The sequence below is a fragment of the Dreissena polymorpha genome, chromosome 1, assembly GCF_020536995.1.
Source record: "Dreissena polymorpha isolate Duluth1 chromosome 1, UMN_Dpol_1.0, whole genome shotgun sequence".
Classification (NCBI taxonomy): domain Eukaryota; kingdom Metazoa; phylum Mollusca; class Bivalvia; order Myida; family Dreissenidae; genus Dreissena; species Dreissena polymorpha.
Genome location: NC_068355.1, coordinates 33,190,019 through 33,262,107, shown reverse-complemented (window position 1 = coordinate 33,262,107; position 72,089 = coordinate 33,190,019). Strand labels below are relative to the sequence as shown.

Genomic DNA, 72,089 nt, shown 5'->3' with positions numbered 1-72,089 from the left:
AACTGCCCACCCCCTGGCGGCCATGTTTTTCGTCCAACTGGAACCATTTTCGAACTCATCCAAGATATTAATGTTTGGGTTAACATGTTCTGACCAAGTTTTATGAAGATTTGACTAAAAATGTGACTTCTAGAGTGTTTACAAGGTTTTACTATAGCCATATTAGGAAAACTGCCCCGCCCCCTGGCAGCCATGTTTTTCAACAGACCAGAACCATTTGCGAACTCATCCAAGATATCATTAGAACAGATGTTTTGACTAAGTTTTATGAAGATTGGACAATAAATGTGACTTCTAGAGTGTTAACAAGGTTTTACTATAGCCATATTAGGAAAACTGCCCCGCCCCCTGGCGGCCATGTTTTTCGTCCAACGGAGACCATTTTCTAACTCGTTCAAGATATTATAAGGACACATGTTCTGACCAAGTTTCATGAAGATTGGACTAAAAATTTAACTTCAAGAGTGTTAACAAGGTTTTGCTATAGCCCTATTAGGAAAACTGCCACGCCCCCTGGCAGCCATGTTTTTCAACCAACCGGAACCATTTTCGAACTCGTCCAAGATTTTATTGGGACACATTTTCTTACCAAGTTTCATGAAGATTTGACACCAAATTTTGTCTCTAGAGTGTTAACAAGGCAAATATTTTGACGACAGACGACGGACGACGGACAAAAGGCGATCACAATAGCTCACCATGAGAAAGTTGTGCTCAGGTGAGCTAAAAATGCATTATTAAAAACTGTTCAGGTGCCATAATCATCATTACCATCATAACGATCAACATCATCATCACCATTGCTATTTTCATCATAATTGCCTTATAATAGACATCATCAAAATGATCATCATTATCAGCATCATCATCAACAGCACAAGCAGCAGTATGATTATGTACATACTCATAGCAACTTGAATAACACGTGATTACAATACGGAATTTCATGAAATCAACATAAATTTAGGTTTCACTTTGGTAACGATCTAGTTTCTTTGAGCTCTTTGCTTTATAATAACAGTGCAAATATGTTGGAAAAGAAGTCAGTTCACGCAAAAGTAATGGCTTATCTTTATCCAAATTGTTTTCACAAGCGTTTTCAAATCAAAGCTTTTTAAACAGTAAACAACTGTTTTTAATTCACCTATTTTGTGTTTGTGTTTTGGTTTTGTTCATTTGTTGCTTTCTGTTTAGTTTCAGCATTGTACAGTCCTAATCATGTCTTAATTAACTTTTTCAAAAAATTTAGTTATTCAACTTGTGCATGTCTTGAACATATTCTTGAATATGAACACATCAGAACACAATCAGGAATGACATTTTTTCGTTGAAGCATGAATTCAAGAACTGTTCATGAGCAAGTTCAAGAACAAACTAAAACAACGAATGCCCATTCATGAACACATTGCTGTTCTTAAACACGTTCATGAAATTTCTTGAACTCTTTCATTTGTTCACTAACGGCAGTTTGTCATTCATGTTCGATCTTGAACAAAGTTCTTGAACTTGTTCATGAACAATTCTTGAATTCTTTCGCAGGAGAAATGTCATTTTTTATTGTCAAATATTTTGGCGACCTTTAAATATTGTCAACAATGTTGATCCAATTTTTAAATATGTTAAGATAATTGTTGGAAAATTAATATATCCTATAATTTAGAATGAGAATATTTTATTTTAAGCCATTGAATGCAATTTATGCTACTGCATGATTGTAGACAAGTATGATAATGTTTAACTCGTTAAGTTTGTCGATATTATTTATATAAGAGAAACAAGATACCAACATTTTATATGCCAAATAAGACATCTCTTGCTGTCTTACAGAACATTTTCAACTCATTTTGTTACATAAGTATATATTTAAAATTTGACCTCCAGGGCGTGGCCAGTTTTGACCCCAGAGGCATGATTTTAACAAGAGATGTGTTTGTAAGAAACTCAATGCCCCCTACTGTGCTGCAACCTTTGACCTTGAAGGATGACCTTGACCTTTCACCACACAAAATGTGCAGCTCCATGAGATACACATGCATGCCAAATATCAAGTTGCTATGATCAATATATCAAAAGTTATGACCAATGTTAAAGTTTTCGGACGGACAGACAGACAGACTGACGGACAGTTCAACTGCTATATGCCACCCTTAAGCGGGGGCATAAAAATCTCAGTAGAGGAATAGACAATATAACGCGTCAGATGTTAAACCCCTGACCCTTGTGGTTTTAGAGAAGATTTTTTAGTGTTTTTTTCCATCTATTTTTAGCTCTATTGACATACATATGCAATTGACTTGAAGGGTTTAACAAATTTGAAACAGGGTGTCCCAAAGATCATTCCAGAGAAGTTCCTTTTAAATCTGTCAATGGGTTAGGTAGGAGAAGTCTTTAGAAGAAAAACTTAATCCATCTTGCACACTTGAGGACAACAAGCCTTATGGTATCCTAAAAGCTCCCCATCAGCACTATGAGCAAAAGTTAGCTCAAAACACCAATCACTTGAGCCTAATAACCACATGCCTCTCCACAAAGAAACCAGCAACCCTTAAAGAAACTATTCCGATATCATTAAGTTATTGACCCTATACCCAATAACATGTTAGGAGAAGAATTTCTTGAGGTTCATTGTTCGCAATATTTATACAATATGAAGAAGTGAAACTCCAGAAGCTGCAGCAGTATTGCAGTTTTATCATACACACCTCTGTGGTCCTTTATTTATGGCAAGGAACCAATTGCCAAAACGGTACAGTACGGCACAAAACGAAACAACATATACACATAGTAGAATAAAGCTGGGGTCACCGCAGATAATAATGTAATAGAAAATTGTCCTTCATCATGTGATTGTTCTAGTTCAAAATATATATATATAGTCCAGTAGGTCATGTTATTACTGACGATCTTAATTTTATTCAAAATAAAAACCTAAAAAAATTACTGCGCAGAGGCCCAAAGTATAGACTTCCTATTCCAATCGATTTTGATAACTGCGTTGAGGAAATTGAAACATCTTTACAGGAATATTGTACAAAATTGTATAAGAAAGAAAATGCAGAAATTACTGCACTCAATGAATGGAAAACCAAGGTATTATTTATGGCCATTAATTAGATATCTTTTTAGAATAAAAATCCTTTAGCCTTACCACATTTACCTAAATTTAATAAACAAGGTCTCTGTAAATCTCTGAAGGACTTACAATCTAAATTCGTTATAGTTAATGCAGATAAAGCGGCTAATAATGCTATAATAATATGACGAGTGTTTTATGTTCAAACGATTTCACAAGAACTTTCACAAACAACATCATATTTTGAATACAATAAGCAGCCTAATGAAATTATTTCCGACCATGTTGCAAAGTGCATAAATCTAAATGTTAACGTAAATATTGCTAACAAGAAATTGCCATCACTTTACTGGATACCTAAATTACATAAAACGCCATATAAAAGTCGTTTTATCGGAAATTCAGTGTCTTGTACCACCAAGCAATTATCAGTGTACCTAACATCCGCCTTGAGTGCTATTCGATATCATATAGCCAAATATTGTAATACAGTTTATGCAAATAGTTATATAAACTTATTTTGGTCAATAAAAAACTCCTAAGAAGTTATTGATAAAATTAAAATTAGGAAATATAAGGTGTCACAAGTAAGTACTTATGATTTTTCTACACTATATACAACGCTTCCTCACATTTTAATAAAATCCAAACTCATTTCACTGATTGAAAAAACATTTGCAAGAGAGAAGTGTTCTTATCTTGCTTTAAACTCTAAAATATCTTTTTTTACTAATCAGATATTGGATAAATACATCATCTGGACTTATATTGACTTTTGTGAAGCACTTACTTTTCTTCTGGATAACTTGTTTGTTGAATTTAATGGTAAAATATTTCAGCAAACTATCGGTGTTCCTATGGGTACTAATTGTGCTCCGCTTATTGCTGATCTATTGTTATATTGTTATGAAAGAGATTTTATGTTAGAATTATCAAAATCTTAACAACAAGATTTGATTCAACGTTTAACAAGTAGATACATTGATGACATACTGAACTTAGATAATCCATACTTTGAACAATATATTCACAATATCTATCCAAAAGAACTAGTCTTAAATAAATCGTGTCAATCAAATATAGATGCTGCATTTTTAGACTTACATCTAACTATTAATAATAATATGATAAAAACAAGTTTATACGACAAACGGGTCGACTTTAACTTTGAAATTGTGAATTTTTCTTTCCTAGATGGTAAAATTCCTAAAGGTCCTTCCTATGGTATTTACATTTCGCAGTTGGTACGATACGCTAGAGCATGTTCTTGTGTTAAAGATTTTAATGATCGTAATCGTTTATCAACTAAGACATGGTTAAAACAAGGTTTTTTGTATCATAACCTTCGGCGTAAATTCGCTAAATTTCACTCTAAATATAGTGATTTAATTTCAAAATATAATGTTTCTTTAAAATGGCATTTAACTAATGGAATTTCACAAACATCATTTTATGGAGATGTTTTGAAGCGTGTTCGCAAATGTAAATATCTTAAAGTAAATGCTAGTAATACACTTTTTAATTTAAACAGCTCCTTTTTATCAAAGGGATATGATACTGATGTACTTAAAAACACATGCCTGCTAGTTTTTGATTCACTATATCTTCCTTCTCTTAAAATTTGGGATAATTAATGTAATGACAATTTTGTTTGCTTCTATATTGTTCGATAAGCATGGCTGGTTTTATTAGTAAGTCTAGTATACAGTACAGTCGCTTTAATAATATTGAATTTCGTTGATAATTCGATTATTTAGTACAGTCCCTTTAATAATGCTTAATTTTGTTACTGGTGACGGCATCGTGTCTTCCCTCCTAAATACGTCATCGCTACGAACAACCGACACTGTTTTAGCTACATGATAGGTACATGTACTTCAGTTTATATCGGTCAACTTTATTCATAATTATTTTTTCTTTGATGGTAGTTTCTTGATCAATTTATTTTTAAGCTTCGTTTTATTTATTTTTTAATTAGACACATAAACAATCAAGTAGGTAATTTGGATCTTTTACTCCCAATATTGCTGCTTCTTCCTGTATGTGCGCGATGATGATCTGAAATATTAACTATATGATGCTATATTCCGAAATCTTTTTTGTATAAAGAATGGATGTAGTTGATGTGTGTTAGTAATTTCATTTCATCGTGCCTCAAAAAGTTGTAACTCTGTTGATCTGGTCTCCTTTCAACCATTGAGTAATAAAATAGTAATTAAATTGAATGCGTTTTAATTCCCTTTGATTACTGTTTAATTTGAGTTGCAATGCTATGAGGTTAAATTTTATTTACACTTATATGTATCATGAATATTGCTGGACCAAGTGTGAGGTTGAGCGCTCATTAACTGGTTTAAACCCCCAATGCTTAGCATTGACCGTTCCAAGGCGGTGACCCTAGCTTTTTCTACTATGTGTATATGTTGTTTTGTTTTGTGCCGTACTGTACCGTTTTGGCAATTGGTTCCTTGCCATAAATAAAGGACCACAGAGGTGTGTATGATAAAACTGCAATACTGCTGCAGCTTCTGGAGTTTCACTTCTTCATATTGTATAAATATTGCGAACAATGAACCTCAAGAAATTCTTCTCCTAACATGTTATTGGGTATAGGGTCAATAACTTAATGATATCGGAATAGTTTCTTTAAGGGTTGCTGGTTTCTTTGTGGAGAGGCATGTGGTTATTAGGCTCAAGTGATTGGTGTTTTGAGCTAACTTTTGCTCATAGTGCTGATGGGGAGCTTTTAGGATACCATAAGGCTTGTTGTCCTCAAGTGTGCAAGATGGATTAAGTTTTTCTTCTAAAGACTTCTCCTACCTAACCCATTGACAGATTTAAAAGGAACTTCTCTGGAATGATCTTTGGGACACCCTGTTTCAAATTTGTTAAACCCTTCAAGTCAATTGCATATGTATGTCAATAGAGCTAAAAATAGATGGAAAAAAACACTAAAAAATCTTCTCTAAAACCACAAGGGTCAGGGGTTTAACATCTGACGCGTTATATTGTCTATTCCTCTACTGAGATTTTTATGCCCCCGCTTAAGGGTGGCATATAGCAGTTGAACTGTCCGTCAGTCTGTCTGTCTGTCCGTCCGAAAACTTTAACATTGGTCATAACTTTTGATATATATTGATCATAGCAACTTGATATTTGGCATGCATGTGTATCTCATGGAGCTGCACATTTTGTGTGGTGAAAGGTCAAGGTCATCCTTCAAGGTCAAAGGTTGCAGCACAGTAGGGGGCATTGAGTTTCTTACAAACACATCTCTTGTTAAAATCATGCCTCTGGGGTCAAAACTGGCCACGCCCTGGAGGTCAAATTTTAAATATATACTTATGTAACAAAATGAGTTGAAAATGTTCTGTAAGACAGCAAGAGATGTCTTATTTGGCATATAAAATGTTGGTATCTTGTTTCTCTTATATAAATAATATCGACAAACTTAACGAGTTAAACATTATCATACTTGTCTACAATCATGCAGTAGCATAAATTGCATTCAATGGCTTAAAATAAAATATTCTCATTCTAAATTATAGGATATATTAATTTTCCAACAATTATCTTAACATATTTAAAAATTGGATCAACATTGTTGACAATATTTAAAGGTCGCCAAAATATTTGACAATAAAAAATGACATTTCTCCTGCGAAAGAATTCAAGAATTGTTCATGAACAAGTTCAAGAACTTTGTTCAAGATCGAACATGAATGACAAACTGCCGTTAGTGAACAAATGAAAGAGTTCAAGAAATTTCATGAACGTGTTTAAGAACAGCAATGTGTTCATGAATGGGCATTCGTTGTTTTAGTTTGTTCTTGAACTTGCTCATGAACAGTTCTTGAATTCATGCTTCAACGAAAAAATGTCATTCCTGATTGTGTTCTGATGTGTTCATATTCAAGAATATGTTCAAGACATGCACAAGTTGAATAACTAAATTTTTTGAAAAAGTTAATTAAGACATGATTAGGACTGTACAATGCTGAAACTAAACAGAAAGCAACAAATGAACAAAACCAAAACACAAACACAAAATAGGTGAATTAAAAACAGTTGTTTACTGTTTAAAAAGCTTTGATTTGAAAACGCTTGTGAAAACAATTTGGATAAAGATAAGCCATTACTTTTGCGTGAACTGACTTCTTTTCCAACATATTTGCACTGTTATTATAAAGCAAAGAGCTCAAAGAAACTAGATCGTTACCAAAGTGAAACCTAAATTTATGTTGATTTCATGAAATTCCGTATTGTAATCACGTGTTATTCAAGTTGCTATGAGTATGTACATAATCATACTGCTGCTTGTGCTGTTGATGATGATGCTGATAATGATGATCATTTTGATGATGTCTATTATAAGGCAATTATGATGAAAATAGCAATGGTGATGATGATGTTGATCGTTATGATGGTAATGATGATTATGGCACCTGAACAGTTTTTAATAATGCATTTTTAGCTCACCTGAGCACAACTTTCTCATGGTGAGCTATTGTGATCGCCTTTTGTCCGTCGTCCGTCGTCTGTCGTCAAAATATTTGCCTTGTTAACACTCTAGAGACAAAATTTGGTGTCAAATCTTCATGAAACTTGGTAAGAAAATGTGTCCCAATAAAATCTTGGACGAGTTCGAAAATGGTTCCGGTTGGTTGAAAAACATGGCTGCCAGGGGGCGTGGCAGTTTTCCTAATAGGGCTATAGCAAAACCTTGTTAACACTCTTGAAGTTAAATTTTTAGTCCAATCTTCATGAAACTTGGTCAGAACATGTGTCCTTATAATATCTTGAACGAGTTAGAAAATGGTCTCCGTTGGACGAAAAACATGGCCGCCAGGGGGCGGGGCAGTTTTCCTAATATGGCTATAGTAAAACCTTGTTAACACTCTAGAAGTCACATTTATTGTCCAATCTTCATAAAACTTAGTCAAAACATCTGTTCTAATGATATCTTGGATGAGTTCGCAAATGGTTCTGGTCTGTTGAAAAACATGGCTGCCAGGGGGCGGGGCAGTTTTCCTAATATGGCTATAGTAAAACCTTGTAAACACTCTAGAAGTCACATTTTTAGTCAAATCTTCATAAAACTTGGTCAGAACATGTTAACCCAAACATTAATATCTTGGATGAGTTCGAAAATGGTTCCAGTTGGACGAAAAACATGGCCGCCAGGGGGTGGGCAGTTTTCCTAATATGGCTATAGTAAAACCTTGATAACACTCTAGAAGTCACAGTTTTAGTCCAATGCTCATTAAACTTCGTCAGAATATTTGTACTACTGATTTCTGGGATGAGTTCGAAAATGTTTGTGATCCGTTGAAAAAGATGGCCACAAGGGGGCGTGGCAATTTTCCTTATGGCTATAAAGTAAAACCTTGTTAACACTCTTAGAAGTCAAATTTATTGTCCAATCTTTATGAAACTTGATCAAAACATTTGTTCTAACAATAGCTTGGCTCAGTTTGAAAATGGTTATGGTTTGTTGAAAAACATAGCCGCCGGGGGGCGGGGCAGTTTTCCTTATATCCTTTAGGCACCAGCTGGTCGATTTTTGCAGCGAAACGCTGTAGCGTATTGAAACCAGGGATCATATTTTTTCAGTTTTGTCGGTCCTAGACCGATTGGGGATATGAAAGACCTATTGAAAATCCCAAACAGTCGGTCCGATTCTATCCCGACATACGTAAAAAAAAACGATGTAAAGTCTATGAATTCCCAATAAAATTCGCTATTCAAGCTCTGTCTGGCTAAAACTTACCATCGCTGATCCCTTTATTGCCCCCAATTAACAACCCGCTTCTGTTACTCGAGTGCACCAGTGTTGTTTTTGACACCTTATCGGCGATTTATCGGCAAATTATTGATTTATTAGGCATTCACACAACGTAGTTTTTATGATCTAGGGGTCTCTCGAAAGATGTATCATGATACAGAAATAAATGCCAATGACACTTTTATGCTGTGTATTATTATACCTCCTAAGGTTATAAAACCTGTCAAAACACCGATTTTGTACATCAAACAAATTGGATGCTGACCAATACGCATCAATGTTTCACATAAATTAACTTTCGTTTTCGACTGGTTTTGCAGAAAATAATTTGTAACAAATTTCATCAATCTAAATTTAGAGTCAATTGACGATTGGTTGAATACGAAAAGTGCACGTTTCGTCACACGGGGATATCCCTGTACCGATTGGATGTCAAAGCGAGGCATCCGGGGAAACCCCACAATTCAGTTTATGAAGAACGCTGTGTTCACGAATTTTTGAAACATATGTATCTTCAAAATTGGGCAGAAAATTAGAGTTTTTGTAAGTTATATACTGACTAAAGTAAAGGTGGAATGATTGATCGTTTTAGGTGTCCTGCTTTTTGGTCAAATTTCCCGACAATTTTGTATGGAATGTCCCGATTCGGACCTGAACAATTCTGGCATGTATGGATTTCGGATGTTAATTTTCGAATACTCCCCCCCCCCATTTTAAATCCAGACCGATTGATGTTGTGGGAAAATATGATCCCTGATTGAAACGTATACAATTTTTTTCTTCTCAGAACCGGGGCTTTTTTAAAGGTAACGCCTACAACATTGTTAAACGTGCATGTTTTTCATAATATTCAATACTGTAACGGATTTTCGCGTTTTTTAAAATATATTTTACGGTTCACAACGAAAATCGGGCCTAAAATACGTTTTTACCCGTACAGTTGTTTATCGTCAAACAATCATCCGCTTAAATACGTTATAATTTGTTTTAGAAAGGGATGCCCCGTAGCGGTTTCTACCATATTTTTATGCTTTTATACAACTGAAAAATAAAGTGCATGCCAGAGAATACTAGTATATAGTAGATGCAGACAAAAGAAGAACTGTAACGTATTTTTATGAACTTTGTCAATAGCAAATAAACCTCTTTAACATATAAAAAAGTATTTTGAAAAAATCAATACAGATCAATAAACAATATTACACATGATCCGTTGTATGATTTGATCTTTTTTGCCAAAATGTTGTCATACTGTATTATCATTCGAAATGCAGAACTTTCTTAAGTTTATACCAAAAACATGACAGAAAATCATTGTTTTCAAAATACCACTAATTTGCTTTTTATGCCCCCCCCCTTCGAAGAAGAGGGGTTATATTGTTTTGCACATGTCGGTCCGTCCGTCCGTCGGTCCGTCTCTCCCTTGGTCTGTCTGTCCGTCGGTCCACCACATGGTTTCCGGATGATAACTCAAGAACGCTGAGGCCTGAGATCACAAAACTTCATAGGGACATTGGTCATGACCGGCAGATAACCCCTATTGATTTTCAGGTCACTAGGTCAAAGGTCAAGGTCACAGTAACCTGAAGCAGTAAAATGGTTTCCGGATGATAACTCAAGAACGCTTAGGCCTGGGATCACGAAACTTCATAGGGACATTGGTCATGACTGGCAGATGATCCCTATTGATATTCAAGTCACTAGGTCAAACGTCAAGGTCACAGTGAACTGAAGCAGTAAAATGGTTTCCGGATGATAACTCAAGAACGCTAAGACCTGGGATCACCAAACTTCACAGGGACATTGGTCATAACAGGCAGATGAACCCTATTGATTTTCAGGTCATAAGGTCAAAGGTCAAGGTCACAGTGACCTGAAGCAGTAAAATGGTTTCCGGATGATAACTCAAGAACGCTTAGGGCTGGGATCACGACACTTCATAAGGACATTGGTCATGACCGGCAGATGGCCCTTTTTGATTTTCAGGTCACTAGGTCAAAGGTCAAGGTCACAGTGACCTGAAGCATTTAAATGGTTTCCAGATGATAACTCAAGAATGCTTAGACGTTGGATGACAAAACTTCATATGGACATTGGTCATGACCGGCAGATGACCCCTATTGATTTTCAGGTCACTAGGTCAAAGGTCAAGGTCACAGTGACCTGAAGCAGTAAAATGGTTTCTGGATGATTACTCAAGAATGGTTTGGCCTGGGATCACAAAACTTCATAGGGACATTTGTCATGACCAGCAGATGACCCCTATTGATTTTCTGGTCACTAGGTCAAAGGTCAAGGTCACAGTGAACCGAAGCAGTAAAATGGTTCCCGGATGATAACTCAAGAACTCTTAGGCCTGGGATCACAAAACTTCATAGGGACATTAGTCATGTTCGGCAGATGAACCCTATTGATTTTCAGGTCACTAGGTCAAAGGTCAAGGTCACAGTGACCTGAAGCAGTAAAATGGTGTCCGGCTTATTACTCAAGAACGCTTAGGCCTGGGATCACAAAACTTGATAGGGACATTGATCATGACCAGCAGATGACCCCTATTGATTTTCAGGTCACTAGGTCAAACGTCAAGGTCACACAATGGCTGCCCCTACAACTGACAGCCCATTGGGGGGGCATGCATGTTTTACAAACAGCTCTTGTTTAAGATGAATTTTGAGCATTTACATATTTATTGAATTTAGCTCTCAATTATTATCCATAAATGGTCGACAGTTTATTTGACAAGTTTATAGTCAATAGACTGTATATTGAACATTCGAAATTCGCTGTCTTATTTTAATTTTTGTCTTTGATTAAGTTTCAGTTCATTTACAAACATTGATAATTGCATTTTTTAAGAAAAAAAGGTTCAGGGTTCCTACGCCTAATATGGGTCAGGTTTTGACAACGAAATTTGTATCTGTTCTATAATTTTGTAGTCGTTCACTGTAAAAATCGCCTCGGTTTTGAGGAGAAAAAAACGTGTACGTAATCGTTCTAATACGTTACAGGTGTACAAAGGATATGGCTATAGTGAAAACTTGTTGACGCTATAAAAGCCACATTTATTGGCCAATCGTCATGAAGTTTGGTCAGAACATTTGTCCCAAGGAAATCTTGGCAGAGATTGAAACTGGGTCTTATGAGCTCAAAAACTATGTTACTAGGTCAAATATAAAAAACATGTTAAAAGTCACTTTTTTAGTCCAATCTTCGTGAATCAGCTTGCATTTTTCAGAATATTCTAGTTCCTTTGGCTCTCAGGTGAGCACCTTAGGGCACATGGCCCTCTTGTTTTAAGTTAGAATAATTGAATACCCTTCTATTAAATTATTACCTTTCATAAGCCTTATCTTTGGGGTATTCCCTTGACTGGTTGATCAACACAGGCTACACTTTACTTTCCAGTATATTGAGGCTTCTTATTGAATTATGATAGTGTGGTCAAAGTCATTGCTACTAAAAATAGAAAAAAATAAAGAACAGTTTCTTTGTCATAACTGAAAACAAATTAAGCCTTAGAATAAAAATGATTTGTTTTGTGTAATATGAATATGTATGCTCGTTTTAATCCTAACATAAATCTGCTTTCAGTTCTTTGATACGGTATTTCATGTGGGCGTTGTTATTCTTTCAGCCAGTGCAGTAATGTGAGTCCGATTACTGAGCTGACCAGCACACAGCCCTCAGACCTGCGGGGACTGTCAGTGAAGCTGAAAACTGTGCTGGGAGAAATCAAAATCCTTCAGTGCAGTCATGAGGCCAGTGTGCAGTCATTGCAAGGAGCATACAAGGAACATGGGGCATTAATGGTAGAACAAATGCGTGTCACTATAAATACTACTATTGATGAACATGGTAATAATTCTGTAATTACATATGATGAAAATGAGCAATATTTTAAAGATGAAATGTGTAGGATTGTACTTTCTGCATTTAATGTATTTGATACTAGCACTGTGAAGGAACTGAACGGAATGAAAGATGAAGTTATAAGCATTAAAGGTTCCATTACAAGTTCTATTCATAAATTCACCTGTTTTCAGAATGGCTTCCACAATTACATGAAACCATTCAGAAAATTGGGGATAATAAGGAGCTCTGTCTTATAGCCAGCATTAAAGATGAGCACATAATACAGCAGGCATTGACTGTGCTTGGAAAGTCAGGCAAGGTGTTCACTGTCCAGGGGAAGTCTGTGCACAATGTGAGAATACCAAGTGATTCACGCACATGCGGTATCCCAGCTATATGTGTTCTTCCTGATGGACAGGTCCTGGTTGCAGACTTGAGTAATCAGACAGTCAAGCTGCTGAACGAGCAGTACCAGATGGTGAGTCACTGGAGTGTGAATGCTGTGCCATATGACATGTGTATGATCACACCCAGTGAGGTGGCATTGGCAGTGGATGATGATAGTAACACACATGAGGTCCAGTTTATCACAGTCACTCATAACCAGCTTGTGTCAGGACGGAAGTTCAAGTTACCACATACATGTAAAAGTATTGCCCACCACCAGGGAGACCTGTTTATTACCTCTGGTACTGCACTTTACAAGTACACACTTAGTGGAAAACAGATCTGCAGACTCCATGAGGATTTATCAGGTAGTTTCACAGTGTGACGTAATTGATAATATTGTTCGTTGGGAACCACAGGAACAAACACACCAGTTCATAGGGGTTTTCATCTTGATTTATTTCTGTTGAATATTTTCTAACACAACGCTTGCTAATGTTCGTGATATACAATCTAACAGCGCAGGGCCAAATGGCCCTGCTACACAACAAAGTTCTACTTCTCTGGTCACTGGCTAAAGGTGGACTCTTCCCTTCCCAAAGTTCACATAAACATAAAAATAATACTATTCCTTATAACATATTTGATTGGTCAAAGCATTTTACTGACTACTTTTTGACTTCTAATTGGTCTAATGAATATAGTAACCAAACCATTCATGTATTTACCCAGTATCGAATAATCCTCTTAATTTAATAAGATTATGATTCCCTTTGCAGCACTCTGTATGTTTAGCGACAACGTAATCCCTTTGATCGTCATATCTCAATTGATATATGAAATACTTAGTATGATAAGAATTCCCGTGTCAATACCTCTGATCATTTTATCAACTGGGATAATACAGTATCTATATATATAAGTTACAAATTCTTACATTTAGAATATCGTATCTTTGACCTTGCAAATTGTTGACTTTTACAGTAAATGTAAGGTATGTCATGTTTCTACTTGCAAGAGACTCAAATCCTATAATCATGGCCAATATATCATAAAGATTTACTATTAAATTTCCAAAATTTATTTATGTTATTATTGTTCCTTACATTCAAATATTTCTTTATAGAACCCTTATTATTATGATATAAGATTTATCATTAATTAAAATAGTTATTTTATTTATAAATATTGATGTAAATAAACTTTTTAACATTTGCTTACATTATTAAAACATCTATTTCTATTTATGAAATTATGGTTGGACCTGCAGCTATGTTACACAACCTTCCTTCTCAATTTGATTAATTTATACTTCATGGTGTAAATTAATCACTAAAATTTAACTATTGAACTACGAAGTACATGGGCAAATTGTTGATATAAATACATGCATGATAAACAAGTTGCGGATATAATAAGATTTTGACAAATGTCTCTGCTGAAATACATAAAATTAGTTATTGTTATATAATGTAAATGTCAATCGGGATATAGTGGAACACATCATCTGTGGATCGTTGGACATCAGTACATCTGTTGTCGTCCATGTAGTATTGGAGTTGCGGCTCGCGGCGAATACACTGTCGCTTGAAGTCGGACCGGTTACTGCCGTCGCGAAGATTAAGATCGATCCGTCTCCAAGTCGTGCAGGCGAATCGGGTCTATCCCTGTCGCTGTGAGGATTAAGATGAGCCGATCGTCAGGTCGTCCTTGGCGATTTGCGTGTGTTTGGTGTTTCCCATCTGATTTCCGATGTTCATCTTGTGTCATCTGTTTTCGTTTTTGTTCCATCATCGTTGTTGTTGTTGTTTGCGTTGTTGTTTGTACTTTTGTTGTCGGTTCCAGCATCTTCATTTTTCTCGCGATTTTCTATTGGCCATAATGCTCACAAGGTATTAACTATAGCAGTTTTCATCTTGATGTCTTAGACCTCGGGAGTATCATTCCGAATACGTTATCTACGCATGTCAAACAGTTGAACGGCTGCATCTAACTCTATAGTGTTAAACGTCAGAAGTATTTTGTCCAGTGTTGCATCACTTGTTGTCCTTCGAAAACTTCTGGCGTTGGGTCATCTTCTAGCAAAAGGACCAAGCGTTTACTTTTAGAGTAAAAGCTATGATGTCCCCATGCTTTTTATGTTCTTTAAGTAGTGGCTTCACTCAATTGTGGAAGGTGTTGTTTCGCGATGTCCATACTTCATATGCGTAGTCTTGAAATATATTTCTGTTCTTTGCGTTGTGTTGATACATTGGTCAATGCCACAGTTATTCAAAATAATGGCAAACTTCAGAAATATCCCCCTTTATTTGATCTAAAAATAGCGTCATGAAAACCTATTGGAATGTTTTAGTAAAAACAACATTAATTATATCCATTAATAGAGAAACACTACCTCAAAACAATACATAATATCTTGATATATTGACATTGTACGTACATGTACGCATCTCGGAAATTCTAGACTTGATTCGATATTATTTCATCCTAGGGTATTGAACTATAACAGACGTATCTCTTGAACAGGGCAGACTTATTTTTATATATGCATTCATAATACCAGAACCTTTATCGGTATACCTCAAAATTCAGGTCTTGTTCTCCTAATGAACTAATCCCATAAATCTAATGCAATATGCATTCTTCCACCATGAGAAAATGGTAGGCTTCCATCATTGCTGAAATGATAGGCTCTTATAAACTCTGTGTATCCTATAGAGTTTATTCTAAAACAGAAATTTAATGCGCACATATCGTTAGATTTTAACTGTGCCATGAAACAGAAAGCGCATTAAAGTCTGACTTCAAATTACACAAGATCTTCAATATATATAATATGTACACATTACCGATATCTCATTTTAGCAATACAATACATATTTACATCATTATTTTCTTATTGTCTGCCCTATTCATAATCTCAATTAAAATTAGCATCCTTGATTAAGTATTCATTCGTTATTAATTGAATTCTCATAACTTCAAATTCTTTGCATCTCCTTGTCAACTGGTATTTTTCTAGTTTCTATCTTTTATAATTTGGAAAACTATTCTTAATTTTTTTATAATTGTATTTGTTCGTTCCCTCCTATTTTCTTTATCGTGATAACAAACACAATTCTCCCTTATTTTCTTTATTATAATAATAAACAAAATTATCTTCAATACTCTATATTCCTAATTTCTTCGTACGTTCTAATTTGATGACAATTTACAAAAAAATACCAACAATTTAAAATGTATTTATTTATAAGCTGATCAAATATGTCCGTACATAATTCTCTATTCTAATAATTCCAAAATTATATAAAATTCTTCAAATACGTACGCTGAATTATCTTTTCGCCTCTAATTTCAGTATTTCTATAACTCATAACATAATGTGAAACTCGTAATACTTTCGTTATTTTTTTATTCTCTATTCACCTGATTTTTAGAAAAAATTACCTATCAATGCAAAATTGTATTCGTTTTGATACTTTCAAAATTTCTCCGGGTGTTATTTTATTTATTATTAGTATCATAATTCTTATTTTATTTTAATACCTATCAAAGTGAAAAACAATTCTTAAAAACAATATCATGACGTCTTTTTAAATTTTTTGAAATCACCATTCTGTTTGCCATAAGTTTAGAATAACTAACCTGTTTCCATGTCGCGCGTTGTGTTCTTTTCGCCCGTGATAATCCACAATCCGTATAGTGTTTTTTTTTAACTACTCTGTTCGTATCCTGGCATCGGCGACCATAAAAGTTCTGTGTGACGTAATTAATAATATTGTTCGTTGGGAACCACAAAAACAAACACACCAGTTCATAAGAGTTTTCATCTTGATTTATTTCTGTTGAATATTATCTAACACAACGCTTGCTAATGTTCGTGATATACAATCTAACAGCGCAGGGCCAAATGGCCCTGCTACACAACAAAGTTCAACTTCTCTGGTCACTGGCTAAAGGTGGACTCTTCCCTTCCCAAAGGTTGGCCACAATTTGTGTCTCAGTGTCGTTTGAAAATGCAGAGAGTAGTCAGGAATTCCTTACACTAAGAAGTGTTACATCCTTAACGCTGTGCATAGACGCAGTGATGTGGCCAAAGTTCTCTCGAATCAGCCAATGAAATATTCGAATGTATTCATTCAGGTCTGCTGGCTTTATGTAAAGGTTATTTAAGGTGAAGTGCTGGGTAAAACAGCTTAAGGTGTTTTGACTTCACTTTTCAACATTTGTGTAATATGAGCACTATTGTCATTGCAAATTGAGTTAAACATGTTCCACATTTGAATACATCACACAATAAACATGTTACCCCATTTAATATGAATCTCGCATAAAAATATTGTTGGTTTGATGGTTTCCATGGAAACTAATATATAAAAGGACCATAAAACACAAATTTGGTCTTTGGCTGTTCATGAATTATGCCATAAATTGTGTTTAAAAACAATACGTACATCGTAAAGTTTATAATAAGGCATATGAAACTGCAATTCAGATCTTATTGATTTACATACTTTGTAGTCGATATTGACCAATTAAAAATATAACATTTAAATGCGTACTAATTTGTACACAAAGGAAAGGATAATATCACATTTATAGTATTTCAAGTAAATTTGCTGATTATTCATCAAAAATGTTAAACAAATTTGGAACAATATTCTTACAAATATATAACTGACCAATACATAAGTGATCTGAAAGTTGTCCATTTACACAGTATTACCAATGAAGAAAAAGCAAAATTAATCAAATTATGAAAACGTGCTTTTACCCCCAACCTGAATATATTGCTCTATTGTATGCATATTCAGGTCTTTCAGCATTAGGTATTCCGCACGTAGAATTTTTCAACACATTTCAGCGGAAAAGTCCCGTATATTATCACATTAATACCACTGTTGTTCAGCTGAAAGTCCCTCACCTTAGATTGTGACAGGCGAAGGTCTCTGAAGTATGTCATTGATGCTGGCACTTTTCCTCAATAAGTAAAACTTGGTTTCCTCACCTTGGCATTTAATTGTCACGTTAACAGCAGGTAACAAATCCAGGGTCTTTTGAACTAAACACAACCTTGTGGTACTAAAAAGTCCCTTCATATGGCACAAACAACTTGCTAAAAAACAGCCGCAAGTCAGAGAAATCAAACCTCTCATACACAATATGTTGGTAGTTATGACCATGCATGAGTATCTTTCCACGCTGCTTGCCATGTTGTAATAATTGCATAACAATTAATTGTTTGCATGTGTGTAACTACCCAGTCCACATATACTATAAAGCAACATAATTTGAAAGACACCATACCGTGAAAAATAGAACAAAACAGATTAACAATATATCAGATTACAGCCACATAGTTATTTAAAATTGTTCTCTAAAAGAATTGATATCTAAAACGTTCAGTGGACAAGGGTTTTAAAGGTATTATTGTAATATGGCGCATTTTTAGATTTTAGTTTTCGCACTGTCACTTGGTCGGTCTGTCTGTCCGTCCGTCACACTTTTCACGTCTGCTCTCTAATTCAAGTAGTTCTCATCCGATCTTCACCAAACTTGGAAGTTGTATCTAGATAATGTCAATGGGTCATGGGTCATGCTGGGCCAAAAACTAGGTCACGGATCACTTAGTGCCTTTCAAACATTCAGCAGGGTGTCTGCTCTCTATTTCAAGATAAGATAATGTCCATGGGTCATGCTGGGCCAAAAACTAGGTCACGGGTCACTAAGTGTGTTACAAACATTCAGCATGGTGTCATCTCTCTAATTCAAGTTGTATTCATCCGATCTTCCCCAAACTTGGTCATAAGTTGTATCTTGATAATGTCTAGGCCAAGTTCGAACATGGACCATGTCAGGCCAAAAACTAGGTCACGGGGTCACTTAGTGTGTTTTAAACATTCAGCATGCTGTCTGCTCTCTTACTCAAGAAGTTTTCACCCGATCTAAACCAAACTTGGTCACAAGTTTTATCTAGACGATCACTAGGCCAAGTTCAAACATGGGCTGTGTCAGGCCAAAAGCTTTTTAAGCATCTAGCATGGTGCCCGCTCTCTTTTTCAAGTAGTTTTTATTGGATCTTCACCAAATAAGGTCAGAAGTTGTATCAAGATAATGTCTAGACCAAGTTTGAACATGGGCCATGCCGGGGAAAAAACTAGGTCATGGGGTCAAAAACTGGTTCAAGGGGTCACTAAGTGCGTTTTAAACATTCAGCATTGTGTTCGCTCTCTATTTTAAGTAGTTTTTTTTATCCGATCTTCACCAAACTTGGTTACAAGTTTAAGTTTGATGATCTCTAGGCCAATTTTGAACATGGGCTATGCCGGGCCAAAAACTAGGTCACGAAGTCACTTAGTGCGTTTTTAACATTCAGCATGGTATCCGCTCTCTATTTCAAGCAGTTTTTATTCGATCTTCACCAAATTTGGTCAAAAGTTGTATCTTGATAATGTCTAGGCCAAGTTCGAACATGGGCTATGCATGGCCAAAAACTATGTCATGGGGTCACTTAGTGCGTTTTTTACATTCAGCATGGTGTCCGCTCTCTAATTCAAGTAGTTTTCATCCAAACTTCATCAAGTTGGGGGCATCCGTGTCGTGTGGACACATTTCTTGTTATTTGTAAATTACAAATATGTGTCTTTGAACTATGTGTACAAACCAACATACGTGCAACATTGTACCCATTAATTGAAAGAGGCATAACTACCTTTAGAATTTCTACATCCATGTTTGTCAACTTGTTCTTCCAAATGCCAAAGTGTTGATCTGAAGTGATTATGGTGTTGTCAGCTATCAATGCTGTACTAAATTTTCACATGCGGTTCTGAAAGAATTGTGAACATAACGAAATGGAAAGTATTTTTTCTCTGCATTAAGTCGATTCATTAAATCAAAACCATTGTTTACTCATAGTAACTATAACTAATATATTATCAAATTATAGATACACATGTAAGTGGAAGGATTGAAACAAAAATGTCTTATTATGCCCCCCTTCGAAGAAGAGGGGGTATATTGTTTTGCACATGTCAGTCCACGGACCACATTTTTTCTGGAGAAAGAACGCTTAGGCCTGTGATCACAAAACTTCATAGGGACATTGGTTATGACAGGCACATGACCCCTATTGATTTCAGGTTAGTAGATCAAAGGTCAAGGCCACAGTGACCTGAAGCAGTAAAATGGTTTCCGGATGATAACTCAAGAATGCTAAGGCCTGGGATCACAAAACTTCATAGGGACATTGGCCATGACCAGCAGATGACCCCTATTGATTTTTAGGTCACTAGGTCAAAGGTCAAGGTCACAGTGACCTGAAGCAGTTAAATGGTTTCAATGTGAAAACTCAAGAACGCTTAGGCCTGGGATCAGGAAAGTTCATAGGGACAGTGGTCATGACTGGCAGATAACCCCTATCGATTTTCAGGTCACTAGGTCAAAGGTCAAGCTCACAGTGACCTGAATCAGTAAAATGGTTTCTGGATGATTTATTACGAACGCTTAGGCCTGGGATCACAAAACTTCATAGGGACATTGGTCATGACCAGCAGATGATCCCTATTGATTTTCAGGTCACTAGGTCAAAGGTCAAGGTCACAGTGCCTGAAGCAGTAAAATGGTTTCTGGATGATTAATTACGAACGCTTAGGCCTGGGATAACGAAATTTCATATGGACATTGGTCATGACCAGCAGATGACCCCTATTGATTTTAAGGTCACTAGGTCAAAGGTTTATTTTATAATATCTCAAAAATATCACATTGAAGTTTTTGACAAATAAACAACAGACTCTCATCAGCAACTCTGTAAGTCACGCGAGCAATTTTTCTTTAAATTGCCATTCATACAGCCCATTGTGGGGGCATGCATGTTTCACAAACAGCCCTTGATTTTATATGAGGACAGCAATTAAACTTTCAATATTCTCACACATGGCAGCCTGCCAGGTAATTGTAGTGCATTGTTGCAGGTATATTGTTCTATGAACTTGACCACATATACTTTATCATTAAATCCTATATTGTTATGTGGTAGTTTTTGTATCAGTGTGTTCTTGGTACTAGCTCTTCCTTCCTTGCCAAGTTAAGTAGCGATTGTTTGCAATTTGTTTTTAGTGATTACATATTAAAACAAAATGTAGCTTTACACAATTGTTTTCCTTCAATAAAGTATTTGTGACTTGGTCTTTGTCATTGTTTACACAGTCATCGTCGGATGAACAAGTACAATTGCCAGTGATGCAATGTCAGTTACATGTATAATGCATGATTTAACAACCAAATATAAAGGTTAATTGCAACATAAAAAATGTTTACGATTATATTAATGTCAGTGACGTTAACAGCTTAACTGTAAGGATTTTTGTACAGATAATGACTGCCACATGTTTTTCAAAGAATTCTTTAAGTTGTTTTTGTTACTGGTGTCTTGAAGAGATTCCAGAATATTCAATTGAAGAAGTGTGATGTTAAAGGAAATCTGAGGAAATTTAATCATGACTAGAATAATCCGACTCATGGCCCACATCACTTGTTTTTCATCACTTTCACTACCATCTGAATATTCATGTATGGCTTTGATTTGATAATTGGCATTGTAAGACAGGATTTTGACTATCAGTATCACTGAAGCGAAGGGATTCAATCTCATTAAGTACATCTCTTAACAATTATTGTATTGAATATTTTCATAAGGAATTGTGGTGCAATGAGTTTGTATGCCCCCTTTCGAAGAAAATGGGGTATATAGTTTTCGCACTGGCCGTCAGGCTGTCTGTCACACTTTTCGTGTCCGCTCTCTAATTCAAATAGTTTTCATTCGATCTTTACCAAACTTGGTCAGAAGTTGTATCCAGACATTATCTAGGTCAAGTTCGAATATGGGTCATGCCAGGTCAAAAACTAGGTCATGGGGTCACTTAGTGCATTTTAAGGATTTAGCATGGTTCAAACAAGGGAAACAACTACCGTTTATGCGTGTTCTTTTTGTTACAGCATTTGCCTCCCTTGTAATTTATTTAAATTTTACCAAATGTAAGGCTTACTGCATTTTTGTAATGCATTGTATCAATAAACCTCGGGAAAAAATGAAATTAAGGTTGCATTATCTCTACCTAGTTTTGAATCTGGTTTAAGTGAACAGTTTTTTCACCTTAAATTGTTGCATATTATATTGTGTGGTGCAGTTTTCCTGTCAAATTTGGCTATAACAGCTTCTTTATGACATAAGCAGAGTTTTGAGACAAAGTGGAATATGGGGGCATCTGTGCCTTATGGACACATTTCTTGTTGTAACATATTTTTTCACTTTTTTTAAATTAACTACAAGTATTCAGGATGCTGCTATGGATTGGAAAACAAAGACATTTGACCTTAAAATGTCAGAATTTCACTTCGGGGTTATTTATTATGCTAAGTTTTGTAAAAAATTTAGACAAAACAAAGTAGTGAAAACTGCTGTTAAATCAACACAAATACCTTTCGTATGATGTATCGTTCCATTTATCAACCATGTATCGAACGTATTATTAACACAACGCCAGTTATTTCGCTCAAAAACTTCTCATATGTCAGCTGCACCATTTTGCAAAACCGACAACCGAAAAATGTTTTGGGGGCTTTTTCGATATCGCAGTCATAGTAATTAAATGTCTTTTGTACAATTATTGCTTGTGTATCTGTTGTCTAAAATTTAATAATTTTAAGTAGTAGAATCGTTGTTCTCATTTGAATTACATCTTTTAAAAGTGTGTTATAGGCCCGAATTTATTTGACATTTTTTAATCATTTTTTTCCCAACAACGTCATTTGTGCCACAGTACCCAAAATCGCTGCAAACGTCACATTTCATCAGTAATAGTTATTACTAAGTAATTGTAAATGTGTAACATAATTATGGGTTCATTATAGGGATAATACACGTTTTCAAGGGCATTATCATCTGTGGGCGCTCAAAAAATCCATTCGGAACGGATTTTGAGAGCGCCCGAAGATGATCATGTTCAAAAAAATGTTTATTTTGCTATTATAGCATAAACAAATCACACATACAAAAATAAATAAAAATAACATTGAAAACAATATGCCTTGTCCATTTACATCGACAAAATAATTCGATTATTTCATATGACGTCATACAGTTCAAGGTTGTGTTTTACGTATGCCTCACTTGGTCATCATCAGAAATGACGAGGCTTTACCTTCGGATAGGCAGTTTTCGATTTTAATTTTTTTTAAACAGTGGATTAATGCAAATTTGAAATGCAGCAGCGCAAAGTAAGAAATGAGGAATTATTTTGTCGATATCGAATGAACAAGACATATAGTTTTTAATGTTATTTTAATTTATGGATATGAAAAGCACATAACAGGGCTTGAACAGCACTTGAATTCCCTTGTTAATACATGATTTCTCCAGTTCAAGCCCTCCCTTTGCCAAGTTTCTGCAACCCGCCAGAGGGCATTATAGATAGAGTTTATGCAATAATGATTGTTACATTATAGCCAGAGAGATTTTCACTATTATTGATTTAAAAACATGAGTAATAAAGTATTGTGACTGTCAATACATGACATGTCTATAAATAGAAACTGAGTTCCTGCAAAAGAGACAATATTTGACCTGTTTTCAGCTCTACTGGCCAAAGGCCAGAAGAGCTTATGGGATGGCGTGGTTTCTGTGCGTGTGTCTGTGTGTTAGACTTTTTCTTGTTTACGCTATAAACTCCACAGTTTTCATCTGATTCTTTTCAAACTTGTTCAGTGTCTTTATATGCATGAGGACTTGAACCCTATTGAAAATGGGTTACATGAGACCGTCCGTCTGCCGTCTGTCCGTGCGTCCGTCCGTCCGTGCGTTAGACTTTTTCTTGTTTACGCGATAAACTCCACAGTTTTCATCCGATTCTTTTTAAACTTGTTCAGTGTCTTTATATTCATAAGGACTCGAACCCTATTGAAAATGGGTTACATGAGACCGTCTGTCTGCTGTCCGTGCGTGCGTGCGTCCGTCCGTGCGTTAGACTTTTTCTTGTTTACACGATAAACTCCACAGTTTTCATCCGATTCTTTTCGAACTTGTTCAGTGTCTTTATTCATGAGTATGAATAGTACTCCTAGTATTCAAACTTATCAAACTTGGTGTAAACAGCAACACTACTTCCTGGATTTCTTCTTTCCTAAAACATCGAACACAAACTGCAGTCGTTGAAGGCCAAAAATCAAACTCAGCCCCAGTCATGTCAGGTGTACCCCAAGGGTCCGTACTTATTTCTAGCCTACATTAACGACCTTCCAGACTACTAAAAAATTGGGCACGGCTCTTTGCTGATGATACGGTGGTCTTCCTCACAATTAATAAAGGAAATGATTGTAACACTCTCTAAAATGACTTACACAAACAAGAAAAATGGGAAGATAACTGGTCTATGGAATTTAATCCTGATAAGTGTGAAGTAATAAGAATAACAAAAAAGAAAAAGATAATTAATTTCCCTTATAAACTCCATTATATAGAACTTAGAACAACAGATAAAGCAAAATATCTCGGACTAAATATAAGCAATGATCTCAACTGGAAAATGCATATAAATAACATAACATCTAAACCTACTTACACATTAAAATTTATCAAGAGAAATGTCAAAACAAATAACAAACAAATAAAAGAAACAGCATACAAAACATATGTCAGCCCGCACTTAGAATATTGTTCTTCAATTTTGCATCCATGACAGAAAAAACTAACATATCAAATAGAGAGAGTGCAAAGATCAGCAGCCCGTTATGTGTTAAATGACTACCATTACACCAGTAACGTTTCTTATATGATCAAGACACTAAATTGGCAAACTCTAGAACAGAGAAGAATAAACTCATCCTTGACACTACTTTATAAAAAATTGAACATCATCTAATCTATGTAGACCACCAACATCTTACAACAACAAGAAATTTAAACTTCTTGGTGCCCTTCTCTAGAACTTCATAAAATCAAAATTGGAATGGCCTTCCATACAACGTAAAGAGCAGCACCAGCCTCAGTCAATTTACTGCAGGCCTGGCCGCTGTCTCGAAAGAAATATAAGCATCTTGTTTTTATACTTTCATCAGTAGTCAATGAAATTATTTTTACATTGTTCGTCACCATTTTATTTCGTATGTCAAGTACCATTACTTCCATGAACATACTTCCCAAGGACAATCAGGTATTGGAATGGCCTTCCATACAACGTTAAGAGCAGCACCAGCCTCAGTCAATTTACTGCAGGCCTGGCCGCTGTCTCGAAATAAATATAAGTATCTTGTTTTTATACTTTTATCAGTTGTCAATGTCATAATTTTTACATTGTTCGTCACCATTTTATTTCGTATGTCAAGTCACATCACTTACATGTACATACTTCCCAAGGACAATCAGGTATTGGAATGGCCTTCCATACAATGTTAAGAGCAGCACCAGCCTCAGTCAGTTTACTGCAGGCCTGGCCGCTGTCTCGAAATAAATATAAGTATCTTGTTTTTATACTTTTATCAGTAGTCAATGTAATATTTTTTACATTGTTCGTCATCATTTCATTTCGAATGTCAATTCACATCACTTCCATGTACATACTGTATATATATATTTTTAACACGTGACTTTAAACACTTCTATGTCCCCCGACAGACGCCTTCCTGTCATAGTCAGTAATTGACTGTAGGAAGTATGAAGTAGAAGTAGAAGTAGAAGATGAGGACTCGAACCCTATTGAAAATGGGTTACATTAGACCGTCCGTCCATACGTTCGTGTGTCCGTTAGACTTTTTCTTGTTTACGCGATAAACTCCACAGTTTTCATCCGATTCTTTTCAAACTTGTTCAGTCTCTTTTTATTAATGAGGACTCAAAACCTATTAAGAATGGTTTACATAAGACCGTCCGCCCGTGCGTGCATTAGACTTTTTCTTGTTTTCGCGATAAACTCCTCAGTTTTCATCCGATTATTTTCAAACTTGTTCAGTGTCTTTATATTAATGAGGACTCGAACCCTATTGAAAATGGGTTACATCAGAGTAAAAAGTCCGGAATAATCTCCCCTTGAATTTGTATTGGTCCGAGGCATTTAAGTAGGTTGTTTAATTGGTTGCAATTATCAATTTAAAATTAAATAAAATATAAGCCATCTGATAATTCATTTGGCAAGGATGGCAGGATTTGTGTTTCAGTATTCCCTTGCATGTTGACTTTCCATTCCATTGACATTCCAGCCAGTAGAGCGATTCAGGCCCTCATGGGCATCTTGTTTATTTTAAGCTCACCTAAGCACAACGTGCTCATAGTGAGCTACTGTGCTGGCCTTTTGTCCATCGTGCGTCGTCCGTCTTCAACATTTACCTTGTTAACATCTAGAGACCACATGTATTGCCCAATATTCATGAAACTTGGTCTGAACATGGATCCCAATTATATCTTGGAAGAGTTTGTAAATGGTTCCGGTTGGTTGAAAAAAATGGCTGCCAGGGGGGCGTGGCATTTTTTCTTATACGGCTAAAGTTAAACCTTGTTAATACTGTAGAAAGTAGTCACATTTTTTGTCCAATCTTCATGAAACTTGATCAGAACATGTGTACCAATAATATCTTGGACGAGTTTGAAAATGGTTCCGGTTCAGGTGTTTCGCTGTCGATCGCCACTGTCGTAAATGGCTCTTTGTTTTTGAAAAGTGGCTCTAATTTTTTTTAAATGGCAAATTAACACAAATCAGTAAAATCCTATTTGAAAATGTACTGCGAGGCGAAAGCATGCGACCGAGCATAAGCGGTCAGCGTCTGTCAGTTAAAGATACTGATTTACGACGATGTAAGCGACCTACAGTGCAGAGTGCAAATTGAAATCACTGAAGCGTGTAAGTGTTACAGACTGTGTTTTTACTACTTTCATCGAGTTTTATGGGGGTTTTCATCGGATTAACGGCTCCTTTATGATATTGAACAATGAATTATGTAATACTGGGACAAACTGTCACGACGATCAATAATTTTAGCAATTATTTGGTCCGCTTTTTCTTTAATCAATGCCATGGTAAAAGCATTTGATTTTTCCACAAAAACACATGAAAACTTGTTTCAACAGGCATTTGTGAGCATTTCTGTTAAATAGTTTAATTATTATAATGTTCTGGAAACGATATAGTTTAATTAAGATACCAATAAGTTCTATAGCCATGTAAGGAAAACTGCCCCGGCCACTGGCAGCCTGAGCCATGTTTTTCAACCAACCCGGTTGGTTGAAAAACATGACTGCCAGGGGGCGAGGCAATTTCCTTTCATGGCTATAGTAAAACCCTGTTAACCCTCTAGAAGTCACATTTTTAGTCCAATCTTCATGAAACTTGGTTGGATGAAAAACATGGCTGCCAGGAGGCGGGGCAGTTTTCCTTATATGGCTATTGTAAAACTTTGTCAACACTCTTGAAGTCACATTTATTGTCCAATCTTCATGAAACTTAGTAAGAACAATTGTTCTAATGATATCTTGGATGATTTCAGAAATGGTTCTGGTCTGTTGAAAAACATGGCCGCCAGGGGGCGTGGCAGTTTTCCTTATATGGCTAAAGTGAAACTTTGTTAGCACTCTAGGAGTCTCATTTTTGGTCCAATGCTCATGTAACTTAGTCAGAATATTTTAACGATTGGTATCTGCGCTGAGTTCCAAAATGGTTGCGATCTGTTGAAAAAGATGGCCACAAGGTGGCGTGGCATTTTTCCTTATATGGCTATAGTAAAACCTTGTGAACACTCTAGAAGTCACATTTATTATCCAATCTTTATGAAACTTGATCAGAACATTTGTTCTAACAATAGCTCGGCTGTGTTTGAAAATTTGAAAATGGTTATTGTTCGTTAAAAAACATGGCTGCCAATGTGGGTGTGGCAGTTTTTCTTATATGGCTTTTGTGAAAACTTATTGGCCAATCTTAATGAAACTTGGTCAGAACAATTGTCCGAATAAAATCTTGACAGAGAATGAAACTGGGTCAATTATGAGCTCAAAATCTAAGTCACTAGGTCAAATATAAAAAAAAAACATGTTAAAGGTCACATTTTTGGTCCAATCTTCATGAATCAGATTGCATTTTTATACAAACACTATTTTGCTGTTGCTACTTCTGTTGTTGCTGCTGATAATGGCAGTGCTCCTGACACTGTTACAGTTAATAATTATCTTGACACCTTGTTGTCATTATTAGCTCATCTGTCATGCAGTGACACGGTGAGCTTATGCGATCGTGTGATGTCCGGCGTCTGTCGTGCATGTGTGCGTCTGTCAAGAATTTGTGTAGACAGTAGAGGTCACATTTTTCATCCAATCTTTATGAAATTTTGTCAGAATGTTTATCTTGATGAAATCTGAGTTGGGATTGTATTTGGGTCAGCAGGGGCCAAAAACTAGGTTACTAGGACAAATAATAGAAAAACCTTGTGTAGACAATAGAGGTCACAGTTTTCATCCAATCTTTATGAAATTCGGTCAGAATGTTTATCGTGCTAAAATCTGGGTTGGGATCGTATTTGGGTCATCTGGGGTCAGAAACTAGGTCCCTAGGTCAAATAAAAGAAAAAACCTTGTGTAGACAATTCCGGATTTTCGTAATTCCCTCTTGACAGAGTTGTCGTTCGTGCGGGACGGTATACCTACTTTCGGTGTCAATATTAACTATGGGAAAATACTACTGCTGCATCTTTGAATGTCTCAATTTAACCAGCAGGGTCAGTAAATTTTCTGAAAATTGGTAAATCACTTAAGGACTTGTATACAAAGCAGACAGGGTAAGAACAAATAGCCGGAAGAATAAGTTTCCAACGTTTAATAAACACGTTTGTTCGGACCACTTCCCAGATGAGACGGTATGAATCCAGGTCCGTTCGCCATGATTTCAGTTCGCCTTTATTCCCATTCACCCTAAATCCTGTTCGCCCTGGGTCCGTTCGCCCTAAATTTTATTATCAAAGCAGGGGAAATATCTAACAAAAGAGTGTTACCGAAATATAAAAGACGGCGTTCTTTAACTTGTAAACGTGTCTTTAACAAAGGCCAGTAATGTTCACTAATTGTTTATTATATTAATTAATGAAAACTTAAGGTACAAACTTGCTTACATGTGTGAAAAATCAAGATGGCGCTCTTTAACTTGAAAGCGTGTTTGTAACACAGGCCAGTAATTTTCACTAATAGCTTATTATATTAATTAATGAAAACTAAGGTACAAAATTGCTTACATGTGTGAAAAATCAACTGTTTATAACCCAATATGCAAATGATAATATAGGGCAAACGGACCCAGGGCGAATGTGTAACTAGGGCGAACGGACCCGATACCAACGGTATCGTACCATACTCTGTCAACCTTAAGAATCGTCAAAATGAGAAATTACGTCATGGAAAAGTTTAACAACAGCATGAAAAAATCACCTTAAATTTGTACAGCCCAATCCAGAACTTTAAAACATTGTCTGTCTTAGATCATGATGAGTTATAACATGAATAGGGACAGACAATTGTTATTTCAACAAATAAACATCTTGTTTGGAAGGAGGATATAGTAAGTAAACAATTATTTTGATATTGTCATATACTTTCCCAACCCACTTAAATAGTCAACAATGTTGAGATTAGTAAAGAATGGAATAAAGTGTTGTAAAAAAATACATCTTTATTGTAGTTAAATAAAGTAACTTCCAACAGCCTAGTTCTGGCTACCATAACTTTAAATGTCGCTTTTTTATGATTTTTGTCTGGCGCGAGGTCTGTCAAGATTATATAAACTGTTCGCTGAAGTTTCTTTAGCTACCAACAGCTTTGCTGATGAGCTAGCTGTTTAGCAACGCGGTTAGAGTTTCTAGTTACCACTCGGAAGACCCTGGTTCAATCCACGGTTTGAGCTCAGAAATTTTTACTTTAACAATCGACATTTAAATCAAGATAATGGAGTTATGCTACTTCACTGTGACAATGATGTTTATTTAGACTCTTGAAATGTGTCAATATAAATTATTGTTGAAATAAATATTATTATTGTGGACAAACACCAAGTGAAACCCTTGCAATATCCAAAAAAGAATCATTCCTTATTGTCTCCAATCTTTGATGGCATGAGGAGTTAATAGAATAAGTTATAATTAGGTATTAGAGGATGACCTAATTTATTTTTAATTTCATTTGCTATTTGCATTCGCATAAAATTTTGGACTATTCAAATTTGTCATTTGGTAAAGGGTTACAGGCTTATAGCATTTTGCAACAAGATGAACATGAAAGTTTTTTTTTAATATTTGAGAAATTTTGTTTTCTCTATAGGATATAACATTCATACAAGTTTGCATATAGAAATATGAATTTCATATACTTTGTTTGGCATTGTATATACAGAGTATTTCATGTACAGCTTCATGATTGGTACATAAATGTAATTGTCTACTTACATTATTGTACAATTCTTATTTTTTATTTCAAGAATTATACAAAAAACTACCTTTTTACATACAAACTAAATGTAAGTTTAAATATAAGCATGTATAGCATTTATCAATACAATGTTGCCCATAAGAAAAAAGTAACTAGAACATGCTGAATTACATTAAATAAAATAAACTGATAATGCAGATTTTACAAAATACTTGTGAAATTAAGAATTGTTATATTATGCGTAATGATTTGTTACATCATAATCATTTTGGGAGACATCAGTAAATATTTGAACAAACGGACCAGATCCGTTAGTTTTCATCTGCTTTAATTGTATTTTGAATATTTCAAACATGTGTTTCATACTATTTACAAATCCATACTTTGTAGGGCTTGTAATTTTCCCATAAGATATACAGTTCAATCTCTAGTCGCACTATGTTTATATCATTCGTTTTTATGCCCCCGGTAGGGTGGCATATAGTGATCGCACTGTCCGTCTGTCTGTCTGTCTGTCCTTCTGAAATTCGGTCACACTTTGCGTCTAGGTTTCGAAAAATGCTCATAACTTCTATGTCCCTTCAAATATAACCTTCATATTTGGTATGCATGTGTATATGGACAAGGCCTTTCCATACGCACAAAATTTTGACCCCTGTGACCTTGACCTTGAAGAAGGGGTCTGCGTTTAGGTTTCAAAATCTGTGTTTAGGTTTCGAAAAATGCTCATAACTTCTATGTCCCTTGAGATATAACCTTCACACTTGGTTTGCATGTGTATATGGACAAGGCCTTTCCATACGCACACACATTTTTGACCGCTGTGACCTTGACCTTGAAGAAGGGGTCTGCGTTTAGGTTTCAAAATCTGCGTTTAGGTTTCAAAAAATGCTTATAACTTCTATGTCCCTTCAGATATAACCTTCATATTTGGTATGCATGGACAAGGCCTTTCCATATGCACACAAATTTTGACCCCTGTGACCTTGACCTTTAAGTAGGGGTCTGCGTTTAGGTTTTAAAATCTGCGTTTAGGTTTCGAAAACTGCTCATAACTTCTATGTCCCTTGAGATATAACCTTCATTTTTGGTATGCATGTGTATATGGACAAGGCCTTTCCATACGCACAAAAATTTTGACCCCTGTGACCTTGACCTTGAAGTAGGGGTCTGCGTTTATGTTTCAAAATCTGCGTTTAGCTTTAGAAAAATGCTCATAACTTCTATGTCCCTTGAGATATAACCTTCATATTTGATATGCATGTGTATATGGAATAGGCCTTTCCATACGCACACAAATGTTGACCCCAGTGAACTTGACCTTGAAGTAGGGGTCTGCGTTAAGGTTTCAAAATCTGCGTTTAGGTTTCGAAAAATGCTCATAACTTCTATGTCCCTTGAGATATAACCTTCATATTTGGTATGCATGTGAATATGGACAAGGCCTTTCCATACGCACAAAAAAATGACCCCTGTGTTCTTGACCTTGAAGTAGGGGTCTGCGTTTAGGTTTCAAAATCTGCGTTTAGGTTTTGATAAAAGCTCATAACTTCTATGTCCCTTGAGATATAAACTTCATATTTGGTATGCATGTGTATATGGACAAGGCCTTTCCATACGCACAAAAAATTTGACCCCAGCGACCTTGTCCTTGAAGTAAGGGTTTGCGTTTAGGTTTCAAAATCTTTGTTTAGGTTTCGAAAAATGCTCATAACTTCTATGTCCCTTGAGATATAACCTTCATATTTGGAATGCATGTGTATATGGACAAGGCCTTTCCATACGCACACATATTTTGACCCCTGTGACCTTGACCTTGAAGTAGGGGTCTGCGTTTAGGTTTCAAAATCTGCGTTTAGGTTTCGAAAAATGCTCATAACTTCTATGTCCCTTGAGATATAACCTTCATATTTGGTATGCATGTGCATATAGACAAGGCCTTTCCATACGCACAAAAAATTTGACCCCTGTGACCTTGACCTTGAAGTAAGGGTCTGCGTTTAGGTTTCAAAATATGCGTTTAGGTTTCGACAAATGCTCATAACTTCTATGTCCCTTGAGATATAACCTTAATATTTGGAATGCATGTGTATATGGACAAGGCCTTTCCATACGCACACAAATTTTTACCCCTGTTACCTTGACCTTGAAGTAAGGGTCTGCGTTTAGGTTTCAAAATCTTTTTTAGGTTTCGAAAAATGCTCATAACTTCTATGTCCCTTGAGATATAACCTTCATATTTGGTATGCATGTGTATATGGACAAGGCCTTTCCATACGAAAAACATTTTTGACCCCTGTGACCTTGACCTCGAAGTAAGGGTCTGCGTTTAGGTTTCAAAATCTGCGTTTAGGTTTTGAAAAATGCTCATAACTTCTATGTCCCTTGAGATATAACCTTCATATTTGGTATGCATGTGTATATGAACAAGGCCTTTCCATAGGCACAAATATTTTGACCCCTGTGACCTTGACCTTGAAGTAAGGGTCTGCGTTAAGGTTTCAAAATCTGCGCTTAGGTTTCGAAAAATGCTCATAACTTCTATGTCCCTTGAGATATAACCTTCATATTTGGTACGCATGTGTATATGGACAAGGAATTTCCATACGCACACAAATTTTGACCGTCCGTCCGCCTGTGTGTCTGTCCGAAAACTTTAACTTTGGTCATAACTTTTGCAATATTGAAGATAGCAACTTGATATTTGGCATGCATGTGTATCTCATGAAGCTGCACATTTTGAGTGGTGAAAGGTCAAGGTCATCCTTCAAGGTAAAAAAAATGCATGTGCTTCTCATGGAGCTGCACATTTTGAGTGGTGAAAGGTCAAGATCATCCTTCAAGGTCAAAGGTCATTTTTTGTTATGCCCCCGGTAGGGTGGCATATAGTGATCACACTGTCTGTCCGTCTGTTCTTCTGAAATTCCGTCACACTTGCGTTTAGGTTTCGAAAAATGGTCATAACTTCTATGTCCCTTAAGATATAACCTTCATATTTGGTATGCATGTGTATATGGACAAGGCCTTTCCATACGCACAAACATTTTGACCCCTGTGACCTTGACCTTGAAGAAAGGGTATGCGTTAAGGTTTCAAAATCTGCGTTAAGGTTTTGAAAAATGCTCATAACTTCTTTGTCCCTTGAGATATAAGATTCATATTTAGTATGCATGTTTATATGGACAAGGCCTTTCCACACGCACACAAATTTTGACCCCTGCGAACTTTACCTTAAAGTAAGGGTCTGCCTTTAGGTTTCAAAATCTGCGTCTAGGTTTCGAAAAATGCTCATAACTTTTTTGTCTCTTGAGATATAACCTTCATATTTGGAATGCATGTGTATATGGACAAGGCCTTTCCATACGTACACAAATTTTGACCCCTGTGACCTTGACCTTCAAGTAAGGGTCTGCGTTTAGGTTTCAAAATCTGTGTTTAGGTTTCGAAAAATACTCAATCAACTGTTTATAACCCAATATGCAAATGATAATATAGGGCAAACGGACCCAGGGCGAATGTGTAACTAGGGCGAACGGACCCGATACCAACGGTATCGTACCATACTCTGTCAACCTTAAGAATCGTCAAAATGAGAAATTACGTCATGGAAAAGTTTAACAACAACATGAAAAAATCACCTTAAATTTGTACAGCCCAATCCAGAACTTTAAAACATTGTCTGTCTTAGATCATGATGAGTTATAACATGAATAGGGACAGACAATTGTTATTTCAACAAATAAACATCTTGTTTGGAAGGAGGATATAATAAGTAAACAATTATTTTGATATTGTCATATACTTTCCCAACCCACTTAAATAGTCAACAATGTTGAGATTAGTAAAGAATGGAATAAAGTGTTGTAAAAAAAATACATCTTTATTGTAGTTAAATAAAGTAACTTCCAACAGCCTAGTTCTGGCTACCATAACTTTAAATGTCGCTTTTTTATAATTTTTGTCTGGCGCGAGGTCTGTAAAGATTATATAAACTGTTCGCTGAAGTTTCTTTAGCTACCAACAGCTTTGCTGATGAGCTAGCTGTTTAGCAACGCGGTTAGAGTTTCTAGTTACCACTCGGAAGACCCTGGTTCAATCCACGGTTTGAGCTCAGAAATTTTTACTTTAACAATCGACATTTAAATCAAGATAATGGAGTTATGCTACTTCATTGTGACAATGATGTTTATTTAGACTCTTGAAATGTGTCAATATAAATTATTGTTGAAATCAATATTATTATTGTGGACAAACACCAAGTGAAACCCTTGCAATATCCAAAAAAGAATCATTCCTTATTGTCTCCAATCTTTGATGGCATGAGGAGTTTATAAAATAAGTTATAATTAGGTATTAGAGGATGACCTAATTTATTTTTAATTTCATTTGCCATTTGCATTCGCATAAAATTTTGGACTATTCAAATTTGTCATTTGGTAAAGGGTTACAGGCTTATAGCATTTTGCAACAAGATGGACATGAAAGTATTTTTTTTAATAATTGAGAAATTTTGTTTTCTCTATAGGATATAACATTCATACAAGTTTGCATATAGAAATATGAATTTCATATACTTTTTTTGGCATTGTATATACAGAGTATTTCATGTACAGCTTCATGATTGGTACATAAATGTAATTGTTTACTTACATTATTGTACAATTCTTATTTTTTATTTCAAGAATTATACAAAAAACTACCTTTTTACATACAAACTAAATGTAAGTTTAAATATAAGCATGTATAGCATTTATCAATACAATGTTGCCCATAAGAAAAAAGTAACTAGAACATGCTGAATTACATTTAATAAAATAAACTGATAATGCAGTTTTTACAAAATACTTGTGAAATTAAGAATTGTTATATTATGCGTAATGATTTGTTACATCATAATCATTTTGGGAGACATCAGTAAATATTTGAACAAACGGACCAGATCCGTTAGTTTTCATCTGCTTTAATTGTATTTTGAATATTTCAAACATATGTTTCATACTATTTACAAATCCATACTTTGTAGGGCTTGTAATTTTCCCATAAGATATACAGTTCAATCTCTAGTCGCACTATGTTTATATCATTCGTTTTTATGCCCCCGGTAGGGTGGCATATAGTGATCGCACTGTCCGTCTGTCTGTCTGTCTGTCCTTCTGAAATTCCGTCACACTTTGCGTTTAGGTTTCGAAAAATGCTCATAACTTCTATGTCCCTTCAGATATAACCTTCACATTTGGTATGCATGTGTATATGGACAAGGCCTTTCCATACGCACAACAATTTTGACCCCTGTGACCTTGACCTTGAAGAAGGGGTCTGCGTTTAGGTTTCAAAATCTGTGTTTAGGTTTCGAAAAATGCTCGTAACTTCTATGTCCCTTGAGATATAACCTTCACATTTGGTATGCATGTGTATATGGACAAGGCCTTTCCATACGCACACACATTTTTGACCCCTGTGACCTTGACCTTGAAGAAGGGGTCTGCGTTTAGGTTTCAAAATCTGCGTTTAGGTTTCAAAAAATGCTTATAACTTTTATGTCCCTTGAGATATAACCTTCATATTTGGTATGCATGTGTATATGGACAAGGCCTTTCCATATGCACAAAAATGTTGACCCCTGTGACCTTGACCTTTAAGTAGGGGTCTGCGTTTAGGTTTTAAAATCTGCGTTTAGGTTTCGAAAAATGCTCATAACTTCTATGTCCCTTGAGATATAACCTTCATATTTGGTATGCATGTGTATATGGACAAGGCCTTTCCATACGCACAACAATTTTGACCCCTGTGACCTTGACCTTGAAGTAGGGGTCTGCGTTTAGGTTTCAAAATCTGCGTTTAGGTTTAGAAAAATGCTCATAACTTCTATGTCCCTTGAGATATAACCTTCATATTTTATATGCATGTGTATATGGACAAGGCCTTTCCATACGGACACAAATGTTGACCCCTGTGAACTTGACCTTGAAGTAGGGGTCTGCGTTTAGGTTTCAAAATTTGCGTTAAGGTTTCGAAAAGTGCTCATACCTTTTATGTCCCTTGAGATATAACCTTCATATTTGGTATGCATGTGAATATGGACAAGGCCTTTCCATACGCACAAAAAATTGACCCCTGTGTTCTTGACCTTGAAGTAGGGGTCTGCGTTTAGGTTTCAAAATCTGCGTTTAAGTTTTGATAAATGATCATAACTTCTATGTCCCTTGAGATATAACCTTCATATTTGGTATGCATGTGTTTATGGACAAGGCCTTTCCATACGCACACAAATTTTGACCCCTGTGACCTTGTCCTTGAAGTAAGGGTCTGCGTTTAGGTTTCAAAATCTGTGTTTAGGTTTCGAAAAATGCTCATAACTTCTATGTCCCTTGAGATATAACCTTCATATTTGGTATGCATGTGTATATGGACAAGGCCTTTCCATACGAACAACATTTTTGACCCCTGTGACCTTGACCTCGAAGTAAGGGTCCGCGTTTAGGTTTCAAAATCTGCATTTAGGTTTTGAAAAATGCTCATAACTTCTTTGTCCCTTGAGATATAACCTTCATATTTGGTATGCATGTGTATATGAACAAGGCCTTTCCATAGGCACAAATATTTTGACCCCTGTGACCTTGACCTTGAAGTAATGGTCTGCGTTAAGGTTTCAAAATCTGCGTTCAGGTTTAGAAATGCTCATAACTTCTATGTCCCTTGAGATATAACCTTCATATTTGGTACGCATGTGTATATGGACAAGGCCATTCCATACGCACAAAAAAATTGACCCCTGTGTTCTTGACCTTGAAGTAGGGGTCTGCGTTTAGGTTTCAAAATCTGCGTTTAGGTTTTGATAAATGCTCATAACTTCTATGTCCCTTGAGATATAACCTTCATATTTGGTATGCATGTGTATATGGACAAGGCCTTTCCATACGCACACAAATTTTGACCCCTGTGACCTTGTCCTTGAAGTAAGGGTCTGCGTTTAGGTTTCAAAATCTTTTTTAGGTTTCGAAAAAATGCTCATAACTTCTATGTCCCTTGAGATATAACCTTCATATTTGGTATGCATGTGTATATGGACAAGGCCTTTCCATACGCACAAATATTTTGACCCCTGTGACCTTGACCTTGAAGTAGGGGTCTGCGTTTAGGTTTCAAAATCTGCGTTTAGGTTTTGAAAAATGCTAATAACTTCTATGTCCCTTGAGATATAACCTTCATATTTGGTATGCATGTGTATATGAACAAGGCCTTTCCAAAGGCACAAATATTTTGACCCCTTGTGACCTTGACCTTGAAGTTAGGGTCTGCGTTAAGGTTTCAAAATCTGCGTTTAGGTTTAGAAAAATGCTCATAACTTCTATGTCCCTTGAGATATAACCTTCATATTTGGTACGCATGTATATATGGACAAGGCCTTTCCATACGCACACAAATTTTGACCGTCCGACCGCCTGTGTGTCTGTCCGAAAACTTTAACGTTGGTCATAACTTTTGCAATATTGAAGATAGCAACTTGATATTTGGCATGCATGTGTATCTCATGAAGCTGCACATTTTGAGTGGTGAAAGGTCAAGGTCATCCTTCAAGGTAAAAAAAAATACATGTGCTTCTCATGGAGCTGCACATTTTGAGTGGTGAAAGGTCAAGATCATCCTTCAAGGTCAAAGGTCATTTCTTGTTATGCCCCCGGTAGAGTGGCATATAGTGATCGCACTGTCTGTCCGTCTGTTCTTCTGAAATTCCGTCACACTTGCGTTAAGGTTTCGAAAAATGGTCATAACTTCTATGTCCCTTAAGATATAACCTTCATATTTGGTATGCATGTGTATATGGACAAGGCCTTTCCATACGCACAAACATTTTGACCCCTGTTACCTTGACCTTGAAGTAAGGGTATGCGTTAAGTTTTCAAAATCTGCGTTTAGGTTTTGAAAAATGCTCATAACTTCTTTGTCCCTTGAGATATAACCTTCATATTTAGTATGCATGTTTATATGGACAAGGCCTTTCCATACGCACACAAATTTTGACCCCTGCGACCTTGACCTTGAAGAAAGGGTCTGCCTTTAGGTTTCAAAATCTGCGTTTAGGTTTCGAAAAATGCTCATAACTTTTTTGTCTCTTGAGATATAACCTTCATATTTGGAATGCATGTGTATATGGACAAGGCCTTTCCAAACATACACAAATTTTGACCCCTGTGACCTTGACCTTGAAGTTAGGGTCTGCGTTTAGGTTTCAAAATCTGTGTTTAGGTTTCGAAAAATACTCATAACTTCTATGTCCCTTGAAATATAACCTTCATATTTGGTATGCATGTGTATATGGACAAGGCCTTTCCATACACACAAAAATTTTGACCCCTGTGACCTTGACCTTGAAGTAAGGGTCTGCGTTTAGGTTTCAAAATCTGCGTTTAGGTTTCAAAAAATGCTCATAGCTTCTATGTTCCTTAAGATATAACCTTCATATTTGGTATGCATGTGTATATAGACAAAGCCTTTCCATACGCACAAAAATGCTGACCCCTTGTGACCTTGACCTTGAAGTAAGGGTCTGCGTTTTGGTTTCAAAATCTGCCTTAAGGTTTCGAAAAATGCTCATTACTTCTATTTCCCTTGAGATATAACCTTTATATTAGGTATGCATGTGTATATGGACAAGGCCTTTTCATACGCACACATTTTTTTACCCCTGTGACCTTGACCTTGAAGTAAGGGTCTGTGTTTAGATTTCAAATTTTGCGTTTAGGTTTTGAAAAATTCTCATAACTTCTATGTCCCTTGAGATATAACCTTCATATTTGGTATGCATGTGTATATGGACAGGGCCTTTCCATACGCACAAAAATGTTGACCCTGTGACCTTGACCTTGAAGTAAGCGTCTGCGTTTAGGTTTCAAAATCTGCGTTTAGGTTTCGAAAAATGCTCATAACTTTTATGTCCCTTGAGATATAACCTTCATATTTGGTATGCATGTGTATATGGAAAAGGCCTTTCCATACGCACAAACATTTTGACCCCTTTGACCTTGACCTTGAAGTAAGGGTCTGCGTTTAGGTTTCAAAATCTGCGTTTAGGTTTTGAAAAATGCTCTTAACTTCTTTGTCCCTTGAGATATAACCTTCATATTTGGTATGCATGTGTATATGGACAAGGCCTTTCCATACGCACAAAAATTGTGACGGTCCCTCTGTCCGTCCGTCTGTGTGTCCGTCTGATAACTTTAACGTTGGTCATAACTTTTGCAATATTGACGATAGCAACTTGATATTTGGCATGCATGTGTATCTCATGAAGCTGCACATTTTGAGTGTTGAAAGGTCAAGGTCATTCTTCAATGTCATTTTTTTAATGCATGTGCATCTCATGGAGCTGCACATTTTGAGTGGTAAAAGGTCAAGGTCAATGCATCCTTCAAGGTCAAAGGTCATTAAAAAAAAATCAAAGCGGCGCAGTAGGGGGCATTGTGTTTCTGACAAACACATCTCTTGTTGGATTTGTAAACCAAAGTATTATTTCCTGACATTTAATATGAATAGGTATGCTTGGTCTACTTCTACAAATAATCTCAACAACAAATTTAACCATATTGGGGGTAAATGAGGTACCAGAGCAAGTCCATAGTATTTTCTACTTCATAATTACAGAATGTAAATAAATAATTGGCAACAATTTTCATTTAAAAAAATAAGATATTTTGTTCCCATGATTCTGTGAACTATTCTGCACTGGCGCCACCAGATATATATTTCCTTAGTAAGATTGAACAAGAGTGCATGAATATTTTTTAAGTCAATATAAGAGAATTCTTTATAGTTTCATTTTGTATGACAAACTGGAATGTCACAGTTTTGAATTTGTATTTTAAAGTGTGTTTCTCTTCTTGAGTGCTTGTTACAAAACTATTTTCTTAATGTAAGTTAGAAATATAGGTCCTTGAGTTCTTTGTATTCAAAATAAGGCATCTGTTCAAAATTGTTCAATACATTAATTTATTATGTTATGTAATGCTTTAGTACAAAAGAACATATATCTATCATATTGAACCCACCTATGTTTACATTCATACAAAACTACACTTGAAAGTACATATAGCATATAATTTCCCCTTTAACAACACTGTTTTCAAGTCTGTTTATCTGTAAACATTAAATTACATTATTCAGAGCTCATGACATAGGTGATTCATATATTTCCAATGATAACTTTTTCAATTTTGAAGAAACCTTCATGTTTTGTGTGCAAATAGACATTTGATTTATTAAAAGATTGTAATGATGACAATTAATATAGGATTTATTAAACAACATACCAGTTGTTTACTTGTAAAGACCCTTTAACTAATTCCCAAGGTTTTTGCAGACAATTCTAAAAATTATGGGATTAAGAGATATTGCTTATTTGAGAATTTTCCCCTTTAAGCACAATTATTCCTACCAAAATTTATGTAAGCTATTTCTTCTTTGTATTGTTTAGTTTAGAGTTTAAGAAAACTATCTAGACACCTGTTATCTTTTGTTGTGCAGACATCATTTGAACCATATAGCTGAATGCAAAATTTAATCATAAAAAGCAATAACTTCTTTTGTTACAATGTTTACAATACTAACAAAAGATAGAATTGAAATAAATGAAACTTCCCTCAGATTTGCAATATAAACTTCAAATGTAATAATAACTTCAATTAAAAAGACAATACAATACCGATTCTATATTAAAAGTTACACTGTATGTATGAAGAACAATAATTAAGGAGACACTCATTCTTAATATTCATAAACAAATAATTCAAGCAATTTAATTTCACATGATTAAATAATAAACAGTAAAATGTCTTAATATTAACCAACTGGAAATTAAATTAGAATCTTTAAGCAAGCAGACGAATAAGGCATTTGCTTAATAGATCAACTCTATTTTCTGGGGGCACAACATCTTTGATCTAGAATGAGTGCTGTATCCGAAGAAGAACTCGGTCAATCAACTTGGTCAGTGGACATTGAAAATAAATAACACAACACTGATGTCTGAACTATGACCAATTACAACACTCTTTCAAAGTATTCTAAAGAAAATATTTGAACCAGAAAACAGTTCAAAACAGCATAATTTATTAATCGAAAAATACATACATCTACACTAAACTGGTGTGAAAATTGCTGTTAAAAGTAATGTTTCCAGAAATGTATAGTTTAGTGTGACAGTGACAGAAGAATAGCAATCAATATTTAAACTAAACACAAATTAATACTAGTTATGAGTCAATGAAATACATTAAAGCAACGGAATACATGTTGGGTATCAATTGAATAATGCAACGTGCACAGTTTTAACAGTTCTGGGTCGCGAAATTATATTGCAAAGCAGAATAAAACTACAAATGTAAACACACTTGAATTATAAGTATGTCAATCAATGAAGATATAATTGTATAGAGTAAATTTGAAATGAAATTAACAGTAAATATTAGGATTTCAATGATCTGAGGTGCAGATCGTGTTCTTGTTTGGTTTGTTTACCTGTTTACCCGATACCGTCCCGCACAAACGACAACTCTTGCTCGACGTTAATTACGAAAAGACCTCATAGAGGTCATAGTTTTCATCTGATATTAATGAAATATGGTCAGAATGTTTATCTTGATAATATCTGAGTTTGGATCGTATATGGGTGATCTGGGGTCAAAAATTAGGTCACCGGGCCAATTCTAGTAAAACCTTGTGAAGATGAGAGGTCACAGTTTTCATCATGTCTTAATGAAATTTTGTCAGAAAGTATTAATTGATAAAATCTGGTTTGGGATTGTATATGGGTCATCTGAGGTCATAAAGTAGGTCATCTGAGGTCATAAAATAGGTCATCTGGTCAAATCATAGTTAAACTTCCTGTAGACATAGGGGTCACAGTTTATCAGATCTTTATATAATTTAGTCAGAATGTTTATCTTGATTGAATTTGGGTTGGGATTATATAATTCAACTCAATTCCTAAAAATTAATGTATGCACTTTGATGACCTTCAATTATTGAGCACTTGTGCAACTTAATTTATTGATATGAACTTTATGAATTATCAAGTTGATAAAGGAATTATTAATATTATATGTTCTGTGAATGAGAGATTTCATTACTTAACATACTAATATCTTAAATGTATTATGCCCCCTTTCGAAGAAAAGGGTATATATTGCTTACTCATGTCGGTCGGTCTGTCGGTCTGTCTGTCGGTCCACCAGTAGGTTGTCCGGATGATAGGTTTCCGGATGATAACTCAAGAACGCTTATGCCTGGGATTATGAAACTTCATAGGTACATTGGTCATGACTGGCAGATGACCCCTATTGATTTTCTGGTCACTAGTTCAAAGGTCAAGGTCACAGTGACCTGAAGCAGTAAAATGGTTTCCGGATGATAACTCAAGAACGCTCAGGGCTGGGATCACGGAACTTCATAGGGACATTGGTCATGACCAGCAGGTGACCCCTATTGATTTTCAGGTCACTTGGTCAAAGGTCAAGGTCACGGTGACTCAACACAGTAAAATGGTTTCTGGCCACCACCACCAACGCCAACATTACCACCACCACCACAAAAAATGTATTGACACAATGGCTGCCACTACAACTGACAGCCCATATGGGGGCATGCATGTTTTACAAACAGCCCTTGTTGATATCTAGGACAAGTTCGAAAATGGTCCAGATCAGTGAAAAAACATTGCTGCCAGTGGGTGGGGCAGTTTTATCTATATGTATATAGTGAAAACATGTAAACCCTCTACAAGTCACATTTTTGGCCCAATTTTCACGAAATTTGGTCAGAACATTTGTTTCTTGGATACAAGAGTTGAGTTCGAAAATGGTTCCAAGTCAGGTTTAGGTGAGCAATCTTGGGCCATCATGGCCCTCTTGTTAATAACTTGCTTTTGTAAATGGTTAAGTACAGAAAGATCGAAAAGTTTCAATATTGGTTGTTTTGAAACATTACCCTGTTATTAACACTAACAAACACCAGTTCAGTTATAATATTGTACATGTATATTGATGAAATATGTGTGCTGGTGTCAATTTCATTACCAGGGTAAAATGTCAATACAGTGTAATCATGTGTACATTTTTTTGAAATCTGTTATTGCTGCATATAGAAACATGATTTGACACATTCATAGGCACATATTCATTGTAATATGTAATTATTTACACCTGTGTATTTGAACTACACATCATTTCTAACTCAACAGTTGCATTTCAAAATTTCGCACTAAACAATTTATTATTATGGGATTTTGTGTGTATATTTAAGATGTGTAAATGCCTATTTATAACAATACATGCGTAATACAATATCAATGCAGTCTGTTTATTAAGATTATTTAACATTTACAGTTATTCAATATCTTGATGTTACTCTGTATTGCAGTATGGAAGTGTGCTGTGAGTCCCACAGGAGACAGGCTGAACATAATCAACTACTACCAGAACAGTCTCCTCACCATTGCCAGAGATGGAACACTCCTGGCTACATTAACAGACCCAGAACTAGAGTACCCATATGGTCTACATGTGACCCCTGCAGGCCAGGTGCTGGTCTGTGAATATGGGTCCCAGACTGTAGCACAGGTGGACAGGGAGGGGACAAGAAAGCTAGCATCTCTGGCTACAGGGGATGATGGAGTGTGGTTGCCACATTCAGTCTTCTACAGTAGCATCACATCCTCCATTATTGTGGGACAGGACAACAACAACAATATCCTGGTGTTCAGAGTGGAATAGTGTGTACATGTATGTATTAGTTGTTATAATTTGTGATTTATGTTTCCATAACACTGTGTTGATGAGCATTAGAACATTGTCACGTGTTATGTTACAATACAACATTATGTGTTTAGTTGCATATGCAGATAATGTGTGTACACACATTTTCTTTGAAAATTATTTCTTATAAATATGATTTTATGTTGTCATAACATTTGTGTCATTATTGTCTTTAAATTTACAAGTAGTTGTAAAGTGTGCATGAACAAAACAAAGAATTTCAACTGTACATTTAATGTATGTACATAGATGCACATGTACATAGCACCAAATGCTATTTTTAGACTTTCATTTATACACCATGGCATGTTGGAAATTCATATAGACGAATAATTTTTATAAAATATGAAATAGTTTTAGAAATCTTTGAAAGAATATATATTAATGTTTTGAGTAATGTTTACGGAATGTTAACACATGATGTGAGATAATTTAACTTGTTTTATGCTAGTGAACATTTGTTATTTATTAATTTTACATTTATGTAAATGTGTGTGAATCCTAAATATACATACAAGAAATACATCAAGCTATTCTGCTGCTCAAGTCGCTTCTTAGTCAGGACAACAATGCTGAGGATGTGGTGAACAACAATGACCAGCATATGCAGAAGGTAAAATAGACGCTTTTATTGTCAGGCCTTTCTTTGGCCATTTTGGGGGAAAATGCAATTCTGGGATTGGAAATCTTTTCGCGCAATAAGTCCAATGATTTGGGAAAAACAAATTTTATATACCTAGTTCTAATACTTCAAATTATAAGAATAAAATCATATGATGATAGTTTCATACTTGTTTTAGATGTAATTAAAATATCATTTTAACAATAATAAGAAACTCATTTAAAAAAAAATCATATTAGGATTTTTTTTACCATTTCTACACCAGGAAAAGCCTGTTTGTGTATTTCCTGTGTATTAAGAATGCAAAAAAAAGATGAGGTGGAAAAGAACAGTATGAATTTACATAACTTAAGGTAAATATCCTCTTTAATTGTGTGTTTACTGTAAAATCATTTACATGTATATATACATCAGCATGAAGTTTTGTGGTTAAAAATGACTTTTTACCTCAAAATGAACGAAATTTATGTCCCACGAATAATAATGATTTTACATTGTTACCTGTGTATTACGAATGCTAAAGATGAAGTGGACAAGAATGATATGATTTCACAGAAGGTACAATGGCGTCTTTTCTTGAATATATCCTGTTTACAGCACTACTTCTTTTACTTGAGGATCAATAACTCAAGACCTTCTTCAGCTCGATGCTTTCCAACTTAATAATACAGTTACACAACACCTCTAGAATTTATGTCATCCCCATGTGACCATGAGTTTATATAAAGCTGTGCGATATTTTATTAAGCTTATATGATAGGAATCTACTACATCGAATGCCTGTTTGCGAGAAGGTGTTAAGTTCTTGGTGTGTATACAGTGTTGTTGTTATTTGTCACATTCAGGGTCCAAAATCGGCCCCATTCCCAATCCTAAAACTATGTATTTTTCCCAAATGACTTCCTAAAATTCCCAATTGTAGGTAAAGAAAAAGAAATTAATCACAATATCAAGTGCATCTCCCTTTCCTGTGCTATAACTTAAACCTTGGTAAATATAATATTGAAAACGCTCATTCTCGATTGTGATACAAGGTAAGCCTTGCTCTGGAAAAACAGGGCTTAATGCATTTTTAGTGTCATCCACAGATTAGCCTGTGCAGAAAGACTTATCAGGGTTGATACTTTAAACTTTTGAGAAAAATTTCATTTAAAGTAACGGAAACTTTTTTCCGTCAACATGTCAAACAAAGTTAATGTTCGCAATTTCCTTGAAAACAAAATCATGTCTTGCTTGGTATTGGTTACTGTGAAAATGTGGAACTTTAGAGGTCTTCAAAGTGTGGGCAAACTAGTTGTGTCAGCTGGTAGCCATTCAGGGCAAGTGGCCTGTTACGGAATTTTACTCCCAGATGTATGTGAACAGCAATTTTTTTACTCTTAATAAAGAACACGTAAATGGAACTTCATTATATGCTAATGGACTAATAAAATGAGCACTGAAACTGAACATTTCAGCAAAAACGAATGTAAAATAATATTTTGATGGGTTTTTGTAATAAGGTTCCATGCAAATTAAAAGACCCATAATTACCAATTTGAAGATTTCAGGCTGCAATTTTTCCCAATGTCAGGTATTATCACGCTAATTACTCCCATTTGGTGTGGTACAGGTACTTTTCCCAATTGGGCAAAAATAAATTGCTGGTGTATTACTAACATACTATAGTTAAAAAGACTGACTGGGCCAAAATATTTCATACTGGTTTGCTCAATGTTACAGCAACTGCTCAGCACAGAATACGACTTTCTGGTGAAAACTCCGCAGTATCAAAGTCCAGTGATGTGGGGGGGGGACGCGGCCGTTCCATGTCTGGGGATTGCATCATCACGGACATTTTAGCTGACACTAACAAGAGAGAGTACAAGATCTGCACCAGCAGTGAGTTGTTGCCCTTTAGTGGCTGTTTAATTAATTAAGCTGACACTAACAAGGGAGAGAACTGAAGATCTGCACCAGCAGTGAGTTGTTGCCCTTTAGTTGCCGTTTAATTTATTAAGCATACAATAACAAGGGAGAGAACTGAAGATCTGCACCGGCAGTGAGTTGACCTTAAGTTGCTGTCTAATTATGTCTACAACTTGTTTTTATGTGTTGATTTACTTTTGAATGTGTGTCTATTGTGAATTTAAACAGATGTTAACAATCAAAGATCTTTAGAGGCATGGTAAAAAATTGTGTGTGTTTTTGCAACTTTTGGAGGACATTAATATTAATATTTTGCCTCCCATTCATTGAAACATATATATTAACAGTAAAACATCTGTGAAGGCATTGAAAAAGTAAAGTGATTAGTAGAATTACTACCATTACAAAATATTAATTTTTAACAAGTTAATTTTCCATTATTTTTTTTTGTTGATATGCAGGAAAGAACTGACTAAAAAGATAAATGAGCCACGTTATGGGAAAATGGGACTTAATGCATGTGCTTAAATTGTTGTCCCATATTAGCCTGCGCAGTCCGTACAGGCTACTCAGGGACAATACTTAACTTTTAAAGGGTATTGTTTGTAGAAAGGAAGTCTCATCTTTATGAAAAATCCAGTCTAGTTAGAAAGTGTCCTCCCTGATTAGCTTATGTAGACTTCACATGCCAATCTGGGATGACACTTTCGAATATTAATGAGCTGCATATTGGCTTATGAAATAACATGTCTGCAAGTTAAGTCAAAAATAATAATTATATATTGATAGGTTAATATAGCATTGGCCAACACTTTTAATGTTTAAAGCGAAATGTTTTGATTGAATTAATGTTCATGCTATTTTGGACTAGGAACTTATGAAATGCCAGATTTAAAAGTCATGAGAATGAAGTTTTGCTTTTGAAAACCTTTACATCCAATCAAGAGGCATAGTTTTTTATCCCCGCCAAAGGCGGAGGAATATTGTTTTGGCGTTGTCCGTCCGGCTGTCCGTCCGTCCGGCTGTCCGTCCGTCCTTCCGTCCGTCCGTCCGGCACTTTTGTGTCCGGATCAATATCTTGGAAGTGCTTTAGCGGATTTCATTGAAACTTGGTATGGGTATATATATGCATAAGAAGATGATGCACGCCAAATGGCATTGTACACCATCTGTTAATAATGGAGTTATGGCCCTTTGTATCTTGAAAAAATGCTTTTTACTATAGGCACTTTTGTGTCCGGAGCCATATCTTGGAAGTGCTTTGGCGGATTTCATTGAAACTTGATATGAGTATTTATATGGATAAGACAATTATTCACGCCAAATGGCATTGTACACCATCTGTTAATAGCGAAGTTATGGCCCTTTGTTTTGTAGTATGTTCATCCGTCTGATTTGCACCCATCCCTAAGCAAAAGATATGTTGCGGGGGATATCAATTCTACGAATTTGCTTGTAAGTCATGGTTTTCCCAAAGCTTAAGTTTGTCAGTGACCAAGCAACACTTTCGTACAACATTAATTTTCTGACTTTGTATCATACTGTAGAGGTAAGTATGAACCTGTGGTTACTAATTTTCAATAACCAACATACATGTACAGGGTAAAATAAACATTTTGGCCATAATTATACCTCCATAAAGGAAGTTTTGGGGTGGATCATTCATGGGGGTATTATTAGTTACACTGTTATTAACTGATGGTGTATGGGATATACACCCTCAGAAATTTCATACCATACAAGAGCGAAGCTCGAGTATGGTATGTCATTACTGAGGGTGTATATCCCATACACCATCAGTTAATAACAGTGTAACAATTATATCTCACTGACTACCTTTTCCTTAGTGTGTTTTATATATATTTATGTCCGAACCGGCTTTCCTTACTATTATTTTTCATTCAATTGATTACGCAATTTATGACATATCTCGTGTGTGACTAAATTTACTAGTTTATGTAAGATTCTCGGATTTTAAAGACAACAATTCGGACGTTGAATTTTAATTTAACAGTTAAATAATTTTTAAATTATCAAACGAATCCAAAACTTATTTCAGATTGTGTGTTTGTCATGCATAGTTGTAAACTTGGATGGGAATACAAATAACTCGCTCCGAGATGATTACGAGTTCGTAAATAGTGTTTTGGGTCAGAATTGTTAGCATTCGATACGAATGTTAATACAGAGACATATGACATTTAAGTTATTCTCTTGTATTTTTATTTATTACTTTTAAGCGTTAAAAAAAGAAATAATTGTAAAAGTGATGAATGTACATATAGAATCTTGCATGAGTGGTCGTTTTGTATTGGATTTATTAAACGAGTCATCTAAATGAAGATAAAAACGAGGCTTGCCGAGTTTTTATCTTCATTTAGATGACGAGTTTAATAAATTCAATACAAAACAACTACTAATGCAAGATTCTTTTTATAACATGACCAACAAAATGCTTTAAAACACACATGTATTCCCCTCTGTGCCATATAGAGGAAAGGTCGATATCTATAACGAAGAAGCAATGCGGTCATTGTGATGGTCTGGATCTAGGCTGGCTGCATGCATATAAATGGAATAAGACCAATTTTGACATGTTGCGGCTCATACTTAACCCTTTGCATGCTGGGAAATTTGGCTAATTTGCATAGTTATATAACTAGTGAAATAACACCCGTGTAATAAACAAAATCGAGCATTACGTTATTTCACTCCTGGAGCGTAAGTCATGTTATAAAAATATTTATTGCACTTGTGGTTTTAGAGAAAGTCATTGTTCCCCTGCGGCTATGCCAGTAATGAATCTATTTTTGTCTTTATAACCATTTATGAAATAAAGTTTGATCATATACTGAAATCAACTCAACAAATATCCTATTGATTTAAGATTTATTGCATGGAATGTCTACACAAAACTTTCCATAGCTTAGCAAATTGCCAGTATGGCAGCTTATGTCTTATGGAGACACTCTATATTGCAAAAAATGCTTGCAATTTCTACATAAATTATCTGTCCAGTTTGACAAACGATTTACCTTATTTCCAGAAAACCCGAAGAGCAAGGCGACTTTGTTCTTGAAGCAGTCACAGCGTTCAAGCCGTCAGCCATCAAGGTCTTGGGATAATCTCATTTCTATGGTACCTGACCTGCTGCCTGTGAACATTTTGCAGAGGGAACCTTTGGTGAGTTTGTGAGACTTGTGCAGGTTTTTGTTATATGCCTACTTTCAGAGGTGGGTTAGGGGAAAACAGATTAACCCTGACCCGTTTAAAATTCGTTCCGTCTGTCTTTCGGGTTTTGTCGCATGCGTTACCTCGAAATCTATTGCTGCTAGTGTGATCCAACTCTCCAAACATATTAAGGGGCAAAGGAACTTGTACTCCTGTGTATTTTAGTCAATTTTCTTTTGTCATTAGTGGAGCTTTAACCACAAGTGAAATATGGAGTCATCAGTGGTCATGGTTGCCAACACGTGTTCCTACTTCACAGAGGACATATGTGTTTTCTCTGAAAATCTAGGTTCCAAGCACTGAATTAAAGGAGTCATGTCATTAGGCCCTTGTATATCCCAGATTAGATAATATTTTCACAATTTTTGTAATGAGATATTTAGAAAGAAAGAAGTAAACACAGAAATAAATGTCTTTTTTACTAATGTTTATATTATTCTTCGCCTTATGTATTTATTATTTAATCACTTCATCGAGGACCGCATTTTCATCTATGGATTCAAATCATATAAATGGTAACACCCTATGGCAGTGATGCGCTTATTCGTTGCTTTCATAAGTAACAAAATAAAAATGATAAACAACATTCATAATAACATGTCTTCCTTTCTTTCAGATCCGAGTCGCAGTCAAACCTTCCAATGAAAAAGACAGCCTGGTACAGCAGTTGGTATAAGATTGCCCTTGTCAAAAAATAACCCACTTTCATACCAAAACACACTTAAACCAACATAAAACTGTGTTTTTTCTGAGTTTTTCTCGGCGGTAGTTGGTTTTTGCTATTAAAAGCGAGTTTTATGCGCGCTAAACTGTGCTTAACTGAGTTTAAAGTTGGTTATTTTAAGTAGATGTGTGTTTAAGCGAGTTTTTTCTGTAAGGAGTCGGTTTTTTGTGTGTCAAAAGTGAGCCTTTGTATTTATGAGTTGGTTTATTTGTGTTTAAGTGTGTCTTTTTGTTTTATAAGCAAGTCTTTTACAACAGAAGTTGGTCTTTTTTTTAAACAGAAGTGGGTTTGAGCGAGTTTAAATTGGTCTTTTTGTAAATAATTTGAGAGCTGAAACCAGGCTAAAAGACTCACTTTAACACACACTTTTTAATAAGTTGGTCTTTTGTTTATAAATAATACTCACCAATGAAACAATAATTCTTCAACTAGGTCTTTGTTTCATGTTTATAGCCATATATAATACAAGTCAATTGTAAAGGGGCTTTTTTACAGCTTGTTTGCCATTGTCCCTATTGTACATGTGTGTGTTCCCCATAATTTTTTAGTGAATATTGGATGAAAATGGCTCTTTCAGAACATCACAGGTTCACAGATGACAACAAGTATTACTGCCAAAAACTATAAAAATGATCAAACTTAGTTTTATACCTAAAAATGAAAGAGTTTGTGTTTCACTTTGATTTTTTTCTTTATATTTGTTTTTATTATAAACAATTTCTTATGAGTGTTTTATGTCTTAAAATTATTTTATTTTTTTAAATTTAAAAACAATCTTATATGATTGTTTATATTTGTTTAAAGCAGTATTTACTTGTTAAATCTGCATATTTAAAGAATTATGGTATTGGAAACATTATTTTGGAAATAATCTATTTATTTGTGTATAGCTCCGGAATGTACATTACACAAACGAATAAGTTTATAAGAGACAGGAATTATATCTCAAAAAGTGTCATTTGTGATCACATTTAAGCGACATACTTTGATTTGAAGCACTTCATCGAATGCTCTACAAACCAGAATTGCTTTAGGAATGACACCATATAGTCATGTTTGAACATTATCTAACATAAACAATGGTATATGATAAGGCCTATCAATTTAATAAAAGATTCATCTTCTTGAACGAAACCAACGCGCACCGAACGATAACTTTCAAATTAGTTTCAATCATGACGTACCCTGAGTCACTGAACACCTATCCTGGACTGCTTTAGATGTTACATGAGACACGGGGCTTTTTTACTTTATGCTTTCCGTTAAATGATCTTAAAAATAATGCATTCCAAAATTACAACACACACATATGTTACTATATGTTACTATAATTTATTCATGTATTGTTTTAAAGCCAAGCATTTTTACTTGCACACAAACATCAACTGAGCATTACACAATTTTGTTGCATATAGGTTATTTTTAATAACAAAAGATGCTTGGGATATTTTAGACACAAAGTATATTACTGTGATTCAATCAAAATGATTTGCCTTCAAAACATATGCAAGAACAGTTTTGTTGTCGTGATTAAGAAAAATAATGTTCAAATTTAAATTAATTCGAAACGATTTGCAAAACGTTTTATGTTAATCTAGTAAGTAAAACGACTAAAACGATTGTATAATATCTTAAACATCAGCATTGTGTTATTTTGCAGAAAACAGATACAAACAAATGCATTTGAAGAGATGTAATTATAATTGATGGTTAACAAAGTGACCACAATAGTGAAAATAATACATATGGCTACAAAGAAACAACAAAAGTAACACACACAACATAAGCGTGGCTATATAAATGTATTTTTATTAATGCAAAATGTATGTTATCTCATCATAAAAACTCAAAATAAATCATGCGATGAATTAATTAACATCAGACGACATAGAATATCCCTATTTTACACTACTGCTGTAATAATACGTTGCAAATAAATTATATTGAGCTTTAATTATGCAATTACTTTTCTAACCATTATAAGTATGTGCCATCAAGATTTTTTAAAATGTATAAACACTTACTAGAAGAACGAATTAGAGCGGAAATTCAAATTGATATAAAGAACCCTACAATTCTGACCACGTACAGTACGAAGAATGTCCATATTTACTGCCATCTAGCAGATTAATTTTTTTGGTTCTTAAAATTGGTTATGTTGTCGTCAGTTTCCGTCAAATGAAGAAGGTTTTGATTGAGGCACACGAAAGTAAATAGTTATGGCATTATGAAAAAGGTGTAAGGCGAAAATAAAGGTTTTAATGGCACTTTGACATCTTAATTAAACATGCAGTTTCAAATGCACAGAAAATGAAATTAGAAACAAAAAACAACAATGCAATCTTTGATAACAATTGAACAAAATGTAATGATACAAAGCAAGACAAGTTATGTGTATGATAGCATCTGATATACAGTGCAAGCTTAATTAGATATTTGAAAATAAATTTGAGGCAAATTTAAGGGTAACACAGGTACAATTAAACTTTTAAAGCATATTTATGGAAGATACAGCGAAACTTGCTCATTTCGAATTGCATTGGACTTGTAAATAGACAGGTACACAAATTATAATTAACATGGTAAATTAAATAATGTACAATCATCCATTTAACAAAAAGTAGGTAGGCATATTCAATATTATTTCTAGGACTTGTCTTAATTAATACAACTCTGTGCCTCACAATTCACATCTAGAGTTAAATATGTTAACAAAACAATGGCTAAGAACAGATAATACTGAAGAAAAACTTATATATGACAAGAAAAAACAGGGAGTATATTTTGGGAAAAATAGTTAATGTTTGTTCATCTACTTTGTTCGTTTAATATAAATACCAATCGGATATTACAGAACCCATCAGATGTTCTATATATGGACAAATGCAACTGAATATGCACCAGTCAAATTTCAAAATTTTAATATAACAAAATAAATGGAGCACTTGAACTCTTAAAACACTAAAAAACACAGTTCAACAGTCATAAAATTAATAATAACATTGAACAAACTATACAAATAAAGAAATATAATAATTTAATTTGTACAAAAATTAATGCAATAGCGATACTTTCACTAATACTAGAAACTCTCTGAATGGATTATACAAGCATAATGAAAAGACTATTATGATCTGTGTTAATACTTTTTCTCTAAACTATTAAACAACATAAAATCCATAATATGATAAATATAACTTTATTTTACTATTAAAGGTTGAAGTGGATACGGCGTCTGCAAGTTAACGAAAATACAAACATTTGACACCAGGGACTTAAGAATAAAGAACAGACTTAAAAAGAAAAAGACTCAACACTTTGAGAATGTACAGGCTACCCATTTGCACAAATGCCAATACTAAATTGTTCTAAATGTAAATTAATTGTTTATAAATCATTTATATCATTTAAATATCAAAATCAGTGCATATTTTGGAATATTAATTATAATATATTAAACTAAATTCGATATTTTTACTTGGGTGTTAGAAGGGGAATTAGGGCCCTGATATTTACAAAGACATTCCTAGATAACAGACTCAAAGGTGTCTTTATAAGCAAAAGGCCTTCACTGCAATCAACATTAAACGCGTTTAAACAAGTTTATTTTTCTAAACAATTATTAGTTGACCATAAAATATAAATATCAATTTATTCCTTTAAACCCCTAACCATGTAAGGTTTTGCTATGAACATCAACTTGATAAGGTGTGAACGGATGCCTGCGACCTGTATCATACCTTGATAGGGACAATAAAAGTCTTGAACTAGATTTTAAGCAAGTATAAAACGTATTATAAAACATTTGCCACTCCTACTCACTAACGTGCCAATTCCCTGCGTCTACTTCATACCGAACCATCCACGAGTCCTGCCTATGCCTATGAAACACAGTGAATTGAAAATTTACGCAATATAAAGAAATGAAAACAAATAATTTACATGTTGTTGCTTTTATAGTTTTTTTTTTCATGCAAGTTAACAAATTAGAAAAAATAAATGAACCACATATACGTGTAATGTTGTCACTTTCTTAAAATGTATTCCAAGATAGTAATGAACTAAATCTAAAATGTGTTTCATATTAAAATGTGTTGCTTCTTATTTACGACTTTTGTAAGTTTGATGTAATTGGCAAGCTTCTCTCATAACAAATAAATACACCGATTTAAAATATTTTTCATTTATTTTCAAAATATTTGTTTTTAAGACAAAAGTTAGACGGTCCAAGAGACAACTGTTACACCTTCTGTGGTTATTTTGATAAGTTTGAGATAGCATGATTAACTCTTGACCATCTTAGGAATGGCATTAACTGTTTAGTAAAATTCTTTAATTGCTCCAGGAGATTTAAAGCATTCATTTAAAAAAGCTCAAATAATGACTTGTTAGTGTAAAGTTGATTTTGAACGGGTGTTGCTGACTGCTGTCGTTTGCACTCCATGGCATTTACTTTGAATCCAAATTTCATGAAAATCATCCAACGATTAAAGAAGATAATCGACCACCCTACACTACAATAAAGACTCATACGGTTGACCTTCAAGTATGACCTTGACCTAGAGTTGTCATACTGAATAATGCCTTCTGAACGTAATCTTAATTACCTTAACCTTAAGACCAAGTTTCATGAGAATCTGCCAATGGGTTTAGGGGATATGACACAGATTCTATTAAGACGACTCCAACCTTTTAAATCAAATTACAATATTGACCTCTAGTCAGCTTGACTTTATGCTTTTTGCCTAGCGTCTCAAATAATTGATCATGTTAGCGACGTTTAATGAAAATTCTTCAGAGTATAAAAGATATGGTGCACAGGCGATAATTTAGGTTCGAACCTTTTCACCCGGAATACAATGACCTTGACATTGAGCAGCACATCATGTCATCTACACAAGGGGAATATGAGATACTGAACGAACACCAAAATGCTTTGGACAGACTGACAAATTGATGGGCAGAGGGTATCTCCACCATCCACCTCTACAGCAGGGGTTAAATAATCTCTACCATCTTTGGTGGAGCTAAACATTTGTAATATATATATAAATCTGCATGAGCAAATTGTTTTTGGCCATTTTTTGGTCAAATTAAAACTATATTAATACATTATATTTTCAACAAGTCATCCCATTTAATTGCAATTATACTTCGCAAAATAAAAAGGCTCTTTACCTTCATTACCAGTTCAATTTGGCCAGTTTTTTGGTTTATGATCAGCTCCTGTAAATTATATGCCATTGCAGTTTGATGTGTCAGAACCATCTCAAGGTCCAAATTAGACGCAACACCAACACCAGCACCGACTGCCACCACAGGCTGAAACTGAGGATTTCAATTGATTTGAGTTTTAATTCTTGTGGGTAGTGTCATCCCAGTCAACACAGGCTTATCAGGAACGACACTTACCGCCTTATATAGATTTTCAAGCAGACGAGACGTCCTTTAAACAAAAACAAAACAAAAAAATAAAATCCAAAAGTGTCCTCCTTAATTAGCCTGTCATAGTTCCTATCAACTTTTTTCATTTGTTGATATGTTGGTTTCTTAAATTAAATTTAAATAAACTTAAAAAAACGAAAAAAATATTGATATACTGTTTAAATTAACTTAAGTTTAAGAATTGCATCAACACAATAAAATACACATTCATGAATGGAGTGACACATGAGTACATTTTAAATTGTATGTTTTACAAAACAGAACTAAGAGTCTAATGGTGAAGTGGTGATTATTCAGAGCTATATAGGCAACTGCGTTTTCTGTTAATTAACTATGGTGACAATATTATTACAAATATATGGATATGTAAGAATTGAAACAAAAACTAGGTTTTCAAAGTTTTGTTTCCCACGACAGCTTGCTATATTGAAATATTAATCAAGTTTGGTCAATGCAAGCTTCAGGTATTGACCGGAAATTACATGTAACGCATTGTTGTTTCTTTTTTTAATAGCAATGCTATTGACCATTATCATATAGGCCCTAAATACAATCCTCTGCTAGGCCTGCATGTGAGCTGCATTCACACACAATTCCAGCGCAATACATCAATCCAAACTGAAGTTATGAGTGGAAAACGTTGTTCTGAGTAACAGTGACCCTGATCTTGACCCAACTAGCCCAAAAGAATATTTAAGTTATGTCTCCATGCAAGCTTGCTATATACAAAGATGAATTCATATTTATCAGTGACAATTAAAGCTATTTCAGGGTGCATACTCTACGGGGTTTTCAGATATTTACACACGGGCTTGACGAAATTTTAACACACCGTTTTGAACTTTTTTGTGTGCAAATATCTAAAGTTATTGAAATACATTTGCAACACTATTTAGCGCATTAAAACTGTGTTTATTGCAGTTCGAACCGATATCTTAAGGTATAACAATACATCATTAAATACGTTTGAAATCGGTTACAATCGGTTACATGATTATGCGTGAAGCATAATCGTGCAGTATACATGGAATTTTTAATCAAGAACACAGGCTTATTAAATAAGTAAATCTGATGTATTTCACATTGCCATAAGCATAACACTATGTATGTTATGCACCAGTTAACATTTTAAGAAAAATTGTTTTAAAAAGTTATTTGGAAAGAAGCAGCACTTACCGGCGTGTTTACATGCATTAACGTTTAACTTGGAACCCAACACAGTCACTTGATCCAGAACCTGATTTTAGTGGAAACCATCTGTTTAACATCGCCCAACGGCCAGTTATACCCAACTCTTATAACCAGGATTATGAATTGGTAACGACATTAAACTGTCATGATCTGAAACGCATAGGTTTCTTTATATAAGCTACATGGATCGGCTTACTTCTGCTTTGGCCTTGGCTTCCAAACCAGCATCTTTGACTTTGTGTACTGTGCCACCATTAGGTAAATAAGTCACGCCTGAAAATATAAAAGGACATTGCTTTAGTGCATAAGATCTCGTATAGGATTAGCCTATGCGGAAGGCTAATTAGGGATGAACATTCCTGCTTGTATTCATTTTTCATTAAACAAAGTCTCTTTTTAAACAAAAAGCCAGTCTAAGCTGAAAATATCTCCGCTCATTAGCGTGTGAAAACTGCAGGGGCTAATCTGGGTCTTCACTTTATACACATGCGTTTAGCCTAGTTTTCACAGTGTGAGGCTCAAATAAATGTGTTCTCTGCATGTTTCATGGCAAATTCTCAATTTGGCAAAGTTTAAATAAATCTAGACATGTCAATATACTATTATTATGTCTTAAATTGCCAATATACAGTAATTTTTAATTTTTATTCATAGCATCATTTTGTAAGTAATTTTTTTCTTTTTATATTTGTCTATATATTCATCTGATATTATAATATGTGCTTCTGAGTGACCAGTGGAAACACATTTAACAAAATAATTATCATTCATGAAACATTTATTTACATTGACTTTGCGGGTAGACTACATAACTTATTAAATAAACCAAAGAATAAATATATAATTGTATACAGTGTTAGTATAAAACCGAATCAACTTAGGCATGAACTACATTTACATTCAATGTAATCATCAAACATAGCCTGTATTTGATTCACATTCCAGATATATAAAGACAATGCACACAGGAAATAAAATAACAATGTGTACTAAGCTAACACTTAACATTCCCTGCAAAACAAGAAGGCTGAACAGCTGAAGCAATAGCGTTAACTTTGTTAAGATATAATTGTACTGATAAGTGAAATTGTTAACACCCTTCATAACAAGTGTGTTTTGTTTTTCAAGATGTTGTATTTTAAACAGCAAACATGTAGTGGATCATAGACAATAACTACAACTAAAAGTTGACAATGGATGATCAATATATAATTGAAAAAATTTCTGCAATTATAATACAGACAAATTAAAAACATATATGCATACTTATAAATCGTTTGTGTTTAAGTAGATGTACTAGAATCTAGATATAATTGTAAACATTTTAACTTGTTACATTCAATGAGACATAAGTTGAGATTTTTTTTTAGATTGTTAAATAATTAACTTCACGACAAAGGGTAGTTTATTGGCATGTAATAAACAATAACAATATACTATTAAAATAAATTTAATAAAAAAGGTCCAACCTCTTGAAAGTGACTCCCTCTCCCCATTTATCTCAGACAAGTACATGTATTACTAACACATCGCTATTGACAGACCCAAAATTCTAAGTGTTTCATTTTTTGTCCTTTGGCAAAGTCAGAAATCTATGAATAAACTTGTCAAGTTAAATAACATGCGAAATTTCCAATATAAATACTTAAAAATCCATGAACTTAAAATTAGAAAAAATGAATCAATGAAATACTTGACTGGAGCCACAATTTTTTTTTGTAGCAATCGGTGCCAGCTTTACTGATAGTATGTATGATCAAAGTAATCAGACAACTAAATTTGAATACAAAAATAATTTACACCAAGCTGTTGCCATGGGAGTATTCATTTCAGCCTTGTTTTGTAGAATGCATTTTCAGCCCAAAGACCTTGGTTTATAATCCATATACGATACGCGCTCTGAGAAAAATGAGGTTAAAGGCATGTGCGTAAAGTGTCATCCCTGACAGGCCTGTGTGATTAAAATTCAGCACACGCTTATCATAAACCACACTTTCAGCCTTGACTGGATTTTCATTAAGAAGAGACTTTCTTAAAGCAAAAAAGACAATAAAAGAAGAAAGTGTCGCAGCTAGCTTGTGCAAATTGCAAAGATTAAAATGGGATGACACAATGCGCAAATGCATTAAGCCCAGCTTTCCCAGATCGAGACTCAAGTGTACCACTAATTTATTCAACACTTGTCACTTCAGCTGTTCCAATATACTTTTAACATTTTAGCAAGTTTTGCAAGTTCAGCAAGTTAAGCAAGTTTAGCAAGCTTAGTAAGTTTAGCAAGATTAGCAAGTTTATCAAGTTTAAGCTTTACAAAACTAAAAGATGAACTCATTAACCCATCCCACTTGCATTTTGGTAGGAACTATCGCACTTTCAAGTTTAACAACTGAACTATAATGGTGGTATCTGTAAACTCAATGCTTGATGTGGCCCAACTGGTTGATTCACTTTCAGAGCACCATTATGTTTTTCCTCCATGTATACAAATCTGTTAAAAGTTTCTGCTATAGAGAACTTATGCTTTGTAGGATATGAGACTTTCTCTGGAGAAGCTAATCAGGGATAACTCTTTATACTGTATTTTTAAAGGAAGTCTCTTCTTACCAAAACTCCACTTTAGATGAAAAGTTTCATCCATAATAAGCCTGCGCAGACAGCAGAGGCTGTAATCTTTGACAATATTGTATGCATATGTATTCAGCCCCATTTTCCTATAGCTCATATAGTATATTTTAAACTGTAACACAACTTATCTCACCTGTTATAAGACATAGAGATTTCCTCTTGTTATCGGCCCCAAGAAGGTTTTGCGTCACAAACGCATGGTCAATGTTTATTCTCCTGATTCAAGAACAACAGAAAGAAACATGGCTTTTACTTCTGCGAAGAAAGAGTTTTACTGAAGTGTAAAATCTTGTTAGTCTCAAAATCTCACTGACAATAATTAATAAAATCTGCAACGCTATTGTTTTTTTGTGGAGTCAAATATGGACCGCACACACTACTCTTGGACGACACTTTACTCACATGCATTAATCCTGGTTTTCATAGAGCGCAAATTATATAAATGGCATAGTAAGTGGTAAAGTGATAAAGTAAGAGGTTAATTCTTTCTCCATCAGAAGCAAACTGAAAATGGCTATGTGCAAACAACAAAAAACCTGAACAAACTGTGAGTAACTCGCAGTCTGTCCAAGTTTTATGCTGTTTGCTGCTCATCATTATCAAAAGGTTGGACATGAAGCCTTTACAACTTGAATCTAGCGTGTAAAGTTTAGATTAACAAGTTAAGCTTGTACCCACCTCTTACTAAGTTCATCGTACAGTTCTTGTGTATCCTTTATTTTGTCCTTCATCACTTCACCGTATGCGATATTCAAATGGATTGTATTTTCGGCAGTTGTGTCCGCAACTGGAAATCAGTGACGATTTTTACAAAGTCAAATAAAATTTGAGAGTTCTTAGGCTGTTTCATTTATAACATTACAGTCTTGTCAAAACCATCTGTGATATTTTTTATTTATCTTTTTATCATTACTGGTTATTAGCATTATTTTCATATGCTATGTATGTATTATAATTATAATAATAATAATCATAATTTTTGTTATTATTATTGTTATTTATTATAATTTTTAGTTATTAAAAATGTATTATTATAAATATTATATTTATCATAAGTTACTATTATAATATTGCAATAACTAATATCATTACATAAATGGTGTATAAGTATTACCATTATTTAATAACGGAAAAGAATTGAAAACATGAAAACTTTATCATGTCAGTTCTGGCAAAGCCCTTACAAATTGAACTAGAAAAAGAAAATACATAATTTAATTATCTTAGCGCCTAAATGCGCAACCACACATAATTAAAGAGGGAAAAATACTGCAACATGAGGTTGGGGATAAGAGCCCAGTTTTAGCAATATTTTATGACAAATAGGCTGTTAACTATTTCCCGCTCAGATAAGCACTCTGACGCGTTAGTAGCCACTTTCAAAATCAAATTGAAGACTTTTTTTTTTACTATATTAAAGTTTTAAGGGCTTATTTTCCAACCCTTCGATACTGATGAACAGCAACAGCATTCAACTTCAACAGACTGCGAGTGAATCAATGGCTTGTCTGGTTTTATGCTGGTGGCATATGGATATTTTCACTTTGCTTCTGAGAGGAAAAGGGTTCACAGACTGACCTACCGATGACTTTGTTTCCTGCTTCGAAATTCCCTTTTACGGATCGTTTCGATTTACTTTCTATGTTTAATACAACTGGATTTTTGTCATCGCGGTGGACGTTCAAATCCTCCTCACCCACCAACAATTGTCTCAACTGAAATGCAAACTTATGATGAGTATTTTGCAACGCATTCTTTTATACCTAAGCACGGTTCATTCATTGGTACTCTCCACTAGTAACAAACAAGAAAACAGCCCAAAAACCCAAGTAATACATTGCTAATGTTGCTATAGCGTAGCTTGTATTTTGTCAGTCTAGCCACTGGGAGAACAGATATTCCATCCCCACTGGCGGACACTTCTATCCATCTCCCCCAAATATGCCAAGTTCTGGTTCTATCCATGAATAAGACTCAAAAGCCTTTCAACGGATTCAGCTTACAGTTATTATTTCGTTAAATATTGGGTCCGATATTCGACCCCGTTCCCAATTAAAAAAGTCTATATTTTTCCCCAAATGGGACCTAAAAATACCCAATTGAACCTTCAAAACAAATTGTGTTTATCTCCTATCCGGCCATATCAGTTCAACCGCATTAAAAATAATACTAAAAAGACACTTCTATTCTCAATTTGAAGTATTTTTTAGAAATTCAGGAACAACACTTATTTTCCAATTTTAGTAAAAAAACGCGAATTTACCCAATTCAAAGGGACCAGACCCTATTCCCAAAATGGTGAAACACATTAGTTTACTCAATGATTAATTCATGCTCTGAAAAAAAAAACAAATAGTGTAAGCTATAGTCTTAACATGTTTGACAAAATATTTAAGGTGTTATTCTAAAAGATTTTCAGCCACTTTAGAGTCAGTTGCACAAATAATGGCATGAATAAATTAAAACACTGTTTTAAGATCGCCGAGGCGTAGTGGATATGGTTTCCGCTTAGCGATCGGGAGGTCACGGTATCGATCCCCACTGTGGGAGCGTTCTTTAGAAATTCCCCATAGACACCAAGAACACGGACTCGAGAGCATTTCATATAAGCTTAGGCTTGTTATGCAATCGAGCTAAAATAAATAGGTTTAACAATATTAAAACACAGCACCACTTAAATCACTCCTTTTGATATCTAGTGAAGGATGCCTTTATCAATAAAACTAATCTAAAACAGACATAGAATTGCATAGCTTGCCAACTTTCAGTTGTTGTTTTTTGAATTCCTGTTGTTAATTTATGCAGTTATTCTTGAATGCTCTGAGCTATTATGAGTTCATACGTACAACAAAGCAAGGGTCAACAGCTGGGATTTGGATTATTGCAACAATTGATGTATGCAATCTCAATCAAAATTTCGGAAAGCTTATCAAACTTGATTGTTTTATTATTGCTATTCAAACAAAATTAAGTTTTTTTAGTTACAACATGAAACTCAAAAGAAATTGAAAAATCATATCTGATGTTCTGTTGGTTTGAAAACAGGTTCCCTCCAAAAGAGCTTAGATTTCGTTTTTACTACGACTTGAAACAACTTGATATTATCTTTTTCATCAATGGTCGGAGTGGCGTGCAGAGTATTATATCCAATGTTCTGAACCAACGTGTGACAGGCCGCATCGAAACTGTTGGACATGTTGATGGTTAATTACTCCCCTCTTGGCATGTAACAGCGATTGATATTTGTTGAGTGATTGATATTTCTGTGTTAATTACTTATTCCTTGAAGGTTGTGTTCCGATAGAAGTTTCATTAAAACATCTACAAAAAAGAATGTGCTCAATAAAATTCACTGGGCAGGTATTGAAACAACCTTGAATATAGGGGTCATGAGAACGACCTTCAGTTAAGCTCACAATGATACAAGTAGCTGGTGAAAGTAACTTAAGCCTATAGTTTGTAAAAAAAAAATTTAAAATCAAGTGTTACAAATCTTTTTTTTTCGTTCATAGTCCAAACCTTAAAATTACCAATGGAAGGTTTCCAAAATATTTTTTTATTTATTTTTATTTTTTTAAGATCTCAACATTTAGTTCATCTTCCATCCAGCTCTTCAAGTTGCATCTTATTAAATATAATATTCTAAACTCTTCTTTTCCCATTATGTTAGCATTTGTTAGCAAAACAACAACAACACTTATTTCGCAATTGTGGTCAAAACGCTGTGATTTTTCAAAATCATTCCCAAAACGGTGAAAACACACACTTAAATCATTAGGCGGGATTATGTTTATATATATTACACCTTAAATAAACATGATTTTTATTATTCACCATCACTAAGAAGGTTCATCCCTTTTAAAAAAAACACAATGGGTTGTTAAGTGGCAGGGCCTGCACTTTAGTAGGCTAGTGCTTAAAATACTACATCAATTGGCAGATTTCCAGAATAGAGTAAGAACATTTATTTTAAAGTTTTACTTAAATTAGAATGTTTATTTATTATAATACTATTATCTATTAAAATATGGACATTTGTAGTACTTTATATTAGTGCAAATAAATTGCTTCAGATTGCCCAGCCCACGGTATATTTCAATTTCAATTTTCATTTACATCGAATCGTATACCATTGACGTTCACGCAAAATAATGACTTCATGTCACTTTTGACGACTTAAAAGCAACAGCGTTACGGTTCGGGTGAACAATGACGTCGTTTGGCAACGCTTTAATGAACAATATAGTCATGAATTTGCATGCGTAGTGCGTGCATTGTTAAATGAATAATATGTCACGTTTGCGGATTATCAGGGTGCTGTCTTTTAAGAGGTAAAATAAATTATACGTAAGCTATATACTATAAACGTATATTTATTTGTTCCGTTAGATTAGATTTTTTTATTGTATAAATAGTTTCAATATTAAAATACGGGAACTACGAATGTAAATAACATACAACGCCCTCGGAATAATTCATCTATTAGAAATATTACCAACAAAATAAACCTCGAATTGATATTCGGAAAATAAAATGTGTATTACCTGTCTTAGATGTATCCAGTCAGTGTCATCTTGCTAGTGTAGGGGGCGTACTTAAGGACTTCGTACATCACATGAACGTTATCAGTAAATCATGTGATTAGGCTGATGCATACACTCGAATATATAACAGCCGTGCTAAGGTTAAATACATTTGAGAACATTGCATAACTGGCTTTCAATAGAGCATAAAGAGACGATTTAAAGTTGATAATAGCTGGTTTTATCGCTTACCTTTATCCATCTATTACAACTCGAAAATAAAATTTGGATACCCTGCTGTAGATAACACATAACTACATATTTGGCCATATTTACAGATTTGTTGTGAGAAAATAAATCGTTTCCATCACTTTCGTTGATCATTCCATAGTTTGCAATCGGGTTTCGTTTAAAGTAAAAGCAAGCCAAAATAATATACCCGCATGCACGTATTAAATTGTTCACAAACGAAAGCTAACAATGACGCAATACTGTCACACTTTTAACGGACCGGCGTTTCCATCAAATAGGTCCAAGTTATTGAATTGCTAACTCTCAAAATCTTTTTGCCAATATGTACTTTTAATATATGACTATTGTTGAGTAATTGCTAAAACCTTCTACCCAGGAAAAGTCATAAAAAGCTGACATGCATCGCAAATTTTGGCATATTTTACGAATGGTTTAACCTGGCCCTCATGTTTAACTTCATATGAATGTAGCCGATTCTAAATTCACATAAAACATGTTGTTAATGATTGACTTTCATCGTATATATTTCGTTGAAATCCGTGGATAATCGTTGCCAATTCTAATTTAATGATAGATATCGTGCATTATTCTATATGTGAAGGGTCTTGTATATATTCACAGGGTTTTGTATACTGTAAAGTGCAGAAAAATGGTTTTAAACGTTGTCTGCACCGCTAGGATAAGACAACAAACATACGAGTCACTAGAGTGTGCTCAGTATTTATTCATGCTTTGCATTAACAATGTCATGTATACCATTTATCAGTCATGTTGTGATATTTTTCAACATGTTTACAATATGAAAACGTACATTCAAGTTCAATGAGTCTCCCAACACATACGTAAAATCACGCTTTGAAAGTATGGTTAACAGTATTTGAAGGAAGGGCCTCATTACGGAAACAGTGCGGTTCTTTTAATATAAAATAATACGCTTGTCCTGAAATGGAACTGAACTTTTAATAATTATATTTTCCAGAGAAGGAAATGATTAAATCTTAAATTGAGGTTCATGTCATATTGAAATATTTTGTTTTTCCGAAATCGAATTGCAAAATTGATTATACAAATTCCTCATACAGTGTAAAAATAAAAAAAAACATACACGAATGTCGCTATGAAAATAAGGCCATTATAAATGACTCAGTATTAAAGTCTTTGAACTGCAATGAACGTCTGATAATAGCGGTTCATTTCTTTTATGATCGCCAATCCGCCAATCCGCCAATCTCAGTGCGATTAACAACGAAAAAGCGGTCAAAGCGAACCCGCAAAAGCCATTTGTTATGTTTAATATGTTGTGTTATTTTAAAGATAAAGAGGATATTTCTTGGTTTCGATAGATTATCGATTATTATTCACGAGTGATCAGAGAAAATATTTTCACAATTGGCGCAGCCAAGAGTATATATATGTATTTTCAAAGATCACGAGTGAATTGAAATCCATAATCTTCCAAAAAACAAACGCATTGTTTTATTTAATGTTTTTTTACCGTTTATATAACTTTTTAACGAGTAAACTGCAGATTTTCGCTGGTGTAAGAACACCATGACGTCACTAAAAGGACGTCATTTCACGGTAAAACAGTAAACATTTTCGATAGTTTTCACTGTTGGTTAACACACATACATTGTCTCTTGTTAAATGATCAACAGCGACAAAAGTGTTTCAATTTATATGCCAACAAGTGGATTTAAAATGAACCTGAGATTCGCACAATCTTGAAGAGACTGTTATTTAATCGGGATATCCGCTCAAAATCATGGTGCTTTTAATAGTCCGATATTAAAAAAACAGGGCCATCACTGTAAGACCAATGCATCCATTACTCCATAAGCATTCAACATCGGGGAGAGCAGAACATCTCCCGATTAGCACACTATGCATACTTATATAATACAAAGCATTAATAAAACATAACTTTATTTGGGAATTGTAAGAGTATTATGACATAATCAACAACAACAACAACAAGAACATTTATTTCAGCAATAAAGCTTATACAAGCTTTTAGCCTACACATATACATTTTATATATACAAGTAATGGCAGATGTGGATTAAATGTTAAATTGAACACATGGTGTTAGTGCAAACAATATATAATATATTTGTTTGAAAAAAAATCAACATTGACAACAATGTAATGTTAAGAAGTACAGTATTCATGCACTGAAAATTATGTTAGCATCCAGCAACAAGTAAAAGAAATAATAAAAAATCAAATTATTCCAATACGAGAATGATGGTTATAATTATTTTTAAAAATTAACAATTTCTGAAAGTTGATATAATTATCACAAATAAGTAATAGCTTTGCAATTAAGAAAAACAAATGCAAAATGAAACAATAAGTTGAGTAGAAACAATTTAGCATTGTTTATAATGCTATTTAAATGTATAAGGAAAGAGAAATTGAATTTGAGTTTAGGTATGTTGTGCGTGAAATAAAAGATGTAATAATGTTAAAGGATTGTTATGTTCTAAAAGACTAATTACGTATCTAGTAGGCGTCGTAAATTTGCAGCTTCGTATATAAACTTTGAAACTTTGCAATTTTTGGCCATCTGCTGTACTGTGACTTTAAAAGTTTTCTTGTTAGGTGCGTATATATGGGGCAAACTAGTAAGAAATGGTACTCAGTTTCTACAGTATTCATATTACATAATTTGCACTGACGGTTTTCTTTTTCAACATTATTGTATCGCCCTCTTTCTATTTCTAGATTATGCGATGATCAACGGAATCTGCTTAGGGCAATTATATATTTTGGTTCATTAATTTTGTCCAAATAACTTTCTAACGATAAACTATTTTTGAATAAACAGTACGTAAAAAGACGGGTAGAGCAGTTAATCTCGCCGTGCCATGTTTGAGAATAATTGTCTAATATTTGTTGTTTGCATTGTATTAATTGAGATTCGGTTATGTTTTGGTTTATCCATAATTCGGACAAACCGATGCTGTCGAAAATGGATTTATAATGGTATGCCCAGTTTTGATTGTTGTATGTATGTCCATTGTCCGTATCGTGTTTTAGCATATTGTATGTGATTCTGATCAAGCTACTCTGATTTGATGATAGTAGTTTAAACCAGTATTTAATGATATTTATTTTCTGTTTTTCATAAAAGTGTATTCTTCCTAATTCTCCATACAACGCGCTAAGGTTGGTTGATTTATTTACACACAGTAATTTCCTTAAAAATTTCGTGTGTACGGCTTCAATATCTTTCGCCTGTGTAGTACCCCATATTTCGGACGAGAAATTCAAAATTCAAAATTGATGCTACTATGATATCAAAAAGTTTGAGTTTGCTTGTGTGCTGAATTCATACATGTTGAGCACTGAGAAAAGTCGGTGCATTGATTTTGACGCATGGTCTGCTATGCATTTTTGCGTTCTGTTAAAATTACCGTTTTTAAATAAGTATACCCTCAGATATTTGAAGAAAAAAACGACTTCTTGGCGGGATGGGCAAATTGTTCTTATAGCTCCTGCGGTAGAAATAAACAGATCTTTCATTACTTTGTGTAAATTGTATAATCCGGATATGCATTAGCTCAACTTAAAATATATACAACACTTCATAGAGCTTATTTTAATCAAATAAACTGAACATGGATAGTCAAATGCAGTTGTATACCGATTCCGTCGTTCTAAATCTGTACCTCAACTTATATTGCTTTTATTTTTACGTATTTATAACATAATACTTTTATTTTATGTGAGGCTTGAATATAATTGCAAGACTTAATACAAACCATTTTACTCATGTATGTATTATTAATACATATGGACTTTACAAGGTTCACGTCCATGTGTAAGTACGCTACGAGTGATATTTGTGTTGCGGATGGGGAAGCACGCACATACCCAGGAAATTATTAAATTTGTTGTTGATATTGTTCGTAGAAGTAGACCAAGCATACATATTTACATTACATGTCAGGATCTAGTACTTGGAATTATTAATCCAAAAATGAATGATTTAAATATAGTATGCCTAGAGCTTAAACAGTATATCTTTTATTGTCAAAGAAAAAAACAGAATTCTTTCAAACTACGGACTTGTTATCAGTATGAAACAAACTTTTGAAATTTACATGATAACTCAAGAACGCTTACGCCTAGGATCATGAAACTTCATAGGTACATTGATCATGACTCGCAGATGACCCCTATCTCATGAAGCCAATTAACAAGAGCTTGTTATGAGCTAACAGGAGGATAAATTGGGTAATTACTTGGCAGAAATGGAATGGGAAGAATACCTCCAATTTGGAGAAATAGGCAAATTATCATTCTGTTAGAAATGGCTTATTATCATTCTGTTAATAAATGGGAGCTTCTCTGTTTGCTGTGTAACCTAATTAGACAACCCTGTTAGAGACCGGTTGGAATGGTAATAATGCTATTAGTCAGGTGTAATTTTTCCTCAGAATCATTCATCATTCTCATCAAAGGTACAGTTACCCAATTGTCACTGGTAATGAGTGTTGGTTGGGTATGATATGGTTTGCACAAAAAACAACATATAACTAACTAAAAATGGTCTATATTGTTTCAACTTGATTTCCCTTTTAAAAGTATAATTTAAGTTGCTAGAACTATTAACCCATTTATGCCTAGCGTCTAGAAAAAGACCTTGGCAAACAGCGTAGATCCAGATGAGATGCCACATGATGGCATCATCATGCGGCGTCTCATCAGGGTCTGCGCTGTTTGCTGAAAGGAATTTCTCTAAGAAATATTCTAAATATAGAAATAAATATACTAGACATCCCTAATTTTGGAAATAAATTGATCCAATTTAGAAGGATGGGAGAGTCCACTAGGCATAAATGGGTTAAACAAGCTTAATAATATCATGGTTGATACTGTGTCTGCTCAACAATCTGAAGGTTAAGGGTTAAATCCACACATTGGAAAGATCTTCTCTATGTAAACCACCCTCGAAGAAAAAGGAAATTAAGGCATTTGCATTAGGTGTCATCCCAGATCAGCCTGTGCAGTCTGCAAAGGCAAATTAGGGACAAAGCTTTCCGCCATAACTGGCTTATTGCAAAGAAGATACTTAATTCAAACGTAAATAATATAAAGGTATAAAGTGTCGTCCCTGATTAGTTTGTGGACTGTGCAATGAGGCTAATCTGGAACGACACTTTACAAACATGCGTTAAGCCCAGATTTCGTAGAATGTGTCTCATTTATACCACTTACTTATCCTCTTATCCTACCAAGGATTAAGAATTTTTGAAAAATAAAGCAAACAATTAATCTCAAGAAACTCAGGAGAAAAATTTGTGTTCTTATCCAATTCTTTAATAACATAACACCAAATATAAATATTTTTTATTTCGTTTATGAGCTTATGGCTTTCGATGCATTAGAGTTGAAATAAATAGTTTTAAGCTAAGCTTCCTTATCAAGTGTCCTAATAGTTAAAAAAACAACTGCTGAAACGCTGATCTTACACTGGGATTAGATTGAAGAAAAGTGCACTGAAAATGAACATTTAGATAGCACATGTTTAAGGGACTTCCTAATATACATAAGACAAATGTATTTAACAGTTACTAGTGTATTATTTGAGTAACCCCATGTTATTCGCTTCTCCTTCTGCTCCTATGTTTGTCGCATAATCAATATACAATATAATTGACTAACATCAGCCCCATATACATCTCACATACACAAATGTAGTTTTTTCAAGGGCGTTTTGTTAGTAGGCATTTTCTTGAATGACTTTATGTATAGGTACACAAAGTCAAGAACAATTAGAATTATATACTAACATACAAATGCATCAAATCATGCTTATGACATAATGCTAATGTCAACATAATAACAAGCTTTCTTTTTTTCAATACGCTAGTATAACCAATTAGATTGGGGTTACAAAGACTAAAAGCCAATTTTATGACTTGGTATGCATTTAATTGATAAATGTAAAGGTCTCTAGGGAAAACCTGACTTCATGCATGTGGGTAAAATAATTGTCATAGATCAGACTGTGCAGTTTACACAGGTTAATTTGGAACAACACTTTCCACCTATACTAAATTTTCATTTAGAAACAAGATGTGTTAGTGAAACACTATGTCCCCTCATATATTTGACCTTTGACCTTGAAGGATGACCTTGACCTGTCACCACTCAAAATGTGCAGCTCCATGAGATACACATGTATGCCAAATATCAAGTTGCTATATTCAATATTGCAAAAGTTATGGCCAATGTTAAAGTTTGATGCAAACAAACCAACAGACAGACATGGAAAAAACAATATGTTTCCATGATAGACTGGGAAACATGAAAACATCAATTTGATGAAAAAAATCCATAAAAGCCGAAAGTGTCATCCTTGATTAAGATAAGCAGACAGGACAGGCTACCCTGGAACTAAAATTGAGTCGTGTTCTGAGAAAACTTGGCATAATGCATGTGCGCAAAGTGTCGTCCCAGATTAGCCTGTGCAGTCCGCAGGGACGACAATTTCCGCTTTTATGGTATTTTTAGTTTCAAGGAAGTCCCTCCTTACTGAAAAACAAGTTTAGGCTGAAAGTGTCATCCCTGATGAACCTGTGTGGACTGCACAGGCTAATCTGGGGCGACACTTTATGCACATGCATTATGCCCAGATTTCTCAGAACACAACTCAATTTATCACATGTATTTAGTCTGCTTATCAATTTAGTAACATTTGTTTCACATGTAATACAATACTCTTACTAAAGGCAGAAGGGTCAACCATAGACCCCTTACCCCTTAAATCCCTTGAAATTCCTTTGATGCCCACTTTGGTATCTATCTGTTCAATGACTGTTAATGCATTAATTACATCCATTTGTGATCAAGTAATCCTATACCACAATAATCTACAGAACTGTCAATACTACTGATACCTTTGTCAACAAAATAATCAGGCCCTGATTAGATTCCAGATACTGATGATAAGAAAATCATAAAATTATTTACAAATACATGTGTGAATATATGATTCAGTGCATCCTTTCATATTGCAGGTAAGATTCTGCATTGCACTCACTAAATTTTCACATCTTTCAATATTTATTTGAGCCTTGAAATGGGAAAATGGGGCTTAATGCACTTTCATAAAGTAAAACTGTCGTCCCAGATTAGCCTGTGCATTCAATCAGGGACGACACTTTCTGCCTTGAGTGGATTTTCCATAAGAAGCAACTTCC

At 34.7% G+C, this 72,089-nt stretch overlaps 1 protein-coding gene across 3 annotated transcripts; it reads right to left on the bottom strand.

Annotated features, from left to right (window-relative positions):
- Positions 1 to 52,158: 52,158 nt before the first annotated feature.
- On the bottom strand, positions 52,159 to 64,748 carry LOC127876093 (uncharacterized). Of its 3 annotated transcripts, XR_008047650.1 has the most exons (9): positions 64,645 to 64,746; positions 63,124 to 63,421; positions 61,683 to 61,819; positions 60,779 to 60,887; positions 60,234 to 60,316; positions 57,675 to 57,751; positions 56,021 to 56,170; positions 54,665 to 54,723; positions 52,159 to 54,077 (listed from the first exon to the last, which is right to left on the bottom strand). XR_008047650.1 is itself a non-coding variant. In XM_052421017.1 (8 exons), exons 2-8 carry the CDS (start codon positions 63,294 to 63,296, stop codon positions 54,718 to 54,720), a joined length of 735 nt encoding a protein of 244 aa, XP_052276977.1. In that variant the 5' UTR covers positions 63,297 to 63,421; positions 64,645 to 64,746; the 3' UTR covers positions 52,159 to 54,717. The 3 variants fall into 3 exon arrangements, 2 of the variants coding, with proteins under 2 accessions (XP_052276977.1, XP_052276988.1); XM_052421017.1 differs by having other exon boundaries at positions 52,159 to 54,723; XM_052421028.1 differs by lacking the exon at positions 63,124 to 63,421 and having other exon boundaries at positions 52,159 to 54,723; positions 61,683 to 61,815; positions 64,645 to 64,748.
- Positions 64,749 to 72,089: the final 7,341 nt, after the last annotated feature.

What these genes read in the sequence shown, in the direction of transcription:
- LOC127876093 (XM_052421017.1), bottom strand. Translation starts at nt 63,296, where the DNA reads ATGTCCAACAGTTTCGATGCGGCCTGTCACACGTTGGTTCAGAACATT. An exon ending in TACGATGAACTTAGTAAGAG is followed by an intron (nt 60,317 to 60,778) that starts GTGGGTACAAGC and finishes TTCTTGAATCAG; the next exon opens with GAGAATAAACATTGACCATG. An exon ending in ATCTCTATGTCTTATAACAG is followed by an intron (nt 57,752 to 60,233) that starts GTGAGATAAGTT and finishes TTATATTTTCAG; the next exon opens with GCGTGACTTATTTACCTAAT.